Source organism: Cibotium barometz, chromosome 40 (genome assembly GCF_041138505.1).
Source record: "Cibotium barometz isolate CiBa-2024 chromosome 40, ASM4113850v1, whole genome shotgun sequence".
Classification (NCBI taxonomy): Eukaryota; Viridiplantae; Streptophyta; class Polypodiopsida; order Cyatheales; family Cibotiaceae; genus Cibotium; species Cibotium barometz.
Window position 1 is genome coordinate 40,962,905 of NC_141085.1, and position 72,089 is coordinate 41,034,993.

General features: G+C 41.7%; 1 protein-coding gene across 2 annotated transcripts; it reads left to right on the forward strand.

The window, feature by feature from the left end:
- The first annotated feature begins 16,965 nt into the window (after positions 1–16,965).
- Positions 16,966–53,144, forward strand: LOC147615503 (kinesin-like protein KIN-14N). Of its 2 annotated transcripts, none has more exons than XM_086779603.1 (18): positions 16,966–17,124; positions 17,281–17,356; positions 17,886–18,170; positions 18,924–19,068; positions 19,177–19,286; positions 19,503–19,622; positions 19,709–19,912; positions 20,000–20,209; positions 20,303–20,377; positions 21,136–21,282; positions 21,406–21,553; positions 21,659–21,768; positions 50,991–51,152; positions 51,250–51,443; positions 51,534–51,615; positions 52,021–52,125; positions 52,303–52,407; positions 52,535–53,144. In XM_086779603.1, exons 2-18 carry the CDS (start codon positions 17,309–17,311, stop codon positions 52,691–52,693), a joined length of 2,409 nt encoding a protein of 802 aa, XP_086635729.1. In that variant the 5' UTR covers positions 16,966–17,124; positions 17,281–17,308; the 3' UTR covers positions 52,694–53,144. The 2 variants fall into 2 exon arrangements, with proteins under 2 accessions (XP_086635729.1, XP_086635730.1); XM_086779604.1 differs by having other exon boundaries at positions 16,973–17,124; positions 17,284–17,356.
- Positions 53,145–72,089: the final 18,945 nt, after the last annotated feature.

Consider the following 72,089-nt stretch of genomic DNA (forward strand, 5'->3'; position numbering starts at 1 on the left):
CCTTAGTATTCCATTTCCAGGGTCCAATTTCCAACTTTTCCACTTTCCAACCAGAAAATCCAATTTTCAGTCATTCCTTCCTCGGCGTACCTATGGCATCATTGGCAACCAGAAAGCTCACCGCCTGGTCAGTCCCTCTAGGCTCACCTAGTACTTCACTCAGGGGCCTTTTCAATAGATCCTAGCCCATAGTACCCCCCAGGAGAATAATCTCATAAATTCCATATGGACTCTCTGTTGAAGATAAACTAGATCAACCAACAAGATCCGTGTAAAAGAGCCATGAACTCATCCGTTGAAGACCAGCAAGGTCAATCAACCAAATCCATGCCCGTTTTCAGAAAACAACTCTAACTCATTTTCTTCCTCGTCGCACGCGTGGGTGTCCTGAGAGCAACCCAGAGCCCGAGCACCATATGGTCAGCACCCTCTAGATTTCTTCGCTCACAGCTGACCTAGTGCTTCACTCATAGACCGCCTCCTTGGTTCCTCATCCACCGTACCGGTCAAGACCTCGATCGACCTTGCCACGCGAGATGTCCTTCTTTGACTCTCCGTTAGCTGTTGCAACATTTTCACTTAGGTTCCCACCACGACCTCATTCCACAAGATAGTCAAAATGCTTCCCCCAGCATTCTTGACGTAAAACAATCCTTAAAAAAACAGGTTTTATATGCAAATATAGTTTCCAACAAAATTTCCATCTTTCCTCGTCATTCCACATCCTTTCTCATCATTCCACGTCATTTCTCATTATTTCACATTTTTCTATATTAATTCACATCACATCATTTCACATCCATTCACATCATCCCACATCAATACACATCAATTCACATCATCTCACATCATTCTCACATTCATTCACATCATCCCACATTCATTCACATCATCCCACATTGTTTCCATGTTCATTCCACATTGTTCCCACATTCATTCGCATGATTCCACATCGTTTCCACATTCATCCACATCATTCGCACATTCATTCACATCATCCCACATCATTTTCACATTCATTCGCATCATCCCACATCATCCACACATCATTTCCACATCATCCACACATCCATCCACATCAATGCACATCAACCACACATCATCCACACGTCACTTCTCATCACTCCACATCATTCCCACACATCACCCATATTATTCCACTCATCTCACTACACATCACCCCACATCACTCAACATCATTCGACCCTCAATCAAAACTTCCACAAACAAGATGGTCTCTTTTCGCTTTGAGTGAATCAGGTTTGATTTCCTTAATCTAGTTATTAGAACTTTTGTTCCACAATCAACCAAGTTAAAAGTATAGTTACTCTACTTTTCATACTGACATAACTTTCCAAGTCTCCGCCAATTACTTGGCTTAGTTAAAGGTAACTTTTTCTCGGCTCAATTTCATTAAATCTAAATTTTTGTTCACTTTTGGATCTTTGATCCTTTCAAGGATTCTAGATTCATTTCCCAAGGAATCTAGGAATAAATCAGTCACAAGTATGCATGTTTATCCAACTCAGCGTGTTTCTAGTCTTTTTTAGGGAAATCCTTTTCCCATTCAGAATGTGCTTAAGATTCTATTTCTCGAGATTCTAGACGCATTCCAAAAGTTAATTATGTTCATGATTCCTCTTTCTGATTAAAATTTATCCATGTTTTCTCTATGCATTCCTATGAATATTTTCACATTCTAATCTCAAATTTCCCAAAATAAAATATGCTCAATATTCCTCTTTTAGCATAAAATATTTAGGCACACCTACTAATCCATTTTTATCTAAATGAATTATATTTATAATTCATTTACATAATTCTCATAATTTGAATGAATCTAGAAAATTTGTGCATAATCTTCTTTATTTTTCTAGTAAATCAATAATGCTCAAAACTCCACTTTTAGTATAAAATTAATTATGCGTAAATTCATTCTCTAATGATATAAATTTTTCCATAGCTTCCCCACATTTTCTATTAAGTGATAATACTTAAAATTACACTTTTAATATAAAAATTATTTATGCATAAATTCCATTTTCTAATGACAAAGATTTTACCATAACTTCCCCATATTTTCCATGAAATGAGAATGCTTAAAATTCCACTTTGAGAATAAAATTAATTATGCATAAAATTCACTTTCTAATGATAAAATTTCTGCCATAGTTTACTCACATTTCCTATGAAATGAGAATGCCCAAAATTCCACTTTTAATATAAAAATTAGTTTATGCATAATCTTCATTTTCTAATGATAAAATTTTGCCATAACTTCTCCACATTTTCTATGAAATGAAAATGCCTAAAATTACACTTTTAGCATAAAGATTAGTTTATGCATTAACCTAAGCATAATTATAAACATACTTACATTTAAGCATCTTGTTTATTTTTAAAAATATCCAATTATCACTTTCCATACGAAGATAATTACAAGAATGTTAGCATAAACTCTCTTTCAACTTAAAATGATTAAATATGAATTTGCTTAACATAAAACAAGCTTAAATTAATTAATCCTCATTTTAATTAGATTAAAAATCATAAAAATGCTTAATCTCCATCTCTAGCTTGTTAGTCCTAGAGCTTTGGGTAAGAAAATGAGATTAGGACTAAGATCTATCCTTCCAAGAAGGATTAATCCATAAAGGTGAGTATTCTTACAAAAGGAGAGATTTACAAATCAAAAACATTACATTTAAGTAGAAAAGATTAACATTAATCCATTTAAACAATATAAATCCAAAAAAGCATGGTTTTGAGAAGCAACCATGTATTAAAATGCTTCCCAAGCATTAGAGAGGTTAGGAAGAAGATTACCATTCAAAAAGAGAGAAAAACACCATTGTTTTTTACCCTTGGTTTTTGGCTTGATTCTTTAGGGAGAAGTGAAGCCCTCAAGAAGAAACTTGGCCACCAAGAAGGAGAGGGTAATCTCAAAGAGAGAAGAAGAGGATTAGTGAAGGTCCAAAGCTTCACAATGGAGAGGCAAGGTAGAGAGATAATGGAAATACACTAAACTGAAAATTCCACTAGCATAGAGTTACTCTAATATGAAAATTCCACTAGCATAGAGTTACTCTAATATGAAAATACAAAGGAATGGGGATCTATTTATGGTGAGGGAGGCCACCAACCAAGTCCAACTGGGATCTAGAGACTTCCAACTTCAGTTTGATCCATTTTGGACCAATTAGGTCCACTTTTCTGATCTAGTTTGAAAGAGGTGAGAGGAGAGATGAAGTTGAGAGTCATCCACATAGATTGTGATGACCGCAATGCCCTTATCACTCTTCCACACATAGAGTGAATAATCAACATCTGCCACATGAAAGCCAATGGTGATAAGATATTGTGCTATCTTATTATCCCATGCTCTTGGTGTCTGTTTCAAGCCATATAAAGCTTTACGCAACTTGCATATAAAATCAGGGTGACCTAGATGATCTTCATAACTTGGTGGCTGATCCATATACACTTCTTCTTGCAAATCACCATGCAAGAATGCATTCTTAATGTTGAGATGTCAAGCTCAACATGAGCTGACACTCACGAGGCACTTGCATGATCGTTCGTCATTTACATTACTGGCAGGTTTGATAGCTGGCACTGACATATCTTCGAGACAGAGATTCTACAGCTAGACTACACCGACTAGAACACCTACACACTCCTCTTAGCGTATTCACATTATATACCACTTGTATATACTCTATTATGTGTGTTAATCACTTTATCTTCTTTGTAGACCTCTTTTGTTATGTGAAGAAGAAGAAGAATTTTTGGCCTCTCACCTTGTGTGTTCTCTTCTAGGGTTTGTGTGAGTGTGAGTGTGTGTGTGCTTACAAAGAGCTCAAGCTCTCTCCTCCCTTGCATCTTTTCACTTAACATCCATCTGCTGTAAAACCCATCCTTTTGATGCAACCACCATAAAAAAACATCTCTCAGGGTTCTTGCCATCTTGGCAACGGGGCTGAACGTCTCTTAATAATCAATGCCATAAGTTTAAGCATAACCTTGGCAAAACCAATCTCGCCTTACACCTACTAATACTTCCAGCTGAGTTGTGCTTTATTTTATACATCCAATATCCTTCTTTCTCCCAATCTAAATTCCCAATAGCATCTTCAAAATATGTGGGTTTAACATCTTACACAACTTTAGCCATATATGCATAATGATAAGCGACATAACCATCATATGTCAACCTATCAATAGGTTTTTTTAATCTCTCTGACTTGTGTTGTCCATGATCATTGCCTGGTATTTTGTAGCTTCTCTTGCCTTTCTTACACCGGGTGTTCTAATAGCTAGAATCCTAAGCTCATCATCAAGGCTCTGCTCCGAGATACTAGACTCTTCATCAACATAAGAATACCTTGCAGAAATGTCGGGCATACCAAGAGGATCACCAACCTTCTCTTTGCCTTTTCGTGATATACCAACTGCATTCTCATGATTTTGACATAGCCTACCACTCCATGGTCTATCAACATACCCAACACAAGAGGACTCTCTAGGTCCACTGAATGACTATGATTGCTGACTTGCATTTTGTGTGCAATCACATTTCCAATTACATCAACCCCAATAACATCTTTTCCAGTAGCATACCATTTACTCATTTCATTAAACACAACATCTTTCCTTACCCTCAACTCACGTGTAGTAGGGTTATAGCATCTATATCCCTTTTCCTCACAGGAATATCTAATAAACACACATTTTTTTGCCTTTGGATCTAGCTTCGTACGCAACTCATCTGGCACATGCACATACGCAATACATCCAAAAACTTCCAAGTGAGACAAATCAGGTTTCTTGCCACACTAAATTTCTCCTCTGGCATTACATCATGTATGGTTGCAGTAGGAGTCCTCTTCATGATATAAACTAATAAGGAAATAGCTTTAGTCCAATAGTTATGCGACATATTCTTCTCTCTTAGCAATGCTCATGCTATCTTTGAAATGTGCCTATTTTTATGCTCAGAAATTCCATTTTATTGTGGATTGTATCTACATGTACTATCTTTGAATGCCATTCTTCCACAAGAAATCAAAGAACTCATTAGAGAAGTACTCTCCCCCTCCATTTGACCTTAGGCACTTCATATGCTTTTGTCTACTCTTCAGCAGCCCATCACTCTGAAATTCTAAAAATGAGTAAAAACTTCACTCTTATCCTTCATGAAATACACCCACACTTTCCTCGTCTCATCATCAATGAATGTTACAAAATACCTGTAACCACCCATAGATGTAGTTTTTGCAGGACCCCATACATCTGAATGCATCACATCTAGTACATTCCTGCTCACATGGAAATACCTGTAACCACCCATAGATGTAGTTTTTGCAGGACCCCATACATCTGAATGCATCACATCTAGTACATTCCTGCTCACATCTAGTACATTCCTGCTCACATGGAAACGTGTGCTTTGTCTGCTTTCCAAATTGACATGCTTCACATACTTTCTGCATACCATCAACCTTAAACTTAGGTAGCCCTGTCACAATTTCTTTAGTCTACGTAGACTTCATTCTTTGCACATTTGCATGCCCAATTCTCTTATGCCAAATGTATGTATTTGCAACAACTCTTCTCCTTTATGAAATACACCCACACTTTCCTTGTGTGATCATCATCAATGAATGTTACATAATACCTACAGCCACCCATAGATGTAGTTTTTATAGGACCCCATACATATGAATACACCACATCTAGTACATTCCTGATCACATTTCTATCATGTGGAAATGCATGCTTTGTCTGCTTTTTCCAAATTGACATGCTTCACATACTTTCTGCATACCATCAACCTTAAACTTAGGCAGCCATGTCACGATTTCTTTAGTCTGCATAGACTTCATTCTTTGCACATTTACATGCTCGATTATCTTATGCCAAATGGGTGTATCTGTAAGAACTCCTGAAAAGAAAGAAAAGTCATGTGTTGGCTTTCTATTGTTGGCATATAGAACACTATGATTGGGCATATACAAGATGCCAAGTCACCCAAGGAGGAATGTGACACATTGGTGAAGTTGTATGAAACTAACACCAAGGCACAAAAGATTCAGTTGAAGAATGAGCTTCATATTTTGGAGAAGAAAAACATGTTTGTGAATGACTATGCCTTGAAGATCAAGGGCATTGTGGAATCCCTTGCATCTATTGGTGTTTCTATTGATGATGATAATAAAGTGAAAGTATGTCTACGTGGTCTCGGGCCACAATGCAAGGCATTCAAGACGTCTATTCATACTCGAGAGAACATTCCCAACTTTATAAATTTGGTGTCAGTGCTTATCATTGAAGAAAAGAGTTTGGGTGAAGACCCGTCTTCACAAAACAAAGACAGTTCGGAGCAATAGGCTTTCTACACAAGTTCAGGTATAGGTCAAGGCTGTGGCTAAGGTGGTGGCTGAACATGTAATCAAAATTATGGTTATAGCAACAACAGTCCCATGAATCACAACAACAACACACAAGTGAAAGAGGCCAGTTGAGAGGTAGGCGGAGTCAAAGAGGTCATGGAAATTGGCAAAGACAACAAAATGATACACAATGTTGTTTTTATTGTGGCAAATCTGGGTATGTGTAGGCAAATTGCTATAAGAAGAAAAATGACTAGAGAAGTGGAAAAGCATAGCAAAATAATTATGCGTCCTCTAGCTGAATTAATGAGGACAATGAAAGGTTGTTTGTTATGTGACATGTACTTAATGCTGTGTCAAAAAATGATGTATCCACATGCAATGATGATGTATGGTATGTGGATTCAGGTGCTTCAAACCACATGACCAGTCTCATGGGCAAGTGGTTCAAGGATATGAAAAATCCTAAAAAGCCAAGTTTTGTTGAAACAAGGGATGATACTTGCTCCTTGATTCCAATACTTATATTCTTTTACATTTGCAGTAGTTTGGATTAATCTTAGGTATCTATGGTGCCTCCTCATGTTCACCTTCAATGTAGTCCCTCAATGTAGTCCCAGTAGCCTTTTCCCATCAAAAAATTTGGTAATCTAAATCTCCAAGAATGGAAGTTGTTCTTGTGTCGTCAAGCTTCTCTACAATAATCTGGTTAATTCCATCATTCGACATCTTGTCTACAACACAAACTCACCAAAAACAACACTCTTGTTTGTCCTGCACAAACTGTTGTATTCTCTACAACGGTACTATACTGCATCCAAACTGTCACAACTAGGTGACCTCAATTTTCATACAAAAAACCAATAGTCCCTATAAGACCTACACACAATGTCTACACAACCAATCACCCTTCCTATAGTTCTAAAAATAGACTTCTACAGAGAATCAAAACTTACCCCGCAATGCACGTAAATGCATATGTCCATATGAGGAGTGAGGGGAACGGGGTAGACCAAAATCAATACAATACATAGGTGGATTAACATGAATGGTGATACCATTAATATATATATATATATATATATATATATATATATATATATATATATATACATCGAATCTAGTAAAAGTTCTACTTTTCGAAAGGGTGTTTACTCATTGAATTAACTCTTTAATGAAGAAAGAACCCTCGCTTAACCACTTGGTATTATAACCACCGATAAGGTAGTTTAAATTAAGGTTATGCATGTAACCTGTTAAACATACAGGTTGACGTGGACTCTATGTGCCACATCATATTGCCAAAGTTCGACAATATGACGTGGCACATAGAGGCCACATCAACACTGTATACACCAACATTGATTTTGTTGGCCTATATGCGTGGACGTTGATTTTGCTGGTATCCTTCACATCCTAGTTTTGGCTGTTGGCTTTCTGGAGTGGACATATCAACACAACATAGTTTTCTATTGATGCATATTCTTTTGGTGTATATTCTTCATCAACTACTTCTATGTCAAGATGTGGTTGTTCACTTCATGTGGTTTAAAGTAAGACATATGGGCCCAAAAAGAGGAAACAAATTAAGGTTCTTTTGATGCATATTCTTCTAGTGTATATTCTTCATCAAAGAGCTTTTTCTATTGATGCATATCCAATGAGTTTTTTCTATTGATGCATATTCTTTTGATGTATATTCTTCATCAACTACTTCTATGTGAAGATGTGGTTGTTCACCTCATGTTTCTATAGAGGCTAAGACGCCCATGTTACTCTTTTGATGATGTTGGATCAAGTCTATGCCAGGAATTTGGGCCCATGATAAGTATGCAAACACCCGCCAATCATCTACACCAACTATGGTGTAGATGAATAACTGGAGTGGTTAGGTTAGGTTTTGGGTTGGGTTAGATTTAGCCATGGTTAGTTTATGTTTTTGTACAAAAGGGCATCTTGATGTCTTTTTTTTTGTATTGACCACCATAAGGAGCAAGGAGGTGACATTCTCTCTCTATCTTTTATCATTTTTGAACACTTACATCTCTATGCATCTCTCTCTCTCTCTCTCTCTCTCTCTCTCTCTCTCTCTCTCTCTCTCTCTCTCTCTCTCTCTCTCTCTCTCTCTCTCTCTATTTGTCTCTCTCCCCCATACACTTTGGTATTCGCACACATACTAAAACACAATCATGTACAAATACACGCAGTTTGCAATGTTGTATGTTGCATAATGGCTTCATTAACCCGATCTCGAAAAGCTTGTCAGCAACCAGACATCATTAATATTTTTGAACCAACATTGTCCAAGAGCACTAAAAATGCAGGGCCAAGTGAAATTGTGTCAAATGTGGTCCAAGGAACAAATGTAGCAGGCTCCTCTACCCCACAGAGCTCTCGAAAAAGGGTTGTCAGGTAATCGGTGGAAGAGGAGGATGAGAACTTGCCCTCTCTGTCAAAAAAATTTGGGAGGTTGGTGCAAACTAAGATGTTGTAGGACTGGTTGTCTTCACACTTTGTGGATGATGTTAGACTACCACATGTACCATTGAATCCAGCCATTCAAACATATGAGCATCTGTTGTGAAACTTGACGAGAGCTTCAATAGGCACAGTTATGTGCCATCAATGGGAGAGTTCATTGTTTCTGAGACTTTTCCCGGGGAAGCCCCCAAATAGAACATAACCCTAAGGACCCCAGATGGAGGAATGGGTTTTGGTGGCAACAATCGAATATGTTTGATGAAAAGCTCAAAGAAACACAAAAGTGGGCTCACCTTACCAAGAAAATTTTAGTTGTTTGGGATAGAAACCATAGACTTGTGTCATGGCTTCATACCATTAAAACAAGTAAGTTAAATTCACACTTCTTTCTTTGGAATGTTTTCTATCTTTCTTGAAATCTCCAATATAATTTTCTTTATTTTCTTGGAGACATAGAATGGTTGCATTTGAAGGATATGTATCCTGAAGTTCGGTGTCGCATCATTTCCTTCACAAAGGAAGAAGAGACAGAGTTATTAATGAACCTTGCAAACCTCAATAGGTATATAAATATTTCACAATACAGATGTTCAATGTCTTGTATGCAAGTATTCTCTCTGAAGCTATTAATTGTTTTTTTTTCATCAGGGTGACTCGTGTGCATGTACCACACACACCAGGCTATGATATTTTTCTTGATGTAACATTTCAGTATAGTAAACATGAATACTCTGTTACAGAAGCTAACAGACGATGAACGGAAGTGGGCAACCACAATAGTTGCTCACAATAATAAAAAAGTGGGTAAACCAAGTTGGTATGTTGAAAATACAAGTGAATAGGATGTGTGCGGGAACAAGCCCTTGGTTAGAGGCTGTAAAAGAGGATGTGTAAATGTGAAAGAACCTGTGAAAAGGTGAGAAGAATCTACTGGGAGAGAGAACAAAGGGTAGCATGAGAAGATTCAGGAAGTGTGGAGATATTCTAGGAAAAGTAAAGAGGTGGAGAGAATCAAGGAAAAGAGGTAGAATGAATCATGGAGAAACTAGTGGGATTTGATGCTTGATGTAAACTCTATAAATTGAGGCATTGCCCTAATGAGAATTTGCTGGTTTTTGAGTATCCATGCCTACATTAATCTATTTGTTAATTACCCACTAATTACGTCTTAATTATTTGCTAATCACTTTGTTAATGATGTTGATTCTAGTGTTTGATCCACTATAGCTCATCACAATGCCCTAATTTCAACATGGTATCAGAGCCATGCTAATTTGTGAGCCAATTATCTTGCTAATTATTTTGCTAATTAGGATTAGGAGAAAATTATAATTTTCTCTCTTTTTTCAACTAGTTTCTGCACCCCCAGCCAGTGGAGGAGCTCCCTCTCCTTGCACACATCACATTAGGCCAAATACTTCCAGCCATAGCTAGCCAACATCATTGGGCTCTAGCCTATGCAAGAATTGCAGCAAACCGCCGAGTAGAAGCGCCGATTTTTGCAGACTAAGGGGCACTGTTTTTCTGAGCTGTTTTTGACATTACTACTTCACCAAATCAAAGTTCTCTAATTCCTCTTAGCCCAAGGTGTTTTCAAGAATGCTCTATAAGCTAGTAAAGACAGAATTCAGTTTCATCAAGTCTACAGTGAGATCCAAGCTCTTCATCAAATCTGCAGGTGACTTTGGTAAAATAGAGATTAAGCTTTCAATATTTGGTCAAATCTTATGTTTATTGGCTTAATCCTCTACTAGACTCATTGCTATTGATGCCTTTGAAAGCATTTGAGCTCATTTGAAGTCTAAGGCACCAGATCTGGACTCCCCGCATACTTTGTTTTTTACACACAAAATAGTGGATTAATCAGTGATTAATCAATGCTAATCACTGTATTTTGGTGCAATTGAGGGTTCAAATTAACCATTAGGTATCTGATACAGATCCCTATAACTTCAGATTGCAATTCGGAGTTGGTTTGATACTCCAACCATTCCGTACAAATTGGTTACCCTTGATTTAATGTAATTTCTGGTAAAATTGTGTTGATAAATTTGTGATAATCATCATTTTACATGTAACCCTTGGTTAATGCCTGTAAATCTCACTAAAATTTAAGATTATTCACAGCCAGAGTTGCATTTGGGAATGTGCATAAGAATGAATGCTATATGCAAGATGAGGAGGACGAAGACAATGACACAAATACTTCAGATAGTCCTCCATATGTTTAATTGTGTAACCATGTTTGGTTTTTTTTTTTACTAAGTGTTTTGAAATATATCATCGAAGAACATGGCTATTTTGGGAAACATCACTGAAATAGTCGACAATATAATTGGGAGAAACACTCATAGTAAAGTGCATGAAAACCCCAACTTGTATTTTGAACATAAGTATTTGTAGTTCCAACAGGGTTCTAATATAAACTTGGCTCCCTGGCATTACAATGGGCTGGCAAAGTTTGTTGGGGGCTTGAATAAGTTCAGAAATATAGGAAACCCACCCTCATCTTTGGGAGGATGTTCAATGGTGTGGGCAGATTTTCCCATAGGTTTACCTATAGACATGGACACTCTGCTAGTCCCTCACTAGAACATTTGGAATAAAGAGCTTGTTGAGGCTGCATGTGTTCTTGGCAATGAGGTCTTAAGAGAGGATGGAACCTTTGTAAGCACTTGCATCAGTGATCATTTTGGTGATATGGTGGAGACAGCCAGAGCCCATGATCTTGCTCTACAACACACTTTCTATCTTAAGTTGCCAAGAGAGCTACCATCGCTCTGATGAGATAGATTTTGAAGAGGTATGAACCACAACTTTCTTTTCTTCTAGTTTGAAATGTGTCAATATCGAGAGAGAGAGAGAGAGAGAGAGAGAGAGAGAGAGAGAGAGAGAAATGTCCTATGTGTTACATGTGAAATATCTTGTAAAAGTGTGAAATGTATTGGTGTATAAATGCGTCAGTATCGCGAGAGAGAGAGAGAGAGAGAGAGAGAGAGAGAGAGAGAGAGAGAGAGAGAGAGAGAGAGAGTAGGGAACATGAGGTACCCATGTGTTACGATTTCAACCGCTTGCCAGTTTCGCAAGACTGCTCGCCCGTAATTGCTCGTAAAAAAAAGCACCCAATTTATCACTATAAAGGAGTGTCGAAAATCTCATGCTAAATGTCTTAATTTTAAAAATTTTGTAAAAGTCCCATAGGGTTCACATGGTACCATGAGAGAGAGAGAGAGAGAGAGAGAGAGAGAGAGAGAGAGAAAGAGAGAGAGAGAGAGAGCAAAAAGCAAAATGTATGGATAGGTAGACCCCCACTGAAGAACGAGGGTTCTAGATTGAAGGGGAAAGCACTTGAGCATAGATGCAATAAAGTGGGACTGCCACATGGTTGGCACATAGAGAAAATTTAAGGGCCTCACGAGAGAGAGAGAGAGAGAGAGAGAGAGAGAGAGAGAGAGAGAGAGAGAGAGAGAGAGAGAGAGAGAGAGAGAGAGGGAGGGGAGGGGAGGGGAGGGGGACTCAAAAACAAATCTTCATTATAGCTTGATATATAATAACCCTATGTGAATCACATGTGAAGCATCAATAAGTGAGAGACCTTTCCAAGCGACTAGATATTCTTGGGGAGCATGATTACATAATCATTTAGTGGTTATGTATCTCACCATTATGCATGGTAAAGGTTGTGTAGGAGGTTGAACCCACATGTTTTGAGGATGCTGTTGGGCATTAGGAGAAATCCATGGATGAAGAAGTGGCTACATTGGATGCAAATTTAAGACATGGGAATTGGTGCCTTTGTCGGAGGGTAAAAAAGCTATTAGATGTAAGTGTGTCTATAAATTGAAGCACAACTCAAATGGAAGCAATAGCATGTACAAGGCGAGATTGATTGCCAAAGCTTATGCTTAGACCTACGACATTGATTATGAGGAGACATTTATCCCTGTTTGCCAAGATGGCAACTATTAAACCCCAACTCTCCAAATTTTCTTCAAATTATTTCAAATGTACCAAATATGTAGATTGAATGCCACTTCACTCAAAAATCAACCATTTTCTCTCAACACATTAGCATCCACAATAATCTAGAAATGACATCATACCATGTAACACCATGTAGCAATACTCCATCTTCCTAACAGGCAATCTTGTGTGACTGAGTATGAAAAATAAAATTTAAAAGTCTACTTTTGAAATATGGGAAAAAATATTTATTCTATTTAGTAATTTGGATTAAAAAAACATTCAACCACGAAAATAAAGACAGAGTGCAGAAATAGCTAATGAAAGTTTTTAATCCATCATATCTTCATAAATTACTCATTATAGTGTAAGTTTGAGATGAAATTTGATGTGAGATGTTAGATGTTCAAGCATCAAAAGCACAAAGTACATCATCATGACACAAAACACCTTTCTTTGCAAAGTTAAGTGTAACAAGCTTCATTCACAAAACCCCTGTGTGTTATGGATCTAGCTTTAAATAGTTGGCTATTTTAATAGGCATCTAGCTTATGCATATGTTTGCTTTATTCTCATACAGTTAGTTACATTCTCAAAAACATATTCTTTATTCATAGTTAGATATTTTAATAGGCATATAGCTTATGCATATGTTCATGTAATTAGTTACCTTCTGAAAAATATTTTCTTGATTCATAGAGTAAAAACAAGCTTCATTCATAAAACCCCCATGTTATGAATCTAGCTTTAAACAGTTAGCTATTTCAATAGGCATCTAGCTTAAGCATATGTTTGCTTTATTCTCATGTAACTAGTTACATTCTGTAATTAGTTATATTCTGAAGAACATTTTCTTGATTCATGGTTAAAACATTCATATAACAAGAGAGCTAAGATTGAACATGTGTAGGAGTAGTGATGGTATAACTATTTCTGACTAAGGTAGGAAGTTTTATGTAGTTTCACCTTCCTAGTTGCAATTAACACATCACATTAAAGAGAGAGAGAGAGAGAGAGAGAGAGAGAGAGAGAGAGAGAGAGAGAGAGAGAGAGTTTTGATAAAGGTCAAATCCATCAGTCTCTTCAATAACTTCTTCCTACTTGGTCTTGATAGGGATATTATCAATAAAATATAGGGAAGAAACTTGCGTCTTAATACCATCCCCAAGGATGTATGACCTGCCAAAGACATGCTACGTCCCTTCATTCACAATAATATTTGAAGTAGTGCTATGAGAGAGAGAGAGAGAGAGAGAGAGAGAGAGAGAGAGAGAGAGAGAGAGAGAGAGAGAGAGAGAGAGAGAGAGAGAGAGAGGATTTCTCTTGGATCTAGATACTTATTAGGTTATTGTGTTGTCTTTTCAACATGATTGAACTTAAATTTAAATATCTATCATTTTGTCACATGAAAAGTAAGAGGATTGATTATCGGGACGGATCACTCTTCAAGATATGTCCATATCACCTGTGTTCAAGCCCCTACATATAAAGCCCCTTTTTAACATTTTTTTTAATTTTTAAAGGACTCCCTATTGTATACACACTCCTTTTTATAAAAGGATCTAATGTATGTATACATGTATCCTTCCATATTTTTTTTATAACCCCTGTGTTTACACATTACAAAGGAAAGCTACAAATATCCCCTTGTATACATTTTATATGGGATGATTTAAAAATACCTTGTCGATTAACTCACGTGATATCATACATTTCTGAAGAGTGACTGGCTCGAGGATTGATTATATGTTTATAGTGTGGGGCTTATTATTTGTAAATGCTTAAACTCTCCAAGGCATCTCACTTATTGTATGGGCGCTAAATATCCATCCTAAATAATATATACATTAAAAAAATCACCTTTTGCATACAAGTGATACTGGAGGTCCCCCCCCCCACACACACGCATGCGCGTGCACATGCACACATGCACATGTGCACACACACATGCACGCATGCTCACACACACACACCCACCCCAAAAATATATCAAATAGCATGCCATGAGGTGAAGGCCACAAATGGCTTGGAAACATCACTTCAAAGAAACCCCACATATCACCTATGCACGACACACACACACACACACACACACACACACACACACACGCACACACACACACCCCAAAAATATATCAAATAGCATGCCATGAGGTGAAGGCCACAAATGGCTTGGAAACATCACTTCAAAGAAATCCCACATATCACCTATGCACGAGGAGGTAATAAATGGTAGGTCTAACTTAATATTTTTGTAAAGATAGTTATAATATGTGATGCTTATATGTACTTTTGAGATGAAACTTATGTGTTTGTTATGTGATACACTCTTTGGGTGCACTCTTGAATTTGCTCAGCCCCCATATGTGAGCCTCGAGAGGGAGATCCGTCCACACTCTAGGCAGCTTTATCCTCATCGACGAGGGCATACAAAATACACCCTAGTAAAACTTACGATTTTTGTAGTTGTAAGCACTATAGGTGTATTTATATGCACTCATGTGATGCCATATATTCTTTGAAATGATGCCCTTAGCCCTTGGGACATATGACCTTGGAATGATGCCCTTGTCCCTTGGGACATATGACCTTATGCTAGCTAGTAAGGGAACTATGATAAAATCCTTAGGCCTCCCTATGTCTTTTATCATCATGTAAACACTTTATATAAAGTTAGGAATGAATTTGTGGTACTCTTCTTTAGTGGTAAATTTTAGATTTCATGTTTGCCTTGGTGTGTTCTTAAACATGTTCTTTTAATGGAGGTCATGATTTTCAAGCAAAAAATTTAAGGCTTTTTATTTATGGAAGGGTGTTCTAACAATGGGCACTTTATGTGTTGAAGTAGGCTCAAGTTTGTTTCACACTAAGGTGAAAATGTGTTCACAATTATATTTGGCACTTACCTTACTATGAGTTAAGAGTGGAGTTAAGAGTGAACACATTTTCACACTAAGGTGAAAATGTGTTCACAATTATATTTAGCACTTACCTTACTATGAGTTAAGAGTGGAGTGGTGGAAATGTAGTTTTAACATGCAAAAATAAGTCAATCAAGAAGGTGGTTGAAATTTTCACAAGGAGGGTGCTAAATTACATATGCCATAAGGGTAGATTCTAACATCCATGACATGCACACCGCAGGCGATGCCATCGCATATTTACTTGGGAGCGACATGAAGTAATCTCTCATGTGTGAGGGCTAGCACTCTACCCCACCTTTTTTGCTGACAACTCGAAGCAAGGGTAAATCCCCCCCGCCCATCCCTCATGGATGAGGAATCCAGACCCCCTGCTTCCCCACATGCCTTTCTAGCTAACAACCTAACACAAGTAGGTGATGTGTAAACCCCCTTAGTAGTAGGATTTATTTTTCCTTGGTCACCCCCTTAGTAGTAGGATTTATTTTTCCTTGGTCTAAGTAGTCCAATAGGGCATATTTTAGCCTTCTAGATGTTCTCTCTCTCATGGTCAATCAATTAGTTAATCAATCAAAACGAATTGACTAATATATGAGTTAGTACAACTTGAAATGGGGGGGAACACTATCTTGCTAACCTAAGAAATCTATGATGTTTATGTGATATAAAAGATCACTATCGTGCTAGCATAAGAAACCTACGATGTTTATGTGATATAAAAGATCGCTAGGAACTGAGTATATGTGCGTGTGAGAAGAGGGAGGGAGGGGGGGTGGGGGTAAAGAATGGTTCTTTTAACAAAATATGGGCTAGCTCTTACAAATCGAAGATGATTAAGTACCCCTTGGTATGGCTCATTAGCTCTTTTTTTTTTGACCAGTCATGCTTCGCACGTCTCCAACCTCCAAATTCGAATTCTACCCCAATCTCCTAGAGCCTCCTTCTCCTCCTCCTCTTCACACGAACCCCTAAATTCGTGCCACCTGAAAGCTTTGTGAAACTCTTCTTTAAGATAATATAGAGATATAGAGAAGAGGAGAGGGCATGTGTAGGAGAGAGACTACTTAACCAACAAAGTAACAAACCATTGTGATTTGTAGTACCTTGGTAGAGCTCAAAAGATAAAAAGGGGAAAAGGAGGTGCTTGAAATTCTCTCCACTCTCAAGCAAGGTGACCGTTTGAGAATCGGGCTTTTTGAAAAAAGAGCTGAGCAAACACGCCAATCCCGAAAAGTGGCTCTCTCTAAGGCACCATAGCCATAACGTCACACACGCACAGCAGAGGCTCGAACTACTACTACACAGGAAAGGCTCAACCTACTCCTACTTCATCTTCAAGCTTCCTTACAGAAAATCATAATTTCTCTGTGAGCTTTTTTAACCCTAACCCAGCTCACAGAGACGTAGGAAACTTCCTTTTGAAGACATATTTACAAATGGTCTTGCCAGCGCATAGCTAGAGACCCTCCAACAAAATGTTGATATTTTCAAGGTTTTCTGACCTCCCTCTCTGTCTCTTGCAGCAGCAGGAGAAGCTTCCTGATATCAGCGATGATGCAATCCAGGCCGCCCGGAAGTGCGAGAAAAAGCCCTTTCAATGTAAGAAATTTGAGCTACATACCTCTCCCCTTCGACCGTATTTGCGTCAGCAGATTGTTGGTTTTGGCTGCTTAATAGAATTGATACTCTCTACAGATTGCTGCATTTTTGCCGCTTATTACAAAATTTTCTGTCAAAGCAGGCTTTCCATCCAGGGATTTTTCCTTTCCTCTTGAGATTTGTGCATTTCTTATTTCCTGACATTTACTCATAGCAGGGTTTCCATCCAGGGATTTTTCCTCAACAATTTCTGTTGAGACATTAATTCTCTTCATAGTGATGCATTTTTTGTGGATAAATGGATACTTCTTGCTCTGTTTTCTGCAATCAAGGGTTTTTTAAAGCATTAATCACTACTGTTTTGAGGTAAATGGGGGTTAAGTGACAAAATGCTCTTCAAATCCTGCATTTTCTTGTCATTTTGTGTGCATAGATCCACACTAGTGTTGTAGGCAATTCTCAAGATCTGCCTTGAAATTATCCCATTTTGGCCTAACTTTTTTCTGACACATACAAAATGTCTTTTCAGAAGGAAAACCGACAAGCTCCGTCAGACAAGAAGAGGAAAATTGGCAGAGACATATTTGGGGTACGAGTGATGTCAGAGCCAAGAGTGCGTGTCCGCCAAGCTTTCTTGGCCGTCAATCTCAGGCAGGAAGGTGTCGACATTGGAGAGAGAGACCAGTCTGCCACACCGAGCTGCCCTGTGGCGAGGGCTTGTGATAACGGTGGTAATCCAGTGGCCATGACTAAAGAGGATATTGAAGCTTTGCTCAACATGAAGATGAAGGGGAAGAACAAGTTTGATTTTAAGGTTGAACACTTCAATTCAAACTCATTTCTTTCTTGCTGTATGTATGTGTATGTGCATGTTACATATATGTTTAGTTACAGTGGGCACCATGGACGTATGCTGGGGAGGGTTTTGAAGCCCGATCCCTGCCATGGCAGCTCTCATCGCTCACTACCAGGATACACGCCTGTGGGTGCAGTTCAAATAGGTTCTGGCTCAAGGGTGTAGTAACAGCTCTCATCCTTGGTGTGAAAATGCACATGCAAACATACCCTTACATGTAGAGCCATCATTTGAAAGCCATTCTGACATGCTATACCTGACAATAGCCCATTTACGGTATCAGCATCTGAAAGCCAATTTTTTTTTCTGGAGAGAAACCAGGCCTGCATCAGTAAACTTTTCCCCTGCCTGTAGGCGTGTTTAGAGCCCTGCCAGTAGGTGGTCTGGAAACCTGCTGTAGGTGGTGGTGCCTTTGGGTAGCCTTGGGGATGTCGAGCCCAGGGACCCTCCCTGTCCCAGGTTCTACCAACTGATTTATGTGAAAGTAAATGGGTTGGTAGTCTTGGGGAGGTTCGCCAGAAACCCTCCCCATCGCAGGTTCTACCAACCCATTTATGTGAAAATACCCATGTAAATGTAGCAACATGTAGATTGCCATCATTCCATTCTGACTCATTGTACTCACCCTCATCTGTGAAAAACTCCATGTATGATGGCAAATATGCTAAACATGCCCCAGGACCCTAAAGTAGGGTGGTGATTATCCTACAGGGAAAGTCTGAGCAGATGATGGATTACATAAGGAAACTTCGAACCTGCATCCATGGGCTTCAAGAATCAGAAGCTGCCTACATCTCGCAGAAAGAGCATCTTCAGAATCAACTTGTTGACGAGAGAAGAGATCACAAATGTACAGGTCATATTCGTCACGGTCCACTATCATTCTAAGTTGAATGCACTTGGTTTTGAGCTTTAATACATACTTAATTTTGATGGGCTAGTATGTTGCCATGGAAACCATCAGAAGATCTGCTCAGGAGTAAACAGAATGAGCTTGAGACGGGCATGTTGGAGCTCAAAATCATGTGTGGAGCATTGGAGGACGAGCTTCACCATGTGGAAGCTCAGAAAGAGGTGTAGTAACATGAGCATAATCACATCCTTTAATACCTTTTTTTTTTGGTTAATGTTCGCCTTGGAGACAACATTGAGAATAATGGACGGCAGTTCTTTTGGGCGCCTGTGGTAAGGCTGCCCCTGGTGTCAAGCTACAGGTGGGCATGGGTGACAGACACCCAATGAATTGCTTATGATGAAAATCTTAGCTTAATGCTATTTGTCTTCTTACAGTCTCTTCTAGTAGAATGCAAGAAGAATGCAGAAACCCTGCAGACAGCAAACAAGGAGATCGAGCGCCTGATGGAAGAGTCCAATAACTACCGGAAGGATTTTGACAGTGCTACCCAACAGGTCATATAGATATGCATGCATTAAAGTGTTTCTTATGACGTAGGAGCTTCCCCTGTGTAAAGAGGTCTAAATCAGATAGAATGCAGGTAGCCTCCTTGCAAGACATCAATAGAAGACTGCAAGAGTACAACAGCAGCTTGCAGATGTACAACAGCAAGCTGCAAACAGAAGCTGCGGCTGCTGCCGAGACCATGTCCAAGATACAGAAGGAGAAGTCGGTGATGATGGAGACCCTGAGCAGTTTGAGGGGTCATTCTGTGGCACTCCAAGAGCAGCTCAATCAGGCCAAGGTAAACCAAATGCTACTACTAGATTCATCCATTCTCTCCTTAAGTTAAGTGACCTAAACTTGATGTGGAAAGCACCATTCTTTACAGGCCTCTGTTCAGGAAGGTGCCAATCAGAGGAAGCTGCTCATGGATGAGGAAGAAAAGCTTCGAGCTGAACTCCAACACGCATTAGATGATAAGAAACAGCAGGCAGCGCAGTTGGACATGTTAGCTGCAGAGAATGCTAGGTACAAGGAGTGCACTGGAAAGTCGGCTATGGATTTGGAGATTCTCCACAGCAAAGCTACAACATTGGAGGTATCATTCTACATGGAGTCTGTCATGGTTTGCTATACGTTATATTGGCAATAGAATCATGCTTCCTTATTAGATTTTGATGTTGACTTGCAGGATAATTTTGCCTCTCAAGCAGAGGAGATCACAAGCCTTCGCTGTCAGCTGGGGGTAGCTTGTCACAAGCTGCAGGTATTATTTTATTTGGTTGACGTGTGTGACCACTTGCTAAGCAGCTTTACAGTTTCCTCAATTAATATGTAGCACATCTTTTCATAGCTAAGAAACAGGTTTTCATGGGACTCTCTGGTTCACACTTCTATCTTTCTACTTTCCTCAGCAGTAGCTCGTCTTCTAACTTGCACGCATGCACCCAAACATACACATCTAACTTGCATGCCTGCACATATGCCCACACACACACAGATTCATACAGCACACTACACATGCAAAAGCACCTGTGTGTTGTGCATGTGCACGCACACCATGCCCACGCAACGCTTGATCCTCTGCAAGCCCCCCACGCTGTGCACTTGCTTCTCTCCGCTGATCAAGCTGACAAGCAGTGATGCTGCTCGATCCTGACGGTTCCAACACTCTGCCGAGAAAAAAGGAATGCTTTTCGAAAATGTGAAGCTTTTTCTCTGGGTGAAGTACCAAGTGGGCAAGCATGCGCATGCATGGGCATGCGGGCATGCATACAAACATGCACAGGTGCCCGCAAAAGCAACACACATGCAGATGTATATTGGGGCACATTGACACCTAGGCAGGGATGTGCATGCACAGATACACAGCACCTGTGTGCAAACACACTCACACAGATGCACATGCACATGCAGGCATGCACACAAAAAAGCACAAGTGGGTGAGCAGCTGCAGGCGGAGCACGCGAGTCCCCCATCTGGTCTCCTTTTTTACATTATTTCTTTTATCATTGGCAAACACAGGTTGCAGAGAGGACAATGGTGCAACATAGAAATGAGGGAGTAGAGAAGAAGCTTGCATTGGAAGAGTTGCAGTATAAACTCTCCGAGGCTGAGCTCAGAGTTCGCGAGGGTGAACTGCTTAGGAGGAAACTGCATAACACAATTCTGGTCTGGCTTGCATTCTTAGCTCTCTGCTTTATGAGAGATATATTGGGTTTGATTTTACTTGAATGCACATATTTCTAGTGTAAAGAATACCATGTAAGTCTCTTCTTTCTATGGGGATTGCAGGAGTTAAAAGGCAATATTAGAGTCTTTTGCAGAGTGCGTCCGCTGTTGCCAGATGATGAGAGTTACACTGCAGAAGAGCCACCTGTTATGCAATACCCGAATTCAACTGAGCTCCTTGGGCGTGGTATCGAACTTGTTCAGGCTCAAGGTGCACAAATTTTTCCCATTCTCTATTTTGATTGAGTGTTCCTAAGGGGAATCTAACTACTGGGTAGTATCTTGACATCCTCACATCATTCTATTGGCTTCCCAGGACAGAAGCATGCATTCTCCTTTGATAAAGTATTTGGGCCAGAAGTTGGGCAGGAGGATATCTTTGTGGAGATTTCTCAATTGATTCAAAGTGCCCTTGATGGATACAAGGTTTGTGTTGTTATCTGCGTGGATTTTTACCATGTAATGGAACATGAGCTCATTGATATAGAAGAATTTGCATGGATTTTTATGTAATGGAACATGAGCTGAGAGAGAGAGAGAGAGAGAGAGAGAGAGAGAGAGAGGTAAGGATTTAATATGTAATGGAGAAGCATGGATTTTTACTGTGTAATGGAACATGAGCTCATTGATATAATAGAAGAACTTGAGAGAGAGAGAGAGAGAGAGAGAGAGAAGAGACGCTGAGTCAACCTAAAATGGAGTTAAACACCATTAGACCCCAAAAACTATTGGATGATGAGAGATTAGTTCCTAGTTAGAGGCTAGAGGCATTAGTTCTTGGGTCTGTGTTGGAATCAAAGACTTTTTGTTTTGCACTTTTTGATCTAGTAGTATGCTCTCCTGCACTTTGTCAATGTAATTCCTAAGGTATGTTATCTTCTGCTTGATGGGTTTCTGCGGTGTGTGCTTCGTCTTTTGCTTTGTTAGAGTCTTCTTCTCTGGATGCATAGTCTGAGTCGGATGCCATCCTGTTGCAAACATCGAGCAACAGTTTAACCTCTTGAATTTTAGCCCAGTAGGAGCCTTCCACATCCTTGTGTTTAGGTTTTTGGTGCACATGCCCTAGGCCATGTGTGTGGGGGGTTTCCCTTTGGTCATCATGGTGGAATTGGGACTTTACAATCAGTCAAAGCCGTGATTTGCTCAATCACGGGTGGAATTTTGCTTATCTTTTTCATTGAGGCATCTTCCATACATTTGATTGAGCCTATGTGAACCTATTTATGGTGCCAAACCCTAACTTTGGATGATGTGATTATGCAGGTTTTGGGTCACGGCGGCGATCACGGCTGTTATCGGTAGGTCGGGATCACGGTCCGTGACTAGCCGATTGGGCCCTGATCACGGAAGTGATTTTGAAGCTTTGATGGTGCAATTGGTTAATTGACAAGGTTGATTAGACAACTGAGGGAGGTACATGTAATTTTTGCATACTTGAGCAAGCGTGATTATGCATCACAAGACGTGATTGTTGATCACAGGGCGTGATTGCCGATCACGGGGCGTGATTGCCGATCACGGAGCGTGATTGCCCGACTCGATCACGGCCCTGATCTTGAGTTGGATCATGGAAGTGATTTTGAAGCATTGATTGTGAAATTGGTTAATTGGCAAGGTCAATAAGACAATTGAGGGGGGTACGTGTAATTTTTGCATACTTGAGTAGGCGTGATTATGTAGTCACGGGATGTGATTGCATAATCACGGCCAATGATTCCTCCGTTTTTTAAGTTTTTGGTGGTTCTGAGTGGTTCTCTTGGAAATAGTGTGGATTGTGTCTATTTCAGCAGAATGGTCCACTTTTATAAATAGAGAGCCATCATCCATTCGAACCTACATAGAACAGGCACAAAACATGATGCACATTGTGCAGAGAGGATAAGAAACCATAGATCTTGCAAACAAGTTTGGGTGAAGTTCCTACCTGGAAGCACATGTGACAGTGAATTTCAGCAGACATGGCGATGGAGATGCAAGCATGCACGTAGCTAGCAACACGGTTGTTGAAGAACTCAAAAGGAAAACAAGAAAAACAGGCAAAAATCACGATCGGTGACTTTTAAAGCCAGGTCATAAATGGAAGGCGTTTCGGTGCCATGTGGCAGATTCTAATTGGGCATTGAAAGTTGCACCGTGGTACCGTCATCCAATCACGGAATGGGCTCATGTCTTTTGGATCACGCCACGAGATCATGCAACGAAATCACATGACGGAATCACGCCATGTAATCACACAACAGAATCACACCATGTAATCACACAACAGAATCACACCACGAAATCATCCTCGTTATCGTCAGTCTCAGCCGTTATTATGATTTCTAGGATGTGATTGCTCTATTTTTTGGTGACTTGATCATTGTAGACATGTGGTGTTTGACAACCATAGAGTGATTGGCTTCAAGATGGTGTGTATTATGGAAGCTTTTACCGGAGTCGTCATAGTATAGTGGTAAGTATACTCACTTGTAACTTGGGTTACTCATGTTCTATCCCCAGTAGCGGCGCCAGAAATGTTATGGCTTACACAACCCTTTGCAAGATTGCTCAAACACTAAGCTATGCTTCCCTTAACTTGTTGTGGAGACTTGCCGATTCCCGAGCTTGTATCTCTTGAAGACTCCAAGCTCCGCTAGTTTGTGCTTCCTTCTTCTCCTTCGAGTCCGTCTCTTTGTTGTCACCTCAAGGAGCTCCGTGTGCACGCCCACAAGAAGGGCTCTCACTCCTCTCACTCTCGCTACTCTCAACTCTCTCTCTCACACAAGACTAGAGCACAAGAAAGTAAGTAGACAAGCAAGACTCAATTGGCACAAAGGGGATCATCCCCTTGATAATGAAAATAATTACTTATATACGTTTGGCTCTTATTCACACTTGGGTGCCCAAAAGTAAGCTTGGTCACTGACCTGCTTTTTTCATAATACAACATTTATAGTGCCGTTCATGACACTTATTATAAGAAATCTCTCATGTGGAGAGAAGAGATGCTGAGTTAACCCAAAATGGGGAACACCTTGACTGAAGAAACCTTAGGAACTAATAGAGGTTGAGGACTTGTCCTTTGTTGCACATGAGCTGGGGCTTGTATTGGATTTCAGGGAGAGGAAGCTTAGGATTAAAGTTGATCAAGTGGAAAGACAAATCGGTGGAGGACTCAACTTTGGAGGTAATTGTTGTTGGTATACAGTGGAGATTTCCTAACGCCTTGACTTTGTTTTCTAGAGAGAAAAGGTCTCAGAGGGAAAGTGGAACCTTACCTTATCCTCTAGCTCGGAGGGAGATTCCAGATTGAATCTATGGTTGGGAGGTGAGTTTTCCTGCACCCCTCTATGTTGTTCTAACCTTGTGTGTTTAGCTTGTGTATTAGGTGATCCTTCGGTTGGGGTCTTTGTTAAATCCCCAAAGGATCACCTCATAGAACACTCGTGGTACACAGCTCGAAACCTGCAAAACAAACCAAGAAACGTGAAGGGGGTGTAGGCCTTACTCACCTCCCAACCTTGACAGTCATGGGCAAGTCCACAAGTCTTGCATGTCCCCACCGAGCCACGAGCTGAGCTAACTAGTTGGACGTGTCGACCAATCCCTACCTCGTGACGTCCCATACCGCCAAGAAGCTACCCTTGCGGGCCTCGAGACTGCTATCGGCCTTGGTTGCATAAAGCAGGTGCACGTATGCACTAGATCTAGGCTCCTGACCATAGAGCTCTCACAAAGACACACGAGACTCTATGAACTATGGACTAATCTTGGCCACCCTTTTATAGGCTCTTGCCCGGTCACCGGGCGTCCACACTTGGGCACCTGCCTGTCCATATTTGGGTGCCCGCACGTTAGTCTATTCCTAGCCCAGGTTGCCAATCAGCCTGCCTAACTCCAAGCTTTCCCAAGCCTCAAAGCTAGTCTTGTGCGTGTAGGACACGGTAGATACACACTTTGCACATGACATACTCCCCTTCCTCTAAGAGCTCACTCCTGAGCTCACTAAAAACCCAGGGTAATCCCTCTGAAGGGTAGTCAATGTCTCCCATGTAGCATCTTCCTTAACACGATCCTTCCACTTGATCTTGTATTCAGTGTATTACACAATCGTCTTTCATGAAATCCAAGGATCTTTTCCAGTTTGTGTGGAACAAATGTCATTTCCTCGACATCTATGATTTCTTGAGAAGTAACTAACTGGTCTGTTCCACCCAGTACTTCCTTAAGTCTACTTACATGAAATACAGGGTGAACTTTCACATGAGAAGGCAAATCCAGTTTCATATGCGATTGAACCAATTTGTTGTGTAATACGAAATGGTCCACAGTATCTAGGGGATAATTTCGGAGATCGACCTGTTCGTAAAGTCTCGGAATCTTTCGGAACTCGCAAATACACCATCGTTTCTCTTCTACATACTCTTTCATTCCGAATCATCCACTGACCTCCTGAAGCCTGAATGGTAGGTTGCTCAGTCACTGAGTCTTGGTCAATCAATGAGCTCCCGTCCTAGATCTTCTGCCAAAATGGACCAAAATAACTATGCAAAGTCCTCTCAATGACTGAAATAAGTCAATAGAAATCTCGATGAACTACAAAGTATTCACCTCTCTAATTCGACTAAGCGCATCTGCGACACTATTCATGGACCCCTTTCGATAACGAATCTCGAAATCAAAATCTTGCATTAACTCAGGCCATCGAGCTTTCCTTCCTCTCAAATCATCGGCATCGCACACATACTTGATTAACTGATGATCAGTCAATACCACAAACTTGGAGCTATATAAATAATGTCTCCAAACCTTGAGAGCGTGAATGACAGCATAGAGCTCCTTCTCAAGGGTTGGCCAACGAAATTGAGTGTCGTCTAGCTTTTTACTCTCGAAAGCAACAGGTCTACCATCTTGAAATAGAGCAGCCCCGATTGCGTAATCACTGGCATCAATTTCAAGAACATAAGCTCCTTCTCAAGGGTTGGCCAACGAAATTGAGTGTCGTCTAGCTTTTTACTCTCGAAAGCAACAGGTCTATCATCTTGAAATAGAGCAGCCCCGATTGCGTAATCACTGGCATCAATTTCAAGAACATAAGGCCGACTAGTAATGCTAAGATAGGTGCTTCCTTGACTTTATCTTTCAAAAGTCTGAAGGTCATGTCTGAAGGTCATATCCAGATCGTTATTCCAAGTGATAGGTCGAGAGGTCATCGGTAGTGTGAGCTAAGAGTACTCCCGCCCAGATTTCCGAAGAAAAACAACAAAACCGAGAAAAGAACGAAGTTGTTTCACAGTCTGCGATATAGGCCAGGCCAGAACCTTCTGAACTCGGTCATAGTCAATGCTCAACCCATCTCTAATTTGTGTCCCAAGTAAATGATTTCTATCATAAAAAACTTGCATTTACTTAATTTAGCATACAATCGATTGTGTCTTTAAATAGTTAAGACAATTGTGAGGTGTCTAACGTGATCCTCAAAAGTACGACTATATATTAAAATATCATCCAGGAACACAACCACAAATTTTTCCAAATGTTCATAAAAAAGATCGTTCATCATTTGCTGGAAAGTGGCTGGAGCATTGGTTAACCCAAAAGGTAATACGAGAAACTCGTAATGGCCATACCTAGTCCGAAAGGTAGTTCTTTCGACATGCCTTTCATGAATACGTATCTAGTGAAATACATAAATCTATCTTTGTGAAATACTTCGTTCCGGCTAACCGTACACATTCTCCAGGTGTTTTCCTTCTTTCTCCTGAGTAACATAAGTGCACCCCAATTTAATTGGACGGATCTGGCCCATCCTCAAATAATCTACGAGTTGTTTGGCCAACTCATCTTTCTCAGCTTGGCTCAACCTGTAAGGTGGAATACTAATAGGTTAAGCACCAGCAGGGACCAAGTCAATACGATGATCTACTGCCCTTTCAGGTGGTAAGCCTGATGACAGCTCCTTAGGAAAGACATCTTGAAACAAATCAAGTATCTACTTTAATTCGTTGCTTTCAAACACACTTAATTCATTAACATCCATAGTAGATATGAGAAATGAAGAAAGTGGAATTAAGACACAATGGAAAGCATCATACAAAGAAGAATTCATTATATTTTCAAAATCGACTGTATTTACAAGAGGTCCCTGAGAGGGATGTATACAATCACCTAAGATACAATACTGGGTGTTCCTAGGTTCAAAAGAAAAAGTATGACTAGGCCAATCTATCTGGACTTGAAGACTCTTAAACCACTCAATCCCTATTAACAAGTCTACATGCTCGAGATGCATAATATAGCACTCTAGAGTATCTTTGTAGTCCTGAATCCGGATCGGTAGCGTCTCCACCTAAGATACAATACTGAGTGTTCCTATGTTAAAAAGAAAAAGTATGACTAGACCAATCTATCTGGACTTGAAGAGTCTTAAACCACTCAATCCCTAATAACAAGTCTACATGCTCTAGATGCATAATATAGCACTCCAGAGTATCTTCGTAGTTCTGAATCCGGATCGGTAGCGTCTCCACCTTTCGATCCCATACTTGCCGACCCGCAGGTAGGCGTACCTCATAGGTATGATCGCTAGGTGTTGTGCCAAGACCCAATTTCTGCACAAGTTTATAATTAACAAAGTTGTGTGAGTTGCCAGGGTCCAAAAGAATATGTATTCTATGGCCATTCACTTCTCCATAAACTCAGAGAAGATCATGCAAGCCAAAACTTTAGAGTTGAACATACAATCAGAACATGAACTAGGCGAGAAAGTACACTGACTAACATACAATCAAAACATGAACTAGGGCGAGAAAGTATAGTGACTGAAGTACCTGTTAAAGTCAGCTGGTTAGCGGTCTTCGGCTTGGGTCCTACGTTGGTCTTTGCATCCACTCGTTACGCATATGTCCTTTTTCTTCGCAGATGAAACGACGTCCCTCCTTCTTGAGCTTCAAAGCCTTGAGGAGACGGTTTTTCTTTACTAGTGTCAAAGTAGAATTCTTCGAAGGTTGGTCCAAAGACTTTTCTTCTATCGTGCTAGCCATCGGTGCGGAGAACTTCCTTTTGTGCTTGTTCCCCTGCTCGGTCACGGGTTTAGATTTGGAAGAGATCATTGTATCGTCATAAATACGAGTGGAATGAACGGTCTTGTCCAAAGTTTTGCATTTGTTGTTTTTAACCTGTAAACGGTATGAGTCGGGTAAACCGGCTAGGCTACGAAGAAACACAAAAGAGTAATAGAATCCATCTTCGTAGCTTTCATCTGCAAGTCTCGAAATTTCTGGAGGTAGACCTCATAAGTGAGGTTTTGCGAGGTCATGGTCAAACTAGCAAACTGGGCAACAATATCATAGTCATCCTCTTTCTTGAGGAATTCTTTCTTGAAGACTTCTTCAAACTGTGCCCAAGTCGTTGGTTTAGGTTTGAGCTATTTCCACAAAAGCAAAGCTTTGCCAGAGAGGAAACCTGTTGCTAACTGGATTTTTTTGCCATTGCCATATGGATGAAACTGAAAATGGACCTACCACTTATGTAGCCATGTGTCCACTATCTCCTTGGTACGCTGCTTTTGCTCGCCCCCGTTCCGGAGTAATGTTGGGGCCTAAAGTAGATGCCAAAGTATCCATACCCGAAAGAGTAGATAGGGTAGTGGTCAATAAAGAGATGGAGTTCTGTAAAGCCTGCATTTGCGTGGCGACTTGTGCTTGACGTTCCGAGAAAGAAGCTTCGAAGCAACTTTAAATTCTTGGAAATCAGATTTTGAAACAAAATCGTCGAAAAGATCGCCATCGGTGGCTTCCGTAGACCGGCAGGCCTTCATGTTCGGGAATGGGCTCCAACTCGGATTCTTGGGTTGACATCTTGAAGAGGGAAAGATGAGAGAAAAGCTTGGCCTTGTACAAAGAAGAGTGCTAGAGAGCTTGAGAGATGTGTGGCAAGCAGAGTCACATGGGGACGGGGACGGGGAAGTGCCGTCCCGGGGACGGGGTCGGGAACGGCAAAAAAAAACCTCTTTTTTAAAAGCAATTTAGGAGTTGTATGCATGACATACATATGGAGACACACTTTGAACAAAATTTTACACCGAATAGACAAAAAAACAAGAGTCATTTTGAGCAAAATGCGCTAATAAAACATCGATGGCACACTGATTATGTGATTGATAGTCTGATAGATACAAAGAGATAAGTACATGCCTCATGGGCAGTGAGGGTTACAAAAAAGAGTGGGTACAAAATAGAGATACTAGATAGATCATAGATGATAGATCACAATAGATCATGGCCATTGGCAGTGGGCACAAAAAAGGTGAGATGGCTCAAGGCTCAAGAGTCAAGCCTCAAGCTCCTGAAGTGCTAGCCTCGCGGGAGGCTTGGAAGTCGAAGTCGTCGATGCCATTTGAAGCCTCCTCCTCCCCCTCATGCTGTAGCTCCTCCTCTACCTCCTCAAGATGCTCCTGAGCTGCAGGATCTTGCTGTGCCATCTCCCATTCGGTGAAGGGATCCGCCTTCCTTGTTGTTGTCACACATAGCATGCGCAAGTTAGCGCTCACAAAAACCAAATCACTTGCCCTTTGCACTTCAAGGCGGTTCCTCTTCTTAGAGGCAATGTGACTGTAAACGCTCCAAAGTTGCTCCAAGCAACTAGAGCTCACAGCCTGGCTAAGGATGCGAATAGCCAAGCGCTGCAACTCCGGCCCATCTGATCCGTAATCCTCCCACCAAAGAGGAGACCCAATCTTGAGGCGGTCAAGCTGTGCATCTAAACATCCAAAAGATCCCTGCCGCGTCCTGTACTGAGATAGCTGGTCTCTGATCTTCCGCCTGATGGTAGGGTCAGGCTCTAAGCGCTCCAAAATGATCCGCCATCCCCTGCTTACTTCCTTGTCGGCCTCTTGCTTTCTGCCCTGGAACTGTGGATCAACCACAAAGGCAGCCGCATGAAGAGGGGAGTAGTAGGAGTTCCACCTGGACTCACATAATGAGTGGATCTCCTCAAACTCGGCCCTGTCTGGCACAAGCTGCTCGAGTGACTCGATCATGCGATCCATGGCCTCATAGACCTTGCCGATACATGGTTCACGGTCGTCAATGACTTGTAGAATGTGAACAATAGGCTTGACCAAGGCGTCGAGTGTCTTCACCTTCTCCCACCAAGCGGCATGGCAGAAAATTCATCACTAAGGAAAAGCCCTCTTAGGGCTTCGCCACATGTAGACAAGCGGCCTAGCATGAGGAAGTTGTATGCAAACCTTGTCTCAGAATACTTGAGGAGGGAAAGAGTGCTCCTTTTAGAGAACTCATGTCGCAGTCTTTGGTGGTTGAGGACAAAGGATACAAGCTGGTTAGCCTCCTCAATGGTGGGTGCAATCCATGGCAAGGCACCTATGTCTTTGAGGAGGTTGTTGAGACAATGGGCCATGCAAAAAGAAACTGTGATGGATGGATACATTGACTCAATAATGGTCCCGGCTGCCCTATTTGACGCCTCTCCATCCGCCACCATGCCGACCACAAGCTCCGGCCCAATGACCTCGATCGTGGACGCCCATTCCGCGGCAAGCACATCCACGGCCTTCCCAGTGCCACTTGCATCATGTGACTCGATGAAGTACACTTCGCCCCTTGAGTAGGCCATCACTCCATGGATGGAGCGCTTGCGCGTGTCACTCCATCCGTCTACATCCACGGCCTTCCCAGTGCCACTTGCATCATGTGACTCGATGAAGTACACTTCGCCCCTTGAGTAGGCCATCACTCCATGGATGGAGCGCTTGCGCGTGTCACTCCATCCGTCTACAATGAGAGAGACTCCGTTAGTCTCCCACGTTGCCTTTGTATCCGCCGCCGCATGCTCAACGGCCAACTTCTCCCTATCAAGCAAAGTGGTGCGAATCTTTTCCGATGAAGGTGGCACATAAGAGGGGCCATATTCCCCGATCTTTGTGGCCATCTCACGGAAGTAAGGAGACCTATTTCAAGTAAGGAAAACCATGTAGCATGTTAGCTTTTTGTGGCAATATGACAAATGCTTTGAAGCATGAGACATTAAAAAAAAAAGAGTGAAGAGAATTGAGTCTCGACTCTCACCGTGCCGCTTGAAACGCAATGTGGTCGTGGTAGAAGAACCTAGCCACCGACCTATCCACCTCATCCTTCAATTTTGGGTTCCAATTCTCGTTAAGAGTGGATTGACGGCGGATGGGAATGGAGGCACCTGATGTGGATGGAGTGGACTTGAATGGTTGAGAGCTTGAAACAAGATTTGGGTTCCTCTCCACCTCCATTCGCGTCGGTTGCTGTCGTGCTCTCACCACATCATGAGGATCAACGGCAACATGTCGCCCTCTCTTTTCCGCCTCGACCGCCTCATAAACCGAATGCGTGCGCAAAATTGCACTTGATGACCGGCCTCGTGCAAAAAGTGAGCTTGCACTTTGTTGGCACCGCCACTTCTCTTGTAGGAACAAAGCTTGCAATTCCATGCCCTTGAACCACCGCCCACTCCACGACTAGTGTAGTGGACCTCATCCCACCATGACCATGTGTGCATCGCCGGCCTCCTTCGTGAAGAGCCCGCAACGGAAGATGTGGCGGCGGCGCCTTCACCTTGAGATGCCATGAATGATGATAGTGTGAGAGAGAGGGAAGAAGGGTGCAATAGAGAGTTGCAAGTTGCCGCTTGACTCTTGAGGCTTGCAAGTCTCAAGAGGGATGGATCATGGAATTTGGAGAGAGAGAGAGAGAGAGAGAGAGAGAGATGGCTTGGAAGTTGGCACAATGTAGATAGTATAGACTCTAGAGAGAGAGAGAGGGCTAACTTGCCACTTGGGCCTTGAGGCTTGGACAATGGAACTTGGAACTTTGGAAGCTTGAGGCTTGAGCAATGAGGCTTGAAGCTTCAAACTTGAGTGTGGAGAAAAGTCCTAAAGTGTGCCTTCTTTTATAGCTGGAAATTTGCCCGTTTCTGGCCGTTTTCTGCCCGTTTCTGACCGTTGGAGGCGTCCCCTCACCGCGTCCCCTGCCCGTCCCGCGTTTCGGGAACGCGTCCCCGGGACGACTTCCTGCGTCCCCAGTCTGCATCGCGTCCCCTGCACGTTCCCCCCGTCCCCGGCCATCCCCGTCCCCACGTCCCTAAGGGCCGTCCCCGCGTGCCTGTGTGACTCTGGTTTCTGGCCATCCTAGTGATGGTATACTTCCCAGCCTCCAGAAGGAGTATCACCCCCTTCTTTGATTGATCGTTTGAAGTTTGAATGATTGGACAGCTCCCTAACCCTTTGTGGAGATCTTGTGCCTTCCCACCTTCTCCCCCCCCATTTTCCTCGTCCTCCATCCAGTGCAAATCCCACCTATTGACTCACAAGTGTTGCGTTTCCCCCCCTCCCCCCCCCTCATGGAGATGCCACTGGATTACGATTTCTTTACATGCTCCTATTGGTAGAGGCCAATGAGTTCTCAGGGACCATGGCTCCCCTCCAGTTCACCAATGAGAGTTGCGTGGAGCAAATCCTGGATCTGTGCGTGTGCAAGTACGATCGATCTTGCAAACCAAAGATGAAGCCTTGAAGGAGGAGGAGGGATACTAAACTCCACCGTGAATGTCGGTGATTTTGTCGGGATCACCAATGAGAGTTGCGTGGAGAAAATCCTGGATCTGTGCATGTGCAAACCAAAGACAAAGCCTTGAAGGAGAAGGAAGGAGGGATACAAGTACGATCTTGCAAACCAAAGACAAAGCCTTGAAGGAGAAGGAGGGATACTCCTTTCGGAGGATAGGGAGTATCCATCTTGTTGGGAAGCTAGAAACACCTACGCAGGGATCGGATACGGGGTTGAAGTCATGTTCCTTCTAGCAAAGAACGCGTGAGCGCAATCAATCGTCATCTTTACTGGATCAGAAAATTAGTGACTCAATTGGCGGGCTGAGCCGTGTTGCGGTCTTAGGGAGGGCAAAGAGGGAGGCTCAGAAGAGGGGGGGGGGAGGGGAAGAGAGGAGAAGAGAGGGGCAAAGGGGGAGGTGGGGCAAAGAGGGAGGCTCAGAAGGGGAGTAGGTGTAACATGCGGAAGCTTCGGGGGAGATCGGTAACTTCAATGCTCAGAAATCAGCACACGTTTCACGACGAGAATAACACACAAAACTGAAAATAGATGTGCAGAAAATAGAGAGAGAGAGAGAGAGAGAGAGAGAGGGAGAAGAGGACACAGTATTGGGTCCCGAATACCCTCTATAGGGCCCCCACCACGAATGGTGTATTTGCTTTTATTAGAATGATGCAAAATCTGAAATAAAATACCACTTTCGATCCTTCACCCTTGCATTAGCTCCTCCCTTGGCTATCTTGGCCCTTGAGTTAGCTTCAGCAGCTTTTGAATTATGAGATAAATGAACTGAATTTATGGCTTGGGTATTTATACCCCTTCATGATGTTGGTCGGGTCGGCTGGTTTATCAGGGGTCGGTTTGCTGAAAAAGACCCACGACCTATTTTAATAAGCATCAAATGCTTATTTTGCCCATCGTTTCACACCTACAATGCTGTCCAGCCTCCTGCGCTTATGCCCTGGCTGGCTGGGTGTCCAGGCTGCTGGGCAGCCAAATGCAACTAGGGTGGGGTTTCCCCACACACAACCGGCTGGCAGACCCTGTCGGCTGCCTGGCCAGAGCCCCTAGGGCTGGCCGACAGCCTGCCCAGCCCACACTAGGGCTGGTGGGCTCAGCATGGGGCCCTCCTGGCCCCTTGGGGTGGTTCTAAACCTCCCCCATGCCCACTGCAAGAGCTTTAGGCTCTGATCTGGGGTAGCCCCTATGGGCACCACCTTTCTACATGCAAATCTACATGCCTACCCAGATATCTGGCACCTGGTCGCCGACCAGATACTCAGATCACCTGACAGTAGGGGTGGGGAGGAAAAGAAGGTGGGAAGGCACAAGATCTCCACAAAGCGTTAGGGAGCAGTCCAATCGATCGATCGAAGAAGAGGGTGATACTCACTTCTGGAGAATAACACCACTAGGATGCCACAAACACCTAGGGAGGGGGTCGAACACGGGGTCAAAGTCATGGTGCCATCTAGCAAAGAACGCCTAAGCACTACATACAGTGACAGACATCTGCTACATCACTCGATTTGCACTGCAGATGAGTCAAACTCCACAGTGAATGTCGGTGATTTTGTCGGGATCACCAACGAGAGTTGCTTGGAGCAAATCCTGGATCTGTCCGTGTGCAAGTACAATCTTGCAAACCAAAGATCCAGGAGGGATACTCCTTTCGGAGGATAGGAAGGTAGACCATCTCACTGGGAAGCTAGAAACACCCACGCAGGGATCGGATACGAGGTTGAAGCCATCGTGCCATCTAGCAAAGAACACCTGAGCGCTAAGTATCTCCACGGGACTCTGCTGCATCACTCGATCTACCGCTATGGCAAACTCCTAGAGTGAATGTCGATGATTCTATGGATGAGAGTTGCCTATAGTAGCAAATCCTAAATCTATCTGTGTGCAGGGTGGCTTCGTACGATCTTCCAAACCATCTTAGAGGGAGGAAAGTGTTGAAGCCAAAGATAAGGCCTCGAGGAAGGAAGACTGTCATCTCCACGGGACTCTGCTGCATCACTCGATCTAGCAAAGAACACCTGAGCGCTGAGTATCTCTACGGGACTCTACTGCATCACTCGATCTACCGCTATGGCAAACTCCTAGAGAGTGAATGTCGATGATTCTATGGATGAGAGTTGCCTCCTAAATCTATCTGTGTGCTCCGTACGATCTTCCAAACCATCTTTGAGGGAGGAAAGGGTGGCTCCGTACGATCTTCCAAACCATCTTTGAGGGAGGAAAGTGTTGAAGCCAAAGATAAAGCCTCGAGGAAGGAAGACTGTCATGTGCACAGTGTGTATCTACCGTGTGCTACACTACACGCACAAGACTAGCTTCGAGGCTTCGGGAAGCTTGGAGTTAGGCAGGCTGATTGGCGAGCTGGGCTAGGAATAGACTAACAGGCGGGCACCCAAGTATGGACGGGTGTATCTACCGTGTGCTACACTACACGCACAAGACTAGCTTCGAGGCTTCGGGAAGCTTGGAGTTAGGCAGGCTGATTGGCGAGCTGGGCTAGGAATAGACTAACAGGCGGGCACCCAAGTATGGACGGGCGGGTGCCCAAGTGTGGACGCTCGGTGACCGTCCAAGAGCCTATAAAAGGGGCCAAGGTTAGTCAATAGTTCATAGAGTCTCGCATGTCTTTGTGAGAGCTCTATGGTCAAGAGCCTGGATCTAGTGCATACGTGCACCTGCTTTATCCTGCCAAGGCCGGCAGCAGTCTCGAGGCCTGCAAGGGTAGCTTCGTGGCGGTATGGGACGTCACGAGGTAGGGATTGGTCAGCACGTCCAACTAGTTAGATCAGCTCGTGGCTTGGTGGGGACAGCCAAGACTTGTGGGCTTGCCCACGGCTGTCAAGGTTGGGAGGTGAGTTAGCCTGCACCCCCTTCACGTTGCTTGGTTTGTTTTGCAGGTTTCGAGCTGTGTGACGCCTGAGGGGTTGCGCAGCCTTTTTGAGCAAAGAAGACAGGCGGGCAAGTATGATTGTCGCAGGCCTTGCTTTCGTTTTCTTTTCTGAACCTTAGCAAAAGGGTTTTAAAAACCCAAGCCTTGCTTAATAGGTGTTTTTTTTAAAGAATATATATATATGTGTGTGTGTGTGTGTGTGTGTGTATATATATATATATATATATATATATTGAGGGGAAGCCTATAAATTCCCCTCAAGGAGACTTCTTGCCACCAGAGTCACACGGGGACGCGGGGATGGCCCTTAGGGACACGGGACGCGGGGACGCGGGGCCGGGGACGGCCGGGGACGCGGGGGACGCGCAGGGGACGTGGTGCAGACTGGGGACGCAGGAAGTCGTCCCGGGGACGCGTTCCCGAAACGCGGGACGGGCAGGGGACGCGGTGAGGGGACGCCTCCAACGGCCAGAAAACGGCCTGAAACGGGCAGAAACAGGCAAATTTCCAGCTATAAAAGAAGGCACACTTTAGGACTTTTCTCCACACTCAAGTTTGAAGCTTCAAGCCTCATTGCTCAAGCCTCAAGCTCCAAAGTTCCAAGTTCCATTGTCCAAGCCTCAAGGCCCAAGTGGCAAGTTAGCCCTCTCTCTCTCTCTAGAGTCTATACTATCTATATTGTGCCAACTTCCAAGCCATCTCTCTCTCTCTCTCTCTCTCTCTCTCGTTCCATGATCCATCCCTCTTGAGACTTGCAAGCCTCAAGAGTCAAGCGGCAGCTTGCAACTCTCTATTGCACCCTTCTTCCCTCTCTCTCGCACTATCATCATTCATGGCATCTCAGGTGAAGGCGCCGCTGCCACATCTTCCGTTGCGGGCTCTTCACGAAGGAGGCCGGCGGTGCACACATGGTCATGGTGGGATGAGGTCCACTACACTAGTCGTGGAGTGGGCGGTGGTTCAAGGGCATGGAATTGCAAGCTTTGTTCCTACAAGAGAAGTGGCGGCGCCAACAAAGTGCGAGCTCACTTTTTGCACGAGGCCGGTCATCAAGTGCAATTTTGCGCACGCATTACTCCTGAGAAGCGAGCGGAGCTTCTTGAGAAGCTCAAGGTTTATGAGGCGGCCGAGGCGGCAAAGAGAGGGCGACATGTTGCCGTTGATCCTCATGATGTGGTGAGAGCACGAGAGCAACGCGAATGGAGGTGGAGAGGAACCCAAATCTTGCTTCAAGCTCTCAACCATTCAAGTCCACTCCATCCACATCGGGTGCCTCCATTCCCATCCGCCGTCAATCCACTCTTAACGAGAATTGGAACCCAAAATTAAAGGATGAGGTGGATAGGTCGGTGGCTAGGTTCTTCTACCATGACCACATTGCGTTTCAAGCGGCACGGTGAGAGTCGAGACTCAATTCTCTTCACTCTTTTTTTTTTTTTAATGTCTCATGCTTCAAAGCATTTGTCATATTGCCAAAAAAAGCTAACATGCTACATGGTTTTCCTTACTTGAAACAGGTCTCCTTACTTCCGTGAGGTGGCCACAAAGATCGGGGAATATGGCCCCTCTTATGTGCCACCTTCATCGGAAAAGATTCGCACCACTTTGCTTGATAGGGAGAAGTTGGCAGGGTAGCCGGGACCATTATTGAGTCAATGTATCCATCCATCACAGTTTCTTTTTGCATGGCCCATTGTCTCAACAACCTCCTCAAAGACATAGGTGCCTTGCCATGGATTGCACCCACCATTGAGGAGGCTAACCAGCTTGTATCCTTTGTCCTCAACCACCAAAGGCTGCGACATGAGTTCTCTAAAAGGAGCACTCTTTCCCTCCTCAAGTATTCTGAGACAAGGTTTGCATACAACTTCCTCATGCTAGGCCGCTTGTCTACATGTGGCGGAGCCCCAAGAGGGCTTTTCCTTAGTGATGAATTTTCTGCCATGCCGCAGTCAAAATCGGCAACAGGGAGAACGTGCCGAGATCGTGCCGACGATGCCACTTGGTGGGAGAAGGTGAAGACACTCAACGCCTTGGTCAAGCCTATTGTTCACCTTCTACGAGTCATTGACGGCCGTGAACCATGTATCGGCAAGGTCTATGAGGCCATGGATCGCATGATCGAGTCACTCGAGCAGCTTGTGCCAGACAGGGCCGAGTTTGAGGAGATCCACTCATTATGTGAGTCCAGGTGGAACTCCTACTACTCCCCTCTTCATGCGGCTGCCTTTGTGGTTGATCCAGAGTTCCAGGGCAGAAAGCAAGAGGCCAGGCCGACAAGGAAGTAAGCAAGGGATGGCGGATCATTTTGGAGCGCTTAGAGCCCGACCCTACCATCGGGCGGAAGATCAGAGACCAGCTATCTCAGTACAGGATGCGGCAGGGATCTTTTGGATGTTTAGATGCATAGCTTGACCGCCTCAAGATTGGGTCTCCTCTTTGGTGGGAGGATTACGGATCAGATGAGCCGGAGTTGCAGCGCTTGGCTATTCGCATCCTTATCCAGGCTGTGAGCTCTAGTTGCTTGGAGCAACTTTGGAGCGTTTACAGTCACATTGCCTCTAAGAAGAGGAACCGCCTTGAAGTGCAAAGGGCAAGTGATTTGGTTTTTGTGAGCGCTAACTTGCGCATGCTGTGTGCGACAGCAACAACAGGGAAGGCAGATCCCTTCACCGAATGGGAGATGGCATAGCAGGATCCTGCAGCTCAGGAGCATCTTGAGGAGGTAGAGGAGGAGCTACAGCCTGAGGGGGAGGAGGAGGCTTCAAATGGCATCGACGACTTCGACTTCCAAGCCTCCCGCGAGGCTAGCACTTCAGGAGCTTGAGGCTTGACTCTTGAGCCTTGAGCCATCTCACCTTTTTTGTGCCCACTGCCAATGGCCATGATCTATTGTGATCTAGTATCTCTATTTTGTACCCACTCTTTCTTGTAACCCTCACTGCCCATGAGTGTATCTATCAGACTATCAATCACATAATCAGTGTGCCATCGATGTTTTATTAGCGCATTTTGCTCAAAATGACTTGTTTTTTTGTCTATTCGGTGTAAAATTTTGTTCAAAGTGTGTCTCTATATGTATGTCATGCATACAACTCCTAAATTGCTTTTAAAAAAGAGGTTTTTTTTTTGCCGTTCTCGACCCCGTCCCCGGGACGGCACTTCCCCGTCCCCGTCCCCGTCCCCATGTGACACTGCCAGAAACACTTACGAGGGGGTTGAATGCAGGGTCAAAGTCATGTGCGATGATCTAGCAAAGAACTCCTGAGCGGAATCGATCGTCATCTCCACTAGATCAGAAAATTAGTGACTCAATCGGTGGGCTAACCCATGCTGCTGACGGGAGGGTGAGGAAAATGGATAGGGGAGGCAGGGAGTGGACGGGAGGGGAAGAGAGGGGCAAAGGGGAGGGGGGGCAAAGAGGGAGGCTCAGAAGGGGAGTAGGGGTGGGGAGGAAAAGAATGTGGGAAGACATAGGATCTCCACAGAGGGTTAGGGAGTAGTCCAACCGATCGATGGAAGAAGGGGGTGATACTCACTTCTGGAGAATACTGTCACTAGGCAGCCAGAAACACCTAGGAGAGGGTCGAACGCAGTGTCAAAGTCATGGTGCCATTTAGCAAAGAATGTCTGAGCACTACATATAGTGACAGACATCTGCAAATCAAACATGAGGCCTTGAGGCAGAAGGAGGGATACTCCTTTGACCATCGAACTGGGAAGCTAGAAACACCTACGCAGGGATCGGATACGGGGTTAAAGCCATCGTGCCATGTAGCAAAGAACGCATGAGCGCTGCGTATCGCCATGGGACTCTGCTGCATGCATCACTCGATTTGTCGCTATGGCAAAATCCACCTAAGAGTAGCCAGGCCCTAGAGAGTGAATGTCGGTGATTCTACGGATGAGAGTTGCCTATAGCAAATCCTGAATCTAAGGTTCCACTTCCCCTCCTAAGACCTTTTCTCTCTAGAAAACAAAGTCAGGGCGTTAGGAAATATCCGCTCTATACCAGCAACAATTGTCTCCAAAGTTGAGTCCTCCACGGCCTATCTTTCCACTGCAGATGAGTCAAACTCCACCAGGAATGTCGGTGATTTTGTCAGGATCACCAATGAGAGCTGCGTGGAGCAAATCCTGGATCTGTGTGTGTGCAAGTACGATCGATCTTGAAAACCAAAGACGAAGCCTTGAGGGAGGAGGAGGGATACTAAACTCCACCGTGAATGTCGGTGATTTTGTCGGGATCACCAATGAGAGTTGCGTGGAGAAAATCCTGGATCTTGCAAACCAAAGACAAAGCCTTGAAGGAGAAGGAGGGATACTCCTTTCGGAGGATAGGGAGTACGATCTTGCAAACCAAAGACAAAGCCTTGAAGGAGAAGGAGGGATTCTGAGGAGGGATTCTGAGATTGGGAGTCAGCCTCCAGTCACCCTCTCTCACCATATGGGAGATGGAGAGTGGTGGCTTATTGACATCGCCACTCATTTTCAGCCCTTGCCACACATGAGGCATAGATCCATCGACTCCCAGAGCCTAGAGGGAGAAGGAGGGATTCTGAGACTGGGAGTCAGCCTCCAGTCACCCTCTCTCACCATATGGGAGATGGAGAGTGGTGGCTCATTGACATCGCCACTCATTTTCAGCCCTTGCCACACATGAGGCATAGATCCATCGACTCCCAGAGCCTAGAGGTGGTATCGTTTGTCTTCCTTCATGTGGCAGTTATTATCCCTCTGATACCTTCATTGTGAGGGATGGAATAGCGACTATGCTTACAGGAGAGGTAGAGCAGAGTGGGAATTCATGGATGGCAAGATTAGGGCTCACCTAGCTCGCATCAAGCCATAGACAGATTGGAGGGGGGTTCTTCTCCAAGAGCTACAACGAGTAAGCGTCAAAGGTTCAATATATATTTTGTTTCTACATGAATATCACCTCTTGGCAAGACGCACCCGGAGATGCGGGAAGATCTTGCTAGGACCAAACAAGCCACACTACCAAGCCACACTTTTTGGTTGTCAGCCTTTGGTCTAGAGGGGAGCCAGAGAGGCGTATGCATACAAGTGAGCGAGCAACTACTTTCGTCTTTTTGGCACCATAGTGCAATGAAGGGAGCAATGGATATTAGGATAGGGGAGGACCATGTTGACCTCCTCAACATCTATGCTCCCAATCAGATGGTGGGGCGGACGGAGTTCTAGTCGACGCAGGCGAGACGAGCACTTTGGTCTAGAGGGGAGCCAGAGAGGCGTATGCATATCAATGAGCGAGCAACTACTTTCGTCTTTTTGGCACCATAGTGCAATGAAGGGTGCAATGGATATTAGGATAGGGGAGCGAGGACCATGTTGACCTCCTCAACATCTATGCTCCCATTCGGATGGTGGGGCGAACGGAGTTCTAGTCGATGCAGGCGAAACAAGCACTTCCTGGGCAGACTTTTGGTGATCGAGATAGGCATGGCATGGAGGTGGAATGAACACCATTTTCGGAGCAAAGTACTAGGCCTGGGAGGAGTTACTTATTTTCATGAGTGGTTAGGATCCTTGGCATCAGTCGGAGTCTGTCCGCACCACCAGTTGCAAAGACAAGGTAAGGAGGTGGAGGGTTGAGATGACCTGCAGGTGCGAGCAATAGCCACCAACTTCGCTAGATATCTTCTTTTAGGAGGTCCCATAACTCCCTGGCGATGAGGGAGAGACTCTCGCAGTAACAGGTAGGTGGTCCCCATAGGTAAGAGCCATGGCCACCCAAGAGGTCGCAGATGTGAGGTCGTGAGGCTGCCCGCACTTGGATCTGCTCGATTGAGGAGAGGAGGGTGGAGTTTCGTTATCATGCCCGGAATGGCCCGCAAGTGCGAGAGATCTTCTCTCAGAAGGTCCCATAAACCCCCGACGAACGAGAGAGAGACTCTGGCAGCAACACGGGAGGTGGTCCCCATAGGTTTGAGCCATGGCCACCAGGGAGTTAGTTATTTCCATGAAGGGGTCATGATCCTTAGCATCAGCCGGAGTTTGGCATCACACTAGGGTATGATGATTGGTATTTTAGTTGGGGTAGGGTATGATGATTGGTATTTTAGCTACCACCATGCTATCAGTTATACTCCTTTGGAGGACCCATGGAGCTTGATTGTGGACCCGAGATCCCATAGAATTCTATGGGAGTGGATCTAGAATCGGATCTCCAAGAGATCAACTCTTTTCTTTAGAGCTCTGCGCAGAATAGACTCATTTCGTTTCGAGAGCATGAGCCTCCTCTCCGTGTCTGGTATAGCCCCTATACAGTCCATGGGTGTGGTTCACAGATGGAGGCTGCTCACACTTGGATTTTCTCGATTGAGGAGAGGAGGGTGTCATGAGATGGCTGGCCAACACCGTTTGCAAAGATGGGGTAAGGAGGTGGAGGAGATGAGACGGCCCGCAAGTGCAAGCCATAGCCACCAACTTCTCTAGAGATCTTCTTTTAGGAGGTCCCATAACCCCTGGTGATGAGGGAGATACTCTGGCAGCAACACGGGAGGGGGTCCTCATAGGTGTGAGCCATGGCCACCCGCCGCTTCCTCAGAGATGTTTATTCAATAGATCCCATTATCCCCCCAAATAGCGGTGCGAGGGAGAGAGTTTGGCAACACACATGGGAGGTGGTCTCCATAGCCCTCTGTGTATTCTTGAGCTCTCCATTCTCCCTCGATGGTTTCGATGGTTTCCCTCTTCCTGCATCAATGGGAGCTTATGGAAAGAGCGACTTCTAGCTCGCTTTCATCAATGAGATCATGGCCAGCTCTTGGAGGGGGGTTTGTTGATTCACAAGGAGAGTGGTCACTGTTTGGAGGTTTGGCAATGGCGGCTCATCACCCTCCTTGGAAGCACCTATATAATCTCTAGATTGGGATGATTGGCAATGGCAACTCATGCTAGAGCGGCTCTTGGAGGGGTTTGTTGGCTCCCAAAGGAGAGTGGTTCGGCAATGGCGGCTCATCACCCTCCTTGGAAGCGCCTATAAAATCTCTAGATTGAGATGATTGGCAATGGTGATTCATGCTAGAGTGGCTCTCGGAGGGGTTTGTTGATTCCTGAGGACAGTGGTGATTGTTTGGAGGTTCGACAATGGCAGCTCATCACCCTCCTTGGAAGTAACTCGAAGAGAATCTCTAGATTGGGATGATGAGATGATTATTTTTCTTACAAAAGGGACTTTTCTAGAATCCAGGAGTCGGGATCAAAGGAAAAGGTCGGCACTCTAGAGTACGCCATTCATGGTGGTGGCATGTCAATTGCACAAGATGTGGATTGATCAAATACTTGACCAATGGGCAAAAACATGAGCAGCTAGCAGAAAACCATCAGTCGTCGTCTTGCCTGATCTCCATCAACCAAACCGGCTTGATCCAGGATAGTAGCATTTAGGATGGGCGACATCGCAACCACGGCTTGCCTTAGCGGTTCTTTTCCTAGACTTCGAGAAAGCCTATGATAAAAGTGGATTGGACTTTCTTGGAGGACATTTTACTTCAGTGGCCTCGGTCAGAGGAATCTTAGCCCTTTACTCTGTGCCTAAAGCTTCTTAATCGGAGTACGCCGATTCCTCCCCGAAATGTACGAGATAGTTACCTATCATACAGCTCTCTAACTCCAAGTGGATTGCTTCAGATTGGTTTCTGGTAGCCTTCATCAAAGGACTCTGGGCCCTTTACTCTTTGTCACTGAGCCTGTTGCCCACAGTCAAGCCCACAGTCAAGTCCTCATGTAGGGGGCGAGAGGGGACACATTCCCGAGTTCTAGATTTGTCAGATTGGGATGTCCTCTTGCCCCCTTCCGCTATGAGCAGCTTCCTTACCACTCAAGAGACTGGATTTCAGTGGCGTTGCCTGCCCATTAGATCTCAAGAGGAGTTACTAGGTTCAGAGTTTATTGATGATACATACGTCTACCTCTCATGAGAGGAGGGGATCCTTCCCCAAGTTGTGCGGTCTTTTCTTAGCTTCTAAAGCTCAAATCAATTGGCACAAGCTGTGCGGTTTTTGGGTTGGATCCTTCCCCACCTTGGCTTGGAGGCTAGTTGAGTCTTTTCACTGGATCTCCATGGGCACTCCGATCAGATATCTTGGCTGCTAGGTGGGGATAGAGGTCTCTCTAGAATAGCAATTGGCACCCCTTCTTCTCATCATTTGTAAGAAGCTTTTGTATAGAGCACCTCCCGCCTCTCCCTTGCCGGCCATGTGATCTCCATGGGCACTCCGATCAGATATCTTGGCTGCTAGGTGGGGATAGACATCTCTCTAGAATAGCAATTGGCACCCCTTCTTCTCATCATTTGTAAGAAGCTTTTGTATAGAGCATCCGTGTACTATTTGTAGGAGCACTCTAGCTCCCCCTGTTTATTTTCCTTTTCTAGGTCCCCATGGGTTTTGAAGTGTTTTGTGTGCAAGTGTTTGTTTCACCGCCCGTCAAATTTATGAAGGCCGGTTTCAGTTGTAGAACTGTCTGAGTCTTCGACCAAAACCATGCTGCATATGACATTCCCTCTTGCTTCTATCTGAGTCTTCGACCAAAACCATGCTGCATATGACATTCTCTCTTGCTTAGCTTGGCGGTAGTTGCACAGCCTCCAAGTAGTCCGTTGATATTTGTGGACACTTGAAAGAACTCGTCGTCAATCGAAAAAGCTTCATGAGTGCCTCGGTCTTGGAACTTGGTGTAGAACTGTTTGAATCTTCGATCGGAACCATGCTTCCACTTGTGGAGGAGAATTTGCTCAAGCTCAATAACCTCCTCTGCTTTGTCAACCACTTCGGGCTGTTCCTCATCCGGAACCTCTTGCAAAGATGGTCCAATAGAAGCCTTCAACCATGACACGTGGAAGATGTCATGCATAGTCCAACTTTCTGGTGACACCTTCATGGACACATCATTGAGCTTCTTCACAATGGGGAATGGGCCAAAGCTTTGGAAAGAGAGCTTGGGACAACGCTTGCCTACTTGCTTTAACCATTGGTTCATGATGTGGAGAAATACCTAATCTCCTTTCTTGAAGTTGATGTTTCGTCGACTTACCTGGTGTAGGCTTCCTGTGCTTTGGCTAGGCGCTCCATTGGCTTCCAATGACAATGACACCATCCTTGTAAGAAGAGACGAGAAAGAACGGCCAAATGTTGTCTCATCATTTGGAGTCCTGCAAATAATGGATGAATGAGCTTCGAAAAGAGAGCTTAGGACAGCTTGCTCACTTGCTTTAACTGTTGCTTCATGATGTGGAGAAATACCCAATCTGTCCCTTCTTGTAGTTAACGTTTCATCTAGACTTGTTGACTTGCCTGGTGGCTCTTGTGCTTTTGGCTAGGCACTGGAGCCTTCACGGATTCAATAATCTCTTAAAATGTTTTTGTAATTTTATTTATTGGCCTCCATGTTAGCGACACCACTCTCCTAAGAAGAGGCGAGAAACGGACTGCTGCCTCATTTAGAGTCTTGGATGAACGAGTGTCATTCACGATAGCCTGCACCTAAGGAAGATACTGTTCGCATTTCAAGTGCTTGTAATGGCAATAAGATTTGAGAAGATCAAAGGCCAGCTGACTATGTGAGCAACATCTTCTACTATGGCCGTCTTCTTGCAAGGAATGAGCATGAAAAATTTACGAAACCAATCAACAATGGTCATAACTGGGTATTCCTCCTGTGGCTGTAATAAGTCGCTGGTTTGCCATCTTGCTGTAATCATCGCCAATGGCAAGATTGCTAGTGTTAGTAATAACCTCAAATGGGTCATCCCATGATGCAGCTAAAGAATTGGTGATTTTGAGGCCACTTTCGTCAATGCATGGAATGCCTCAAGAGCCTTGTCCATAATAATGGACACTTTTTGGCGACATGTGTTCACTCTCTAGAGAAAATCTATGTGGTGTTGCAAGGTCCGAAAACTTGTCCATATGCCATATGGGTACTCTAGGCCTGGCAAAGTTTTCCGATCTCTTGAGTAGTCTTAGGAGTATCCCAGTCCAGTAAGCCAGAAGCAGTGATAATGTATCCTAATAGGCCAAATGCGCTCTTCTTCTCATTGATGTAGAGCTCATTTTGTTCCGCAAAAACTGCAAGACCTTCTCCACATTTCACTCATGGTGCTCTGTAGTGGAAAAAATGATAATATTTCATCCAAAAAGATGAATAGACACTTTCCAATGAGCTCCATGGAATATCCCAGTCAAGTTAGCTAGAAGCACTGATAAATTATAATGTATCTTAATTGGCCAAATGCGCTCTTCTTCTCATTGATGTAGAGCTTATTTTGTTCTGCAAAAGTTGCAAAAGTTTCTCCACATTTTGCTCATGGTGCTCTGCACTGGAAAAAACGATAACATTTCATCCAAAAAGATGAATACACACTTTGCAATGAGCTCCATGAACACCTGAGACATCATCTTATTGAATGTGGCTGGTGCATTAGTGAGTTCGAATGGCATGCATGGCATCACCATGAACTCATAATGACCACGCTTGGTCTAAAAAGTCGTGCCGTGTTGGCCTCAAAGATTTGAACTTAGCACCATTGAGATGCTCCACAATATACTCAATCCTGGGCATTGGGAACTTATTCTTGATGGTGAGCTTATTCAATGCCCACCTTATTCATGTCATGCGCATGCCTGTGCCATTGCTAATCCTCAGCATGAACAACATTAATCCTTGATTAAGTCAACATTTAGCATTAGTAGCATTATCTTCATTACCATCATCATCATCATCAGTAGAACCATCAGCATCTGCATCATCCTTAGCATCAACATCGTCAATAGCAACATGGAGGGTCTAGGGATCCTGTTGGCAGTCATCAAGGGGCCCCTCAGTCTGCAGTCGGTAGCCCATAGTAGCCCATAGGCGACCTAGGCAGCAGGCAGCTGAGTCTTAAGCAGTGGACAGTGTAGGGGTGGCAGTGGACAGTATAGGGGTGGCAGCACTCAATATGAAGCGCAACATTTAAATGCCATGAATAAGATATATGCCATGTCCAAACCTGACCGACTGCAGTTAAGCTAGCTGACCAACCCCTCTTCACATATATATAAGCATCCTTCATTGTTCAGCAACCCATGTCATTGAAGTCATTCAATTAAGCATATGTTGAGGTCAGCAGGGCTAACTAAGCAACCTTTTTGTATCATATAATACAAAGAAAAACCCTGACACCAATCTCTCTCCTCTTTTTTATTCAGCATCTTGTTCTTAATCAGGCTTAGGACTGTGGATCAATATAGCAAGGCTTCCATGCATGCAACATTGGTATCATAGCAAGGCTTCCACTAGCAAAGTACCAAGAAAGGTGCACAGTTCCAGCAAAAGAATGCAAGAGGGTAGCAGATGGAGTGGTATGCAACAGGCAAAGCTAGAGGAAGCATTCCTTGACGGTATGTACGCATAATCAGTAAATTATTAAGTTCTTACATCAGTTCCAAAGGCCTAGCAATAGGCATGATCATGCCTAGCAATAGGCATGATCAATTCTGGGGCAGGTGACCCACCACTGTGTTAAGAGGTAAGGGAAAAAGCAAGCATGGAACAATTGCTCAATTCTTCAGCAAGACTTGGAAGTGCAGATCAGGAGTGGAAGGTATTCAGACAATAATATCAGTCAAAGTCAAAGTCGAAATCAAAGTCACTTAGAATAGCAGGTCAAAGTCAAAGTTAAAGTCACTTAAAAGTCCAAGGGAAAGGATGACAGAATGTCCATCCCGTCATCAAGTTTAGCAGGAGGGGATGTCACGTGAACGCTTGTGACAGCATTAATCCTTGATTAAGTCAGTATTTAGCATAAGTAGCATCATCTTCATTACCATCAGTAGCATCATCATCATCATTAGAACTATCAACATCAACATCATCCTTAGCATCAACAACATCACCATCATCAACAACAGCATGGAGGGTTTAGGGATCCTGTCCATCAGGGGTCCTTAGCCTGGGCCTTGCAGTCGGCAGCCCATAGGCGACCTAGGCAGTAGGCGACTGAGTCTTAAGTAGTGGACAGTAGGGGCGGCAACACTGAATATGAAGCGCAACATTTAAATGCCATAAATAAGTAAGATATATGCCATGTCCAAGCCTGGCTGAACAGTTAAGCTGGCCGACCAGCCATTCTTCTCATATATTTAAGTATCCTTCATTATTCAGCAACCCAAGTCATTCCATCATTCATTCCTCAGTCATTCAGTTAAGTATAAGAGGTCAAACCCTCCGGGGAAAGGGCCTGACCATATAATACAAGGAAAAACCCTGACACCAATCTCTCTCTTCTTCTCTCTCCTATCTTAACCATGTTTATTCAGCATCTTGTTCTTAATCAGGCTTAGGGCTGTGGATCAGTACAAGAAGGCTTCCGTGCATGCAATAATTCAATGCCTATACATAAACGTGTGATCTTGTCTTCTTCTCCACAAATAAGAAAGATGGGTGCAACACATGACGAGGATGATGAGTGGAGAAATCTAGCCTGGAGTAACTAGGATAACTATTCTAACTCGCTCTGCAATGCCTTAGACATACGATAGGGGAACTTACTGGGTGGCTGTAATATGCATTCCGGGGACCAACTCAATGTGATGATCCTCAAGACGAATGGGTGGGAGGTCGTCCCTCAACATGATATCTTGGAAGGACATAGACGAATGCACACTCACCTTCTTTTCTGATTGCTTGCTCACTAGGCTTGGATATGCAAAATGAGGGGGATTCGAGGAATGCTCCTATCCCCGCAAATATGAGACAGGCTCACGTACACCATCATCAATGGTGAAGGTTACCTCTCACCAATCAAGGATGTGATTTTTTTGTTTCACCACTTCTGGGATATCATGATTCTAGGCATCCAGAGGTTTTGAGAATTTGTGCCCCATCATCAATGGTGAAGGTTACCTGTCGCCAATCATGGATGGGCACAATTTCTCGAAACCTCATGATGCCTAGAATCATGATATCCCAAAAGTGGTGAAACAAAAAAATCCCACCGAAATGGGTCCTTTTTGAACATGAAAATCAAACTATTGAGCTTTGTGAGTAATGTGCGTGTAGAAACAACGTTGTAAACCCGTCCACAGCTTGATGGTATGATACCAAGGTACGATCCATCTTAGCAGGCAATTGCAGAGAAAATTTTCTCCTAGTCAATAGGAAGAGATCTCCTGAAATAGAATATTAAAAAGAGTTTTCTTGGATATAAAGTTATCCTTTATATTTAAGATGAATTTCCCTCAAAGAGAAGTTTAAAAAGAGTTTTCCAATATGCATTGGATCTTGGCTTAGGGGTATATAATTTCAAAAATTTTGATTAAGGTCCAAATAGTGTTCAAAAAAGGCCAATAAGATTAATCCAAATCTCCCAAAACTGAGTAAATTCTCACATAAGATGAAGAGTTGACTAGTATTGGGGTTTATTAGTAAAAAAAATGTGATTTATTAGTATAAAAATGGAATTTTGACACCTCAGAAAGGGGGGAGGAGGCTCATGAAGGAGGTGCCAGAAATCACATCAAGGGAATATTTTTTAATTCAAAAAAATGAGATATTTCATCTCTCCTCTCTCCTCCTTCAAACCAAATAAAAAAAGTGAGCCAAACTAGTCTAAAACCGGTCCAAAATGGATCAAACTAAAGCTTTATGAAGAAGAAAACCAGAAAATTTGTGATGTTTTGGCTTAAGTAGAAAGAGAAAGGCTTATGAGAGTGCAACAATCCTTAAACAAGCCAAGGATGTTGCATAAAAAAGGAGATTAAGATGGTGAAGCTTATGGTTTAGCACTTAGGGTTTGTGCCCAACCACTAATTTTGATGGAGAGAGCTTCATTAGTGTCAAGGTACACTTTCTTTGGTGAATAAGATCACCATTAGTGTTTAGCAACACTATTAGTGCTTAAGAGCACATTTTTAGCATCAAATGACACTTGTATTGGTGATTAGATTCACCATTAGTGTTTAAGAACACACTTAGTGTTTAGAAACACTCTGAAATGGCTCCCCTTTGTTAGATTAGTAGCATCATTAGTGTTAATCAACACTATTAGTATTTATGAACACTATTATCAAGCTCTTGAGCAAGCTTTCATGGAGAAAATTAGTAGCCGCCTGGTCTTTTGCCTCCCACAGTCGTTTCACGCAGTCATTGGGACTGAAACTTCAGGTAGTAGGCCCTTATAGGTCATGGGCGTTAAAAGCCCCAAGCTCACATTGCCCACAATCGCCTACACACGGCGAATGAGCTGTACGACAGCAGCGATGCAGAAAAAGTGCGCCGGCCTGCTCAGCTCACATTGCCCACAGTCGCCTACACACGGCGAATGAGCAGTACGACAGTAGCGATGCAGAAAAAGTGCACCGGCCTACTCAGGGCGCAATGGCATGGCAGAGAGAGGAGAAAACCAGCAATTGGCAGTACGAAGATGAACGCCCAGGGATCTTCTACAACTACTTAGTTGGACTCAAGCCAAGATATGGCCTCCACAAGCAGCTGGAAGGCCTCTAGTGGTTGGGGGTTCTTCTCCACAAACAGTGAAATGTGGATAACCAAAATGTGACCTAATCTACCCAAGCTGTAGATACCATGTTAAGAAAACGTGGTGCTTATGCTAGATCAAGTTGAGTGGAGGAGAGAGACCCAAAAAATACAAGAACAAATCTTGTTTATTAAGTTGCTTATGCATACAACTTGGCCTTTGCACACTCAAAATGCCTTCTAGCTTTGCCTTTAAATAGGTGAGCTAGTGGACCATAATTCTCCTACCCTTTTACATGACCTTAGTCTTTTAATAATCTCTCCTGGCTGCAGTGAAGATGGTGCAAAGATGTGAGATGAAATAGAACTTCAACCCCTCTTGACCACTGCACTCTGCCACAATTCCTAGTTCCCTAGTCTCCCTCCTGTAGACGGACTCACTCATGTCCGGGCTCTGATGTGTAAGCTCGGATATGGTCTCGTAGACCCCTCTCCCCTATTAGGGGCAGTGGTCTGTGATGATGATATCATCACGAGAGAGAGAGAGAGAGAGAGAGAGAGAGAGAGAGAATTGGTTTAAGAACTCATGTACAGCAGTTTGATGTCAAGAAAAATTGTATTTAACCACTTTCTATAACAAGATCAAAGGTGTAAGTAACTGCATGATATGTGTTCAGGTCTGCATTTTTGCATATGGACAGACTGGTTCTGGTAAAACACATACTATGCTGGGTAATCCCAATGACCCAGACCAGAAAGGGGTGATTCCAAGGTCCTTGGAACAGATCTTTAAAGCCAGTCAAACACTAGGCTCTCAAGGATGGAGCTTCCAAATGCAGGTTTGTGGTATTGTATCTCAAGCTACAGAGCAGTAGTCTTTGTATGCTAGCAAGCAGTCATGAATAGACACTGATTAGCAGCATGAAAGTAATGCAGGCGTCCATGCTAGAGATATACAATGAAACCATCCGGGATCTTTTGGCTCCTACCAGCAAGATTGATACGCATGCCAAACAGTATGCTGTGAAGCATGACCAAAATGGGAACACTAGTGTGTCTGATCTGACTTTGGTGGAAGTAACAAAATGGAAAGAGGTTTCTTCTCTGCTGCACCGAGCTGCACAAAGCAGGTAACATCATAACTTGCCTGTTTGAAATGCTCCCTCTCATGGATTCATTGGGTTCATAACTCTGATCCAACAGAGCTGTGCCCATGGCAGGGCGGTGGGCAAAACTGCCATGAATGAGCAGTCGTCTCGTAGTCACTGTGTATTCACTCTGCGTATTTCGGGTTTCAATGAGGTGGGTGGAATCTATCATTCAAATTCTGTTTTCTTGATCTGTAAGCCTGGCATAAGACCCCAAGAGTTAGAAATGATATCACTAAAACTTTCTATACATACAAACGTGATATGCATATGCAAGTATGCATTTATGTAGTTTGTAAGGAATGTATACACACAATTATGTTATGTATGGATGTATTTATGTAATGCATACTATGTACGGAATGTAATGCATGTAATGTACGTAATATATGTATGTATGTATGAACGTAGAGCATGCTGCTCTACATGAAGGGCGTACATGATCAGATGGACTTGTGCTCTATATTTTCCGTTCTGTGCTTTCTAACCCCTTTGTTGGTCAGTTAAGGTGTGATATAAGTCTTTCTTTAAGACTTTGTGTGGTTTGATATGCATGCAGAGCATAGACCAACAGGTGCATGGGGTACTTAATCTCATTGACTTAGCTGGAAGTGAGAGGCTCGCCCGCAGTGGATCGAGTGGGGATCGCCTTAAAGAAACCCAGGTATTATAGTCAATCAACATCTAAATGTAAATTTTAATGGTGCAACATCTCTAGGCCTGCACATGCATCCTAGGGGTAGGGTGGGCAGCCTCCAGGGGCTGCCCAGATCATGCGACCTACCATGTTGTGAAGCTATGGTTCCAAGATCTCTAACAAGCTACACTTTTGATTTTACAGGCCATCAATAAGAGCCTTGCAAGCTTGGGAGATGTCATCTTAGCCATTGCAAACAGGGAGCAACACATCCCCTACCGCAATTCGAAGCTGACATATCTCCTGCAAGTATGTGTTTGCTCAACTTGATACTCAACATAAGGTCTCACATGTTCTTGTTGTTTGGATGGTTCTTTGAAGCCATGTCTCGGTGAGGACTCAAAGACCCTTATGTTGTTTGAATGGTTCTTTGCAGCCATGTCTCGGTGGGGACTCAAAGACCCTTATGTTTGTCAACATATCCCCGGATGCCAAGTCTGCAAGTGAGTCTCTATGCTCACTAAGGTTTGCAGCCAAGGTGAATGCCTGTGAGATCGGGGTGCCACGGCGCAACACGCACACCCGCATGAGCTAGTGTTGAGAATAAGAGAGGCGATTTGGGCTGTTCAGTTATATGAACTGTTCTAGAGAGGGAGGTCCTGTGATCCATCATCAACCCTTCCCAAATTGGGTGGTTGCGTGATTTAGAGGCTGCATCTGTAATGATACATACCGTGCTAAGGTCATAGTTAAGTACCATAGATTTCATTAAGCTCTGATGTTAAGTGTATGTATATATACACATCAAGTCATTGGTTCTGCAAGGATAAGGCACTTTTTTAACAACTCTTGCCACTAATTAAAGTGAGCCCCAACCAGATGGGACCATATACGGCTTTTGGCTGGTTATTACTTCAAAGAGTTCTCAAGGATGATCAAATTTTAAATACCACTTAAAAGGTTGGAACTTCTCCCAAACTACCCCCCTTTTCCCATACATAGTTGTAAAATGACTTGCCATCAAAAGAGATTCTTTCTCGTCTAAACATGTGGTTTCTTCTCATGTAATGATTGATTGATTCATGATGTACAATAAATATCCCCTAGTGTTGCACTAAGTAATGAACTCCTAATCTAAACCACATGAAATTAAAATTGTAACTGCTCTTCTCAAGTAAGTAAGTTCCAAAAAGAAGTAGAACTACAAGCAACTTTAAATATACAACAATTTGGAACTGAAGTAGAGAACATTGTTCAGGAAAGTCATTCTCCACCACATGAGCTCAAAGAGACTCTCATCCAATATATAGTCGTGTCATTCAATATATAGTCATGTCATTCTCCACCAAATGAGCTCATCGCAAAAAGAAAGAGACTTGTCACAATAGTAGTCCTTTTATACAATCTATGTGAGCTAACCTATGTGAGCTGTAATATTAATTTTTACATCATATGTAAATGCATTTCTAGTTAACTAGATATGCCACAAACTTGTCCACCTGAAAGAAAACTGAATGCTCTAGGTTATTCGGCCCATTCGAAATCTTGTCAAAAATACAATCTTTAACTTTTATGGACTTACTTGTTAACGAAATCCATACGCGAGAAAGGAAATGGAAAGATACGAGCATATTTCCAAGCATGTAGTACAAAACACACAATTATCCACAGAAGCAATCTGTCACTTTTGTAACTGGTCTCCTAATGGTAGGTCTCTAACTAGCATGTGCCATAGTAACACCTTCCCTTGATATAGAAAGGAAAGAAATCCTACACCTTCTTTGCCATCGGACATGAAATGATAAGATGCGGGTATGTTTTCAAGCATGTATGTAGTACAAAACACACAATTACTAGAAGCAATCCGTCGCTTTTGCAACTAGTCTCCTAATGATAGGTCTCCAACTAGCATGCGCCATAGGAACACCTTCCTTTGATATAAAAAGGAAGGAAATCTTACACCTTCTTTGCCATCGGACATGAAATAAAAAGATGCGGGCATGTTTCCAAGCATGTAGTACAAAATACACAATTACTAGAAGCAATCCATCGCTTTCGCAACTAGTCTCCTAATGATAGGTCTCCAACTAGCATGCGCCATAAGAACACCTTCCCTTGATATAGAATCTTAGACCACCAGTCTTGTAAGATTACTTCCTTCCACAAGGTCCTATTTTTTCTGATGTTTCATACCCGATTAGCCTTCTCAGTGATTCAGCGCTTATCTTCCACTATCATCATGTGGTACACTTGATTTGTTGTACGCTGGACAATGTCCTGAGACTTTCGAAGTGCCTAATCTAACTAAGGTTACTGATCCTCCAGTTGAGGAGAATATCACTAAACGATGTAAGTCCTGCCCTCACCTTCTCCCCCATAACTGTATATATCCACGTGGAACCTGAAAATATTGACGGATTTTTTGAAAAGACAATAAGCATCCATAAGTCTCACTAGTCTTAGTGGAGCCATTCTATCGAATTTTGGCCGCTCAACAAGTTTGTGAGGCCACTCTAGAAGTTGTGAAGCCAAACCTCACTTGCCATAGAGTTCAAGTGTAACCGTTGTCTTGAAGGCTTCCATTTAGTGTGTGCCAACACCTTCTTCTATGAGATCATCAAATGAGAAAGGAGAGGTGAAGCCACTACTCAAATCTGTTGGGAATCATTCACTACATCCCACCATCAATCATGGTATTACCATGCACAAGTGCGACCTCCTTTATAAGGGCCTTAGCCATTACCACCCATGGCTCTTGAGATACACACATATCTTGCAATAAAGGCCATCTCTTAGCGACCATATGTAATATGTAATCTGACATATGGTCTGCCCCTCCAATCCTCTTCAGAGTAGTAACATGTTTCCAAGAAATCCACGTCTGCAGCCTTGGCTTCTTTCGTGCTCTTTTCTATAGCATAAATCTAATTAGCTGTTGTATCTAATGCAAACCTTTGTCTGTCCATGGCAATAAAGGCAATAAAAAAGATATCATGCTAATCATAATGGATTGTGGCACTTTGAGCCGAACATGCATAGGCCAACCCTGAGATTTTCAATACACAAACTTGTAGAAATCTATGCCAACAAAGCCTGTGAATTAACATCAACTCCAATCGGATAACTCAAGTGGCGTGTGATGCACCCTCTTTATATGATCTCTCCATTACATCCCAGATCAAGCAAATCCCTCTGGTACAGCTTATCAGAGCATATTTCTACATATTAATGTATGATCCTAAAGCAAGACCAAAAGTATCTCAAACAACCATAGCCTTCTGAATATCATCTCTTTGAGCCTTAAGGAACATGAAAGAATCATCTACCAATGCCTGGCTGACCATCTACTCTTTGTTTGGAAGAGTAAGCCCTACAACTTCATTTTCCTCCACTAGCTTATCCAGTCGAGATAAGATTGGATGTGTAACAATTGCAAACAAGAGAAGGCTAAGTGGGCATCCGTGATTGAGCCATCTTGTCAAATGAATGGGCTCAATCACCCCACCATTAATCATAAGCCTAGCCACCTGTGCATGTTGGCTGATAGTATAAATTAAAGAAGACATGCAAGGGCCAAATCCCATAGCATGCATAAGTTGTGAAAGACCTATATCCCTTTAAAGATATATATCTATTTGATAATTTAATTTATGCGCCTTTCAAGTCACCATAGGAGACTTGCTTAGAGATTTTGTGATCTTCCTTGAGAAAATACATGTCATTAGCTAGGATGATACCTTTAAAAAGAAGTTTAGAAATATTTGTAAAATTTATCTCTTTTCTAGTTTGAGACTTGTTGGTTTATTTATGATAAAAACACTTTAAAAAAAGATAAAGAATATTATGTGCCTTATGAAGGCCTCTCTTGGCTTGCAAAGAAGACTTAAGGGTTCTTTGGGAATCATTTAAGGGATTACTTTTAATACAAACTAATTGACAAATTAGAAGGACTTTTATTAGGAATATAGATAAGAAGGGTTTTCTAATAGAAAAGGGGTTAATAGCTCCAAAGTGAATTAGGAATCCCGAGGGAGCTTAAGATGTAGAATTTTAAATGGATTTCTTATGAAGAATCTTGTGATCTTCAACAAGAAGGGAGAATGAGGGAAGTGTTAAGCAATGTGGACCATTAATTGGTAGTGTGAAAAGAAATGTTGAAATAAGAAAGCTGCTTAATGGTGGGCAAATAGATTAAGCACTAAGTTTGGATCAAAACTCACATAGAGTAGCACACACAAAGTGTTCATTAGTACTAGGATCTGTTGGTTGTTGTGCCTTTCATTGGGGGTGTGGTCAACCTTAGAGACCTACTGAGTGAGACCAACATTGAAATATAAAATTTGATTAATGGTGAGAAAATAGATTAAGAACTAAGCTTAGATTAACACATAGAGAAGCAAACACAACGTTAATTAGCACTGCATAATGAGATTAACCATAATGAATTGGACATTTTAAGATCTTACAAAATGTTTGCTAGATTATCTAAATGGATATTCTTAGCTAGTTGAGCCACTGGTTGTTATGGATTTTATGCAGGTCAATCTTGGAGACCTACTCAGTGAGACCTTGGCCCCGGCTAGTTAGGGAGGGGTGTGGTTCTTATAGCTAGTATCATGCATCTTGGATAATAAACTTAAAACAAAGTAAGTAACCTCATTGAATCCTTGAATCAAAGAGACTAGGGGGAGATTGGAATGGACCATGTGATGCATGGTAGAAACCAAAGTAGAAAGACCAAGATGTCTTGTCTAGCTTGCATTGATTTACTTTCCATAATTGCTTAGTTTTTTTTTTCTTGATGTTTTTGCTTAAAGCATGCTTTTAATTGTTTTACGAACTATTGTTGTTGTGGCATAGTGGGATGTGAGGGTACCACATAGGTCAGATTTATGTTGTGTGGATGTCTATTGTGCTGTGTGTTACCCACATGAAGGCATCATTGTCGTGAAAGACCTTGAGCCCTCTTGATTGAACATGGGTATGCTCTCGGTACGCTTGTGTGAGGAACCGGCGAAGTAGCCTCTAGGACATGCTCCCCGACGAGCGATTTTGTGGACATTCTCCTCAAAACACCTTCGAGGTGCATAGATTCTCAAATCCTGGGATGTCAAACATGGCTAGTTTAGGAAAGAACTTAGATGCGTAATTCTTGGGTGACGTGGATGTGTAATTCCTAGACTTTGAAGGTTTATGGTGAATTTTAAATTTGAATTTTGAATATGTGTGTTGTCAAATGTGTTGTATGAGTGAACAAAGACATGATGGGTGGGTGTGTATTTGAAGACTGAATCCACAAATTGCGTGTTGTCAAATGTGTTGTGTGAGTGAAAGAAGACGTGATGGGTGGGTGTGTATTTGAAGACTGAATCCACAAATTGAGTAGTCTCATGTCCATGGATTTGCAAGATTCTTGGGTTTAGGGTGCTTAGTCCATGGATTTGCATGATTTTTGGATTTAAAAATTCAAACTTATAGTGTTGCTATTGGGTTTCTTTCTCACATGGCTTGGCAAATGGCTAGGTAGTATTTATCCAGAGTCCCCAGACTTTTTGTTGAGAGGACGATACGATAGCATTTGCATTCGAGAAACTTCTTACATCTACACGGTTCAACGAGTGAGTCCAGCTTGTGATGCTTTTTGAGGACCTCTCTTTACTTCCCCACTCCAACAAAGTAGAGGCACCAGTGGTGGGTTGAATGATAGATCTTTGCTTATACCAACGAAATTGAGAGATTGAGGAAAAATATCTCCCTTGCCATAGTAGGAAAGCTAAATGTGGCCAAATGGTTAAGAGATGGCTTATGTAAACTTGGAACTCTGCCAAGTAGGATGCATGCTTGTACCTACTATATGACCACATTAGTGCAAACTAGGTGGATTTGTAAGCCACAACCTAGTTAAAATAGGCATGGTGACCACATTAGTGCAGACTAGTTGGATTTGTAAGCCAACCTAGTTAAAATAGGCATGGTGACCACATGTTAGTATCTAATACAAGGGAATGACCAACCATCTATGCAAGCTTAGATAAGAATTTATAGCTCAAAATAGTATAAAACAAGCTCTAGCAGTGTTAAGAGAATTGATGATGCAATTTTGAGCTACTGTAAGTATGTAAAATCACCAAAACTAGAGAGTTAAGATACTTTGTAGACCCTATCTACAATATAACAAGGTAATCCAAACCTTAAACCTAATTTTGAGCTACTATAAGTATGTAAAATCACCAAAACTAGAGAGTTAAGATACTTTGTAGACCCTATCTACAATATAACAAGGTAATCCAAACCTTAAACCTAATTAAATAAAACCAAGTTTTATCCTAGTCCTAAGCTAAATATATGGTTATGTAACCTAGATTACAATGTCAAACTTCACTAATCTTGATTAGTGAAACCAAAAACAAAACTTTTTATGCACAACAAATTAGGTAAAACTAAAGTAATAAGCTTGCAGATCTTGATCTTTTGATTCCAACAATGGTCAAGGATTTCAAATCCAAGTCTATGAACTTGAGATATGAGCAAAACAAGGTTACTAAAAAATAGTTAAAAATTTGATGATTGCTAATTTCTCATTAATCCTACTTAATTAACACTCATCCAACAAAAGAAATTAATCACACTGATTCAAATGATAATATTTACATGAATTTTAAATTATTAATTAACTAGTGATAAAATCTCTCATTAAATAAATACCTTATTTGAATCACTCTTTACAAAGTTAACACAAAACATTAGAAATTAATTAAAACTCTAAATTTGTGCAATAATTTAAATGTAAAATTACATCAAATGCGATGAAAAATCTTAGCAAAATCCTAAAATATAATTAAAATCTAACAAATCTCTAACTTTACAATTAATTAAAAAGCTACTATGGAGGACATAACAAAGAAATCAAACCGTACACTTTTTTTTCATTTTTCATAAATCATTAGATTAAATCACACAAAAAACATAAAAATACACATAAATCATTAGATTAAATCACACAAAAATATCAAAACACACATAAAATATCAAAACACACATAAATCATTAGATTAAATCACACAAAAATATCAAAACACACATAAAATCATGTATGCTTAGGCTATTTTTCCAATTGGTAAATGCTTCACATACTTTGTGCATTCCATCCACTTTGATTTTTTGCAAACCTGTAATAATAATTTTGGCTTGCATATTTTTCAGCTCACTGAATTTTGACATGACCAATACATTTATGCCAAATTCCAATGTCTACAATCACACATGTACCATGTCTGCAATTAGACTTATACCATATACAATCATTGCATACTTTACTTCAGGCATGTTTACATCTAATGTAAACATTTTGCTGTCGATTTTGTTATCCTTTGTAATCATGCAACACTGGTTATTGAAATCTTCTACGTACCATCCATGAGGGTTGAACCTAACTTGTAGACCCTCCTCAACCATTTGTTCAATAGAAAATAGGTTCTTTGTGATATTTGGAACATGAAGTACATGCGTCAAGTACTTCATTTTACCATCCTGCATAGACAATGGCACCTTACCAAGATGCGTAATAATACGATGTGCATATCTCTAAACCACTCTTTTGTAAAAAACTTTTGCACTTACAACAAACCTACAATCTGTAACACAATCACCTCCTCTATAGTACAGTAATAAACATGTTATATATTGTAACTATATATGAACCACTCACATAAATATACATCCACTAATAGCCTGAAAATCTCATATTCTCTCCACCACAAGATGTCCTACAACTAAATTTACGCTACAACTATGCAGTGACCACAGTCAAAATGCACACTTTCACAAAATTCCTGGCGAAAAATTTACGAAGGCGAAAAAGGGTCATCCCGATCTTTGCTAGTTCATTTGTATGAACTTTGGTCTTCTAGTGTTATGGAAATGTAAATTGTGGAATTATTTGATATTTTATGTGGTTTTATGGTACGCTCATTTGCTGCACGGTTGTGATTGGCTACGCACGAGAGCATGGAATAGTGGTCGCATCAAGATGGGCGGATAAGTGAGATTTAATGTGTTGTTTTTTTGGTGAGCAGATCAGTGCACGGAGTATTGTGGGTGCGATGGATTTTGGCTGGTGCGCGGCCATCGGGTTTTGGTGTGCGTCGATGGTCGCCCGTCCATAGTTTCATTTAATTAAATTGCTACAATTTAAATGCAAATAGCCAAGCTTGGAGAACAAATTACTTTTTGATATTAATAACCCAAAGTGGAATGTATCAAACTATTCTTGAGCACTTGCTTTTTGCTAATATATAAATACATGCATGAGGAAGTGTGATCACTCATGCATGGGGGGAGATTGAACCCATTCTTTTGTCGTGCATATTTTGATTTTTATGCTCTTCTTGTTTATTTTCCAAGTTTATGCTATGGCTATGGAGGTTAATTAACAGTATTGGTATTAGAGCCTACAAGGTCCTATGGAGTCCAAAGCAAGAGAGAAGGGAGAAGGACATAGTACTACATCGCGTCAAGTGCTTCAGGATTTCAAAAACCTTGAATTATTTTCAAGAAATATTTTTTTCAAAGTGGCTTATGGTTTTGAGGGCCTTGAAAGCTTGGATTTATTGAATTTTTTTTCTCTCTCCTCTTCCACGCAACCGGCGGCTGCTCTCCCTAGGGTGGCTTCTATATTTCTTCAGATCCGGCCCGATCGGAGTGCACATATCTAATCATTGTGGGTGAAAACCCCCTTGGGTGCTCTCCTTCTCCGTCTCTAGGCAACATCATCTCCTTGCCCTCATCGTCGAGATGACCCACGGCGCCGGTGTGCGGCGTGATTCAATGAAGCTTATTATTTAAGGGCTTCTAAAGCCTTTAATTAAAAGCTTTTTGGTATATAAAAATATATATATTCATTGTGATCTCATCAAGTCATTAATTTTGAACAGGATAAGTCACATGCTTAATTCATCAGTGCTTGGGTAACTTCCACTCTTAGCTTTCAATTTTCTTCATCATGCCATCATCAAGCGACAACTCGTTGAAAAACAACTCTGGGTACCCCTTTGCCTGATGGATGCTACTCTGGAACAATAAATTTATTTGTTGCAACAACAACTTCATGATGCTGCATGCCTATTACAAGACCGCGACAAGCGATTGTGGGACACAGACACTAAGGAGATGACCGAATTGTTAAAATTTTACGAGCCACGTTCAACGCTCAACAAACCCGCAAAGAACAAAAGATAAGTCATCGCTCCTTTACTTTTTCTCGCTTTGATGGTTGCAAAGATGGAAAAACTGTTTTGTCATGGTTGAGTCAATTTGATGTGACTACTTTGCCGAATAAAGTTTTTTCGAGCGTGACAAAATCAAGTGCGCCACCAACCACATGAATGATAAAGCTGCTTTATGGTGGAACGTGCTACGCAATAGCACTGATCGCCCGGGCCTCATTCCAAGAGAAGGTTAAGGAATCATTCTTAGAATCATTCTTACCACCTCAATTTCATCTTCACACGTGTCGCGCATGGTCAAATTCTCATGGGTTGAAGATGAAAATGTGAGTCAATATACTGAGCGTTTTTGGCAATGCCCCTTCATTAGGGGAAGGTTGAGGTCTATAGGGGCCCTTTAAGCTGCCATATTATGATTTTAATGACTTTTTGTTAAAATGTTAAGTTTCTTTGACTTTAGATACCTTCTTATTCTTCAAATGGCTAGAAGTTTGAATTTCAAAGTTTCCCGCCAAAATTGAATTTAAAATTGAGTGGGCAAAACCATATCATGTGACATATCTATGGAAAGATCTTAGCGAGTAAATTCTGGATCTCTAATCTCTGACAAATTTTGAGCTCATATGTAGAAGTTATGGATGTCCAAAATTTCAAAAACTTTTCCCCCCACTTTTTGGGAATGAAAAGTACAAAAAGGCATCTTCTAGAGAATCTTTTGACCACCTTTAATCACCCAACATTTTTGTATACAAGGCATCACATGATTGGCCATTTTTCTTAATAACCTTTTAATCACATGGCATCTTAAAGGGCCCCTATAGACCTCAACCTTTTCCTAATGACTTCTTCGCATCCTCGAAGACATGCCTGAAGATTCACTTCAACACAAATACAAAGATGGTCTTCAACATGGTATATAAGCAAAAATCAACACTTTGAAGCCCTCTTTGCTCTACGAAGCAATTTCTTTTGCTCATGATGTGGAGAAAGAGTTTCAATCTATTGCCCATATGGTTTGCTCTTCTCAAAAGTCTACTCAATTTTGCCAACCATAAGTGTAAGATTCCTCCCTTCGGATTTTGAGGTGTGCAGATGTAAGAACCTCCCCTTTTGATCTTATAATTATTCCCCTCTTAAATAAAAGAAAGATCCTGTTTTGCCTTGTTTTGGCCTAGAGAGAGAAAATATCTAGAAGGAGGTAATTCAAAATTGAGATATTTTTGGATATAAAAATCCTCCTAGTGTCTAAAATGGTTTCCCCTGAAACAGATATTCAAAAAGAAAATTCCAATGTGCAATTGGAATAAATTGAAATCAGGTAAAAAGGACCTTAGCCTAAGGGTCCAGATTTTCTGAAATTTTTGAATTAAGGTTCCTATGGGGACCAATTAGATTAATCCAAATGTAGGGAGGAGATAAATGGAAGAATAAAAGAAAATCCCCCAAAAATGAGTAAATTATCACATAAGATGAAGAGTTGACTAACGACAAGGCTATTAGTTAAAAAAGAAGAGATATTTAGAAGAAATGATGCATTTTTGACACCTCAGTGTGGGGAATTTCCCTCATGAAGGAGATGCCTATTTCACATGTGTGGTGAGTTTTAAACTCACAAATAATGAGACATTTTCATCTCTCCTCTCTCCTGCTTCAACTAGATCCAAAACGTAAGCTAAACTGACCTAAAAATGGTCAAAAATTGACCAAACTGATTTGGAAAATTCTAGAATCAGTTTGCTTGGTTAGAGGCTCACTTTTTCCTATAAATGAAGCCTCCCCCTTTGTAAATGGTTAATAGTGTTTTATGCATTGTTACTCTACTCCTCCCCTAGAGCCAAAAACAGTGAATTCATTGATAATTCATTTGTTTTTTACCATTTCCTCTTCAAAAGAATTGGTAGCCACTCTTGTTGCAAACAAGAGTAGATCCCTCAAACCATCAAGCCAAATGAAAGCTCACAAAACTCCTAGTAAGTTAGAAATTCTATTTTTTCTTATTCTATTTTATGGTTTTCTGATTTTTGCTTTCTTTAAAATAAAAATGGATGTTATGCCTTGCTGGAAAGGCTTTCCCCCTTCTCTTCATTATTAAATTAAGCCTTTCTTTATCCTAGATGTGTAATCAAATTGATGAAATTAAACGTTTCATATTTTTTACTCTTAATAAAGTGAAAATTGATTAGATTAGAATGATTTAAATCATCTTGGATAATTTCTAGTAAATTTTAGAGTGAAAATTTTGAAAAATGGTCAGCCATACAAAGGAGGTTATGGTAAAATTTTCTTAAATTTGGTGAAGTAAGTTTTATCTTTTTATTATTCAAAAAGAGTAATCCCCACCGCTTGTGTATTCTAAAAGTGTTATTTTTATTCTATGCATAGAAAAATGCATATTAGAAATATTTTTATTATAAAAGTATTATTTTCATTAGAATTAATTTCTATGCATAGAAAGATGCATATTGGGAATATTTTGATTATAAAAGTGTTACTTTCATCAAAATTAATTTTTATGCATAAATAGATGCATAAAAGAATTTTTTTATTATAAAAGTGTTACTTTCATTAAAATTAAATTTATGCATCAATAGATGCATAAAAGAAATTTTTTTATTATAAAAGCATTACTTTCATCAAATTTTGATTTTATGCATAGAAAGATGCATAAAGAAATTTATTTTTATTTCAAAAGAGTTACTCTCATTAATTTTGATTTTATGCATAGAAAGATGCATAAAGAAATTTATTTTTATTTCAAAAGAGTTACTCTCATTAATTTTGATTTTACGCATAGAAAGATGCATAAAGAAATTTATTTTTATTTCAAAAGAGTTACTCTCATTAATTTTGATTTTACGCATAAAAAGATGCATAAAGAAATTTATTTTTATTTCAAAAGAGTTACTCTCATTAATTTTGATTTTATGCATAGAAAGATGCATAAAGAAATTTATTTTTATTTCAAAAGAGTTATTCTCATTAAAATTGAATTTGTGCATAGAAAGATGCATAAAAGATTTATTTTTATTTTGAAAGTGTTATCCTCCTTAAATTTGAATTTATGCCTAAATAGATGCATAAACGGATTTTTTATAAGATTGTTATTTCCCACTAAAGTTGCTCTTATGCATAAATAGATGCGTAAAGAATCTTTATATCAAAAATAAGAATTCTCTTACATTCTATAAATAGATGTGATATGAATTAGATAGATGAGAATGAATAGAGAATGGATGTGATAAGAATGAAAGTGATGAGAATGAGAGGTAAATAGATGTGATGTGATAAGAATGAAAGTGATGAGAATGAGAGGTAAATAGATGTGATGTGAATGAGATAAATGTGAATGAATAGATGAGATGTGATGTCATGTGAATTGGGATGTGAATGAATGATAAGGGATGTGAATGGATGTGATGTGATGTGAATCAGATAAATGTGAATGAATAGATGAGATGTGATGTCATGGGAATCAGGATGTAAATGAATATAAGATGTGAATGAATGTGTTCACATGTGAATCGGGATGTGAATGAATGTGATAGCATGTGAATCGGGATGTGAATGAATGTGATAGCATGTGAATCGGGATGTGAATGAATGATAAGGGATGTGAATGGATGTGATGTCATGTGAATCAAGATATAAATGAATGATATAGGATGTGAATGAATGTATTAGCATGTAAATCGAGATGTGAATGATATAGGATGTGAATGAATGATATAAGATGTGAATGAATGTGATAGCATGTGAATCGAGATGTGAATGAATGTGATAGCATGTGAATCGAGATGTGAATGAATGATAAGGGATGTGAATGGATGTGATGTCATGTGAATCGGGATCTGAATGAATGATATAGGATGTGAATGAATTGTGAATGAATGATGAGGGATGTGAATGGATGTGATGTGATGTGAATCGGGATATGAATGAACGATAAGGGACGTGAATGAATGTGTTAGCATGTGAATCGGGATGTGAATGAATGATATAGGATGTGAATGAATGCGATAGCATGTGAATCGAGATGTGAATGAATGATAAGGGATGTGAATGGATCTGATGTGATGTGAATCGGGATGTGAATGAACGATAAGGGACGTGAATGAATGTGTTAACATGTGCATCGGGATGTGAATGAATGAGATGTGATGTGAAATGGATGTGATAAGATGCGATGTAAAGTGGATAGATGTTAATGTATGTGAAGTGATGAGATGTATGGGTAGATGCAAGTGGATGAGATCTGATGAGGATAAATGAGGAAATAAGTGATTAGATAGAAAAAGATGTGATTAGATGAGAATAGGAATACTTATGAAATGAATGTGGATTGATGTGAGTTGATGTGTGGATAATGTGGATTGATGTGGATGGATATATGGATGATGTTGATGGATGTATGGATGATGTGGATTGATGTGTGGATGATGCGATTGGATGTGATTTGATGTGGGAATGTGTGATGTGATAGGGGATCGATGAAGAAAAAAAATTATGGGAAGATGAGAAAAGATGGGGACTAATGTGAAAAGATGTGGAGTGATGAGAAAAGATGGAAATATTATTGGAACTGTATTTGTATGTGAAATCTGTTTTTAAATAACTATTTTATGTCAAGAATGCTGGGGAAGCATTTTGATCGTCTTGTGAATGAGGTCATGGTGGAGACCTATCTGTTAAAGTTGCAACTGTTGAACGGAGAGTCAACCGAGGACGTCTCGCATAGCAAGGTCGGCCGAAGTCTTGACCAGCCTCGGTTTGATTTAAATGGTGAGCTTCCGGTACAGTGGATGAGGGACCAAGGAAGTGGCCTATGAATGAAGCGCTAGGTGACCTGCGGGCGAAGGATGCTAGAGGGTGCTGACCATATGGTGCTCGTGCTCTGGGTCATCGAAGATACCCACACGTACGTCGGGGAAGATATTGGAACAAGGAGTAAGAGTTGTTTTCTGAATTCGGGCATGGATCTGGTTGATTGACCTTGCTGGTCCTCAACGGATGAGTCCATGGCTCTTTTATATGGATCTGTTTGTTGATCTTACTGATCTTCAACGAAGACTCCATTTTTGTTAAAGTGAATACTTGCTGGTTAGTATGAGCTAGGAACTATTGAAAAGGCCCCTGAGTGGACAGGGGGTGAGTGTTCTGGTTGCCAATGATGCCATAGGTACACCGATGAAGGAATGTTTGGAAATAAGGATTTAACTAGATAATTAGAGGATTATGATCAATGACACTATGGTTTCATTAAATGATTGTTTTAAAGACTGTTGAATCTGTGAAAAAGGCAATTTCATATTGGGTGTGTAAATGGTGTGACTAGTTTTAAGTTTGCATGAATATCCGGCTAGGGGGCCTGGGAACTCTTTTCCTTGGTACCTGAGACAACCTAACCAAATTCTTAATTGGATCCCATCACTACAATGGTTGGGCAGTTGGCTAACCCATGGGGCTGTAGGCTGGACTGATGGATCCCTAAATTGAGACTTAATTCTGTTCTGGTTTGATAGATGAAGTAAATCCCGGACAAAACTTGTTCTATGGAAAAGAATCAACGGCTGTGCCTCTCAATGAGGAAAAAAGCATTGGTCTCTATGATCCAAGTACAATCTTTTCCCTGATCTGACTATGGGACTTATGGGTTCGGTCATATCAATTTAGTTAGTTAAGGCTTTTGACTACGTTAGAGAAAAGTTATCCTGGAGGAATCGCCCGTGCTTTCCGGGCAAGGGAAGTTTTTCCGGGTTCCATCAATTTTGGAAGAACCGATGGATTAGTCTCTTGTCCGATATCCGTGGGCAAGGCCCCAAGTGTGGGACCCTGCCCCGCGCAAGAAGTGCTACTTCCGCTGCTAGCACCCCTGAATTCGTTGCGCGGTGGGGATAGGGACCTCACAATAAGTGGCAACTCAAAATAGACAATTGTCTTGGGTAAAAAACAATCATAATTTTTGTAAACCTTTTATTACTCCACGCACTGGCACTTTTAACAACACTCATGCACCAACTTTTCCAAATAAAAATGTATCTAATGTGGCTTATTCCAAGCCAAATGATGTAAATTCAAAGCCCTAGGCTAGCCACAATAGCGTGCATGCACCACGTGTTGATTCGCAGCACAAATATCCCATCGTTTGTTGTAAATACCATAAACTGGGCCATAAACAGTCTTAGTGCCCTGCTAAGCTTCCAAAGGACAACCCTTCATCAACAAAACTCCACTATATTGAAGAGGATAGTGCTATTGATGATCTTGATTTTGCTCCAGATTGGAGTGAAGATGCTCTTCAATCCAAGGTGAACAACATAGAATCTATTGATCCAGGTATGCCTCCCTCGCTACATGCTTTAGCGAATGAAAGGTGATATAAATGGTTCTAAAGTATGTGTTTCAGATGATGATGGTTGTTCACATGACTTCATCTTTGAAAAACTTGTTAAGAAACTCCAACTTGAAACTTCTCCTTCTGCTTATAAAGTTAAATTTGCTTTTCAAGGAACTAGGTACAATGGCACATGTGAAATAAAAGATCTCGAAAATTCTGTTGGTCCTTATAAGGAAAAATGAAATTTTCTTATTGTACTTTTGCACTCCACATATGCCATTCTTGGTATGCCATTTAGACACCAACATAATCCACAGATTGATTATCATACACACACTATGTCTTTCAATTTCAATAATCAATCTCTCTCTTTATCTAGTCACTCTTCTCTTGAAATGTTTCCACTCATCTCTCACACAAGCACGTCGTGCGTTAAGGAAACATGAGAAAGCGTACATGATTTATGTTAATGAAGTGGAAAAGAAAGACTCTTCTCTCTCACCACAACAACAAAAATTTATTGCTTCATTTAACGATTGTTTTGCGGATGACTATCCTCCCCATCTACCCCCTTCTCATGGTGACTTAGACCATAAGGTAGAACTTCTTCTAGGCATTCAACTGCCTCACAAAGCACTATATAGACTTGCCCATTTGCACCAACAAGAAGTGCAACATCAAGTAGTTGAATTGCTTGACAAAGGTCTCATTCGCCCTAGTAGCTCCCCATTTGGTGCGTCTGTCTTGCTTGTGCAGAAAAAGAATAAAACCTTTAAGATATGCATAGACTATAGAGCACTAAATAAAGTGACTGTTAAGTACCGCTACCCAATCCCTAGAATTGATGACCTATTAGATAAATTGAAAGGTGCAAGTGTATTTAGTAAAATTGACTTAAAGTCTAGGTATCATCAAATCTGTATGGATCCTGCTGATATCTTCAAGACTGCCTTCCATACACAATCAGGATATTATGAGTTCATTGTCATTCCCTTTAGTCTCACTAATGCTCGTGCCACATTTTCACGCATGATAAACAAATTTTTTATAGATTATCAAAACTTTGTGATTGTTTTCTTTGATGATATTCTCGTTTATAGTCACTCTGAAGAAGAACACAAGGATCACTTAAGTATTGTCTTTGATTTGTTAAGGGAAAATCAATTATATGCTAACCCTAACAAAATTTATTTCTTTCAAACAGAGATGGAATATTTAGACCATATTGTATCGGCCGATGGTATTCAAGTAGACCCTAAAAAAATCCAGACCAAGACTGGCCTACTCCTAAAAACACCCATGAAGTTAGATCTTTTCTAGGTCTAACATGTTTTTACCACAAGTTCATAAATAATTTCTCGCTCATTTCTCTCCCAACGACTATCTTGCTTCACAAGAAGATAATTTTTTGATGGGGTGATAGTCAGTGGAAGTCCTTCGAAACTTTGGAATACTTATTAACCCATGCACCTGTCCTACAACTCCCAGACTTTGACCGTCCTTTCTTTTTAGTTGTCATCATAGATGCTAGTGGATTTGGCATAGGTACAATCCTCATGCAACATGACCACCCCAAAGCTTATGAGAATGGCAAGCTCAAACCCAATGAGGCCAATTATAGTACCTTATGTCCAGGAACTTTTGGTTGTTGTCCATGCCCTCAACATATGGAAGCATTATCTCATGGGATCTAAGGTAGTAATAAAGACGGATCAACAGGCTATCAAGCACTTATTGACCCAATCTTTAATATCGGATCGCCACAACAAATGGGCTTCTTTTATCCAAAAATTTCACCCTATGACCCAATGTCAACCACACCGTGTTAATGTAGTTACAGATGCTCTAAGTTGCAGACCTCCTGATGATAGCCAAAGTTTTGCTTGCAATTCTAATTCATTTGTGATGCGCTTAAACATGCTTATTTGAATAATGTGTCTACTATTCAAGTGCAATCTTTCGATGCTATGATTGACTCAAATGCCAATGATCCTGATTTTTCACTTACATGGAATGCCATACATGCTAGCAATTATTTGCAACTAAATGATTACTCTTATGCAAATGGATTTTTGTTTTTTGAAAAGAGACTTTGCATCACCGCACCATTTAGAGAACTAGCCATAACTAAGATGCATGCTCCTGCATATATGGGACATAGAGGAATTCAATCCACATTAGTTGTATGTAAAGAATATTTCTTTTGTGGCGACCTGACATGAAACATGACATTGCAAAATTTCTGTCTGAATGTATTGTTTGTCAAAGAGTTAAACACCATCATGGTAAATATTTTGGTCTTTGAATGCCCCTACCTATTCCCAAAGATGCATGGGAAGAGATTTCAATGGACTTTATTACTAGTTTGCTGACTACGTTCTCTCATAATGACATGATATGGACCATAGTTGATAGATTTAGCAAGCAAGCACACTTTGTATCTTGCAAGAAGAACATGTCTGCCCCTCAAGCTATGAAGCTATTCATTAAGACTATATTTCCTCACCATGGCTTTCCCAAAGTCATTCTCTCTGACCAAGATGGTCGCTTTTGCAATCATTTTTGGGTTGCTTTATTCAAGAACCTGGGTTATAAAATGGACTTTACATCCACTTTCCATTTAGAAAGCAATGGCCAGACTGAAGCCACCAATAACACTATTATATATCTTCTTAGATCCTACACTATTGATCGACCCAATAATTGGGATCAACATTTGCCTCTACTTCAATTTGCTTACAACATACCCCCCATTCGGCTACTAGTCGAGCTCCCTTTGAAATTGTTTATGGCAAGGAACTTCCCATTCTTGTCTCTACCATAACTAGTGATGTTCCAGTTGACACTTTAGCTCATGACCATGCTACTATTCTAGTTGAAGTCACTAAATCTATTAAGCGAGCACAATTGAAATACACCGCTAAAGCCAATAAGAAATGACAACCAATGAAATTCAAAGATAAGATGCTTAGAGAATAATTGATCTAGTGTGGCTTCACATAGAGAAAAGATGCTTAAAGAATATTGCAAAGCATCCTAAGATCAAGTTGGCTCCTAGATTTTATGGACCGTTCATAATTATCCAACAAATCAATGAAAATGCATTTCGCTTGGGCATTCCCACTCACTAGAAGATACATAACTTATTCCACACTAGTTTATTGAGACCCTTTAAAGGCCCCCTCCTGCTAACCCTGTTTATTGATGACCCTCCTCTCCTTGAGGGTGACTCTGAAGTTCTAATACCTAAAAGTATTATTGACCATGACCAAACAACCACCTGTACTGGCACTGTGTATCTCGTTACTTGGTGAAGTATAAGAATCATTCTATTGAAGAATCACAATGGATTCTTGAAACATCGCTTACCTCACACTACCAACACTTGATTCTTGCATACCACTCACATTCACATTGATTCTGTTATGGACACCAATTCGCTAGCTGAGGCAGTGTCATAGTTCTTCCACATGTTTTTGTGCCAATTCGCCGAGTGAGGCATCACATTTATTTAGTGTTGATAGTTTAGTGCCGATTCGTCGACTAAGGCAGCACGTTGATTTAGTGCCGATTTGTTGACTGAGGCAGCACTATAACATGAGGTTGGCCACCCTTTCTTTTGTTTATTTCACACAACTGAGGACAGCTGCTTTTTAGCCCCGCAGTATGTTATGGAAATGTAAATTGTAGAATTATTTAATATTTTATGTGGTATTTATGGTACGCTCATTTGCCGCACAATTGTGATGGCTATGCGCGAGAGCATGGAGCAGTGGTCGCATCGTGATGGGCGGATAAGCGAGATTTAATGTGTCTTGTGTTTTTGGTGAGCAGATCAGTGCACGAAGTAGCATGGGTGTGATGGATTTTGGTCAGTGTGCAACCATTGGGTTTTGGTGTGTGTTGATGGTCTCCCACCCATAGTTTCATTTAATTAAATTGCTACAATTTGAATGTAAATAGCCAAGCTTGGCGACTAAGTTACTTTTTGATATTAATAGCCCAAAGTGGAATGTATCAAGCTATTCTTGAGCACTTGCTTTTTGCTAATATATAAATACATGCATAAGGAAGCGTGCTCACTCATGCATGGGGGGAGATTGAACCCATTCTTTTGTGGTGCATATTTTGCTTTTTATGCTCTTCTTGTTTATTTACCAAGTTTTATGGAGGTTAATTAACAGCATCTACCTGGTGAGTTGATATTGTGCCATGGTACATGGAGGTATCACAGGATTGTGGGGATCCCTTTGGGTTTGGGGAGCATCTGTCAGGCCACATAGTGGAAAACTTGGTACCCTAGATGACTCATCTAAAATTAGAAGTGTCGGGGGTGTGAAAACTATGCATGAACTTTGTGGCTATTCCATTGTTTCTTTTGCCTGCTTCATTGGTGTGTTTGGTACACACCATTGTCCTCTCCATTCCCACTT

Excerpts from the sequence above, each read along its gene's own strand:
- LOC147615503 (XM_086779603.1), top strand. The coding sequence starts at position 17,309 with ATGATGCAATCCAGGCCGCCCGGAAGTGCGAGAAAAAGCCCTTTCAAT. Across the intron at positions 20,210-20,302 it reads GCAAAGCTACAACATTGGAG|GATAATTTTGCCTCTCAAGC; the intron begins GTATCATTCTAC and ends GTTGACTTGCAG. Across the intron at positions 52,126-52,302 it reads ATCGCCTTAAAGAAACCCAG|GCCATCAATAAGAGCCTTGC; the intron begins GTATTATAGTCA and ends TTGATTTTACAG.